This window comes from Amphiura filiformis, chromosome 20 (assembly GCF_039555335.1).
Source record: "Amphiura filiformis chromosome 20, Afil_fr2py, whole genome shotgun sequence".
NCBI classification, from domain to species: Eukaryota; Metazoa; Echinodermata; class Ophiuroidea; order Amphilepidida; family Amphiuridae; genus Amphiura; species Amphiura filiformis.
The window spans coordinates 14,023,978-14,076,269 of record NC_092647.1 but is presented as its reverse complement, the minus strand read 5'-3'; the positions used below and the strand labels follow the sequence as shown (position 1 = coordinate 14,076,269).

At 36.6% G+C, this 52,292-nt stretch overlaps 3 protein-coding genes across 3 annotated transcripts; all 3 read left to right on the top strand.

Moving 5' to 3' along the window:
* The first annotated feature begins 14,473 nt into the window (after positions 1-14,473).
* On the top strand, positions 14,474-19,077 carry LOC140142682 (uncharacterized). Its single transcript, XM_072164678.1, has 2 exons — positions 14,474-14,738; positions 17,244-19,077. The coding sequence occupies exon 2, from the start codon at positions 17,246-17,248 to the stop codon at positions 18,764-18,766; it is 1,521 nt and encodes a 506-aa protein (XP_072020779.1). The 5' UTR covers positions 14,474-14,738; positions 17,244-17,245; the 3' UTR covers positions 18,767-19,077.
* An 8,986-nt stretch (positions 19,078-28,063) lies between these two features.
* Positions 28,064-40,266, top strand: LOC140142133 (uncharacterized). Its single transcript, XM_072164099.1, has 4 exons — positions 28,064-29,299; positions 37,734-38,089; positions 38,174-38,978; positions 40,244-40,266. Exons 1-4 carry the CDS (start codon positions 28,324-28,326, stop codon positions 40,264-40,266), a joined length of 2,160 nt encoding a protein of 719 aa, XP_072020200.1. The 5' UTR covers positions 28,064-28,323.
* A 9,115-nt stretch (positions 40,267-49,381) lies between these two features.
* LOC140142683 (uncharacterized) lies at positions 49,382-51,003 on the top strand. The gene has a single exon (XM_072164679.1). It carries the CDS (start codon positions 50,150-50,152, stop codon positions 50,912-50,914), a length of 765 nt encoding a protein of 254 aa, XP_072020780.1. The 5' UTR covers positions 49,382-50,149; the 3' UTR covers positions 50,915-51,003.
* The last annotated feature ends 1,289 nt before the right edge of the window (positions 51,004-52,292 follow it).

Below are 52,292 nucleotides of genomic sequence, written 5' to 3'. Positions count from 1 at the left end.
AGGAAGTCAAGCTAGCGGAGGATCATGCAAAGTAAATTGACCACGTTTTAGCCCTTCCTCGGCTGACTCAGCCTGGTGTGGCTCTGAAGAGACACCGTTTGGGTTTTACCACGTAGACAGAGGAAAAATCTGAATTTTATTGTATGAGCATATACAGCAGGAGATATACAACGAGCTAGGCATGAAGAAGATAGAAATAACTATCACTTTGATGCTTGTAAAGATGGCGCTGTCACCGAAGAAGGCATTGAATAAATGGGTAATCGCAAAGATATCACACCACCAAATCAGAGTCCCATAGAGGTATGTGCTAAATTTGTCCTAAGAAAACGTCATTTTTTCTTCACAGGAGCGACTCATTTTAAAGCGACAGCTATGATGGTTGAAATCAGCCCTTGCCTGATCCCTCTGGCTGGGAAAAGTACAGGTTGACAGTCATTATTTTTTACGACTGGCCCTCGAAGTCTACGATGTCGGGAATTGCCTATTTAACATGCAAAATCATATGAGTGTTTCTGTAAAGAAAAGGCTGCTTAAAATTCATTAAAAATTATTCAATCTCTCCCATTTGTGGTACACTTGCAGTATTTATCATTTCTAATCATGACCAATCCAAATTTTCCCAAAATTATGCAAATTTCGGCTCATTTTAATGCTTACTTTAGATGTCTATGGGTTTTTCTGAGAATTGGTATTAAGGGCGCACAACCATAGAATTCTATTTGGTGGTGTGAAATCTGAAGAGCCTTGCGGTAAAACCGCACCAAAGTACAAACAAGCAACAACCAGAACGACAACTACACTACAAGATTCCTATCATGGCCGCCTGCACGGGTACACACAGAGTACCTGCACAGTACCAATACTGCGGCTACTGCACAGGTCCACAGGACCCACCAGCAGTGGTCACTGCACTACACTGGAACTACCATGGTACCATTCAAGTTCATTGAGGAAGACGTACCTGTGTACAGGCAGTCGCAATTGGAATATTGTAGTGTACGCAACCGCAACCACCAGGCCCGTAACCAGGATTTATTATATTTTAGGGGTGCGGGCTGATTTTGAAAAAGTGGACTTTTTTTCTCCAAAATTTGGATCTTTTTGGACCAAAAGGTATAACCGCCCCTATTTTTTTCGCTCGCAAACGGGTATTTGGGGATGGGGGTCCGCCCCAGCCCCTTGATAACGGGCCTGCAACCACGCAACTAATCATAATCACAAACATAGCAAGCCGGCCACAAAGACGAAATCTCAACCACATTATCTATATAATGATGACCCAAACCTGAATGACACGAGTACAAACATACAAAACAACACTGAACAACCACAACATGAACAACAGACACAAGCGTGACACAACCACATCGACCTAACCATGACAATTACCTTGACATAGATAGCATTGATGATTCCAATTTGCTATCTACTGTAGATAACTTTGACATGTTTGATATTACAATTTGCTATCTACTGTATGTAGATAGCATAATTTAATGGTTTCACTTTGCTATCGACTGTAGACTCGAAAGCATTGATGAGCTCAATTTACTATCTACTGTAGATAACATTGATGAGTTCAATTTGCTATCTACTGTAGATAAAATTGATGAGTTCAATTTGCTATCTACTGTAGATAGCATTGATGATATTAATCTGCTATCTACTGTAGATAGCATTGATGTGTACAATTTTCTGTAGGGTATAGAGGCCATGCAGCAAAAAGAGCTCTATTTAATGGTTTCATAGGACAGATGTTTCAACATCAAATGGACAAATCTTATATCAAATTGTTCAGAAGAGTCTGCAGAATCTTTTCTGACATGATGGCAAATTCGTAACCGCGCGTTCTATTCCTTTACATGGCAACGGTTACGAGAGCATTAAACAATTTTGCAATTTTACCCAAACATTTCACTTTTCAACTGGTTATATCTTTAAAACTAAATGGAGTGTAAAGAACACATGCCACATGGATATTTTATATCTATGAACGAAATCATCACTTAATTCAATGTATTTGATTCATGGGTGAAAATGCCATTTCTTGGCGACTTTGTGCAGTTTTGAGCAAAAATAACTCACAGGGGAATTTGTTTGAAAACTGACTCATGCTTCATTTATTGAAAGTGTATAAATCTATGAAGGTGGATCAAAAGGGTCAATCGCAATATTTTTCTGTGAACCATGGTTTTTGACTTATGACCTCCTGAAATCCATAAGTAGATTTTGGCCATAAATGGATACTTTTTCACCATTTTAAGCAATTTCTTAGATTACAAAAGTTTGAATTACACTTTATATTATTGATATTCAGCATTCAGGTCTTCTTTAATGTTAACGGCCAATTAAATTTTTAATAAAATTGAATTGAATTGAACTGAATTGAATTGCTGTTATTTTTTAAAAATCTATATTTGTTTTATTTTACCAGCAAGAGTTTATTTTTGTATGTTGACCACATACACCATGCTTATTTATGTCAGAAAATAATTTTTCAAATTTAAAAACCTGTTGAAAGTAAAGTCATGCAGTGTGGATCCCAGACAATTAGATCCTTCCACACTAGAGGTCTTTTACTTTTACCGTATGTCTAAAAGTCATAATTATTTCTGTAATTCAACTGTGAAATTCAATATGGCCGCCGTCTCCTGGCGCCGTCTGCAGCATCTCCAACATTGACAACATGGGTTGCATCGTATCTACAATCCTGGAAACATGCTGGCACACTGTGCCTGTCTTTTGACATATCTATGGCAATGCACATTTCTGACATTTTTGAATTTTTAAAGAAAATGTAGATTTGGAACCAGTGTGGAGAGGGTTTTTAATGATCATTTTCATTTATTATTACAAAACCTTTTTAATGCAGTGGCGTAGCTAGGGCTTGTGGCGTACAGGGCTTAGGATACATAATGACGCCCCCCGATTCTTGAAACAATTGCGCGTGGAGCGCGTGAAAATTTGCACAAATAGGGCCTACCACTAATTAATATTGGTCATAATGAAGTTGAATATCGGTCTTAAACTGATATTTGAAATGATTTTGTGCTGAAATGCGCGCGAAAATTTTGACTTCCATCACTTGGAGGGGCGCAGAATCGATGCTGAATTGATCAATTCGACGCCCCTAAGGGTGGCGCCCATGGGACGTGCCCCCTGCACTCCCACCCGTCGCTACGCCACTGTTCTAATGTGATCACTCATTCGTAACTTATTCATAAATACAATTGATCTCTACCGTCATTAAAACAACAATTATGATTAAAAGATAATTAACATACATCAAACGATGGTTTGTTTGGATGATACAGGTCTATTTACAGTGGTAAAGCTTTATCACTTTGATGCTTGTAAAGATGGCGCTGTCACCGAAGAAGGCATTGAATAAATGGGTAATCGTAAAGATATCACACCACCAAATCAGACATACTGCAGTTACTGTCCGTTTTCCTATACACAATACACAGTGCTCTTACCATTGACGCGTGACCTCTACAAATAGCGTACGTTAGAAGTATGGGGATTTGCCTAGTTAACGTCGCTGTGTGAAAAATAACCAGCCAATATTAAAAGTACTCTTCTAAAATTGTAGAAAATATAGTTTTGTAACATGTCCTAAATTTTTAGCTAATTTAGATGTTTGGAAATATGCGTACTTTGGTGTTTTAGGAAGGATATGTAAACGACAGATAACACCAAAAATATGAGGAAATTATTTCCAAACCGTATTAAGTCAACAATCATTATGTTGCTCATTTTCAAGAATGCTGGTTAACAAAAAGCAGACCATTGTCTCATTTCGTGAACAAAGGTCCACATACCATTGTTTCCTTGCGTTTCCTTTATAATCGGTTATCCAACTGAAGCTATAATACCAGCTCATTGCGATACCGCACATATGTGACCTCTCAGCACAACTGAGCCCTGAAGTCGCCAATCATCATTTTTGAGATATTCAACCAAAATATTCTGCTTGAAATTAGCTTCAAAATGATGTATATCATGTCTATAGTACTTGACATTTAAGTAGTGAAAATCAATAAAACAGTCAATAAATCCTTTGTTTCCTATTGTTTATTGTTAAGTTCGATGGAGCATATCTCAATAGTGGCACTGGCGACATCCGGGCTCAGTTGTGCTGAGGGGTCACATATAAAACAGACACATGTGCACAACCACAACGTGGTGTCGGATGGATAACGCAAACTTGGGCTCTGCGGAACAGGCTTGGATGCGAGGAAGTCAAGCTAGCGGAGGATCATGCAAAGTAAATTGACCACGTTTTAGCCCTTCCTCGGCTGACTCAGCCTGGTGTGGCTCTGAAGAGACACCGTTTGGGTTTTACCACGTAGACAGAGGAAAAATCTGAATTTTATTGTATGAGCATATACAGCAGGAGATATACAACGAGCTAGGCATGAAGAAGATAGAAATAACTATCACTTTGATGCTTGTAAAGATGGCGCTGTCACCGAAGAAGGCATTGAATAAATGGGTAATCGCAAAGATATCACACCACCAAATCAGAGTCCCATAGAGGTATGTGCTAAATTTGTCCTAAGAAAACGTCATTTTTTTTTTTCTTCACAGGAGCGACTCATTTTAAAGCGACAGCTATGATGGTTGAAATCAGCCCTTGCCTGATCCCTCTGGCTGGGAAAAGTACAGGTTGACAGTCATTATTTTTTACGACTGGCCCTCGAAGTCTACGATGTCGGGAATTGCCTATTTAACATGCAAAATCATATGAGTGTTTCTGTAAAGAAAAGGCTGCTTAAAATTCATTAAAAATTATTCAATCTCTCCCATTTGTGGTACACTTGCAGTATTTATCATTTCTAATCATGACCAATCCAAATTTTCCCAAAATTATGCAAATTTCGGCTCATTTTAATGCTTACTTTAGATGTCTATGGGTTTTTCTGAGAATTGGTATTAAGGGCGCACAACCATAGAATTCTATTTGGTGGTGTGAAATCTGAAGAGCCTTGCGGTAAAACCGCACCAAAGTACAAACAAGCAACAACCAGAACGACAACTACACTACAAGATTCCTATCATGGCCGCCTGCACGGGTACACACAGAGTACCTGCACAGTACCAATACTGCGGCTACTGCACAGGTCCACAGGACCCACCAGCAGTGGTCACTGCACTACACTGGAACTACCATGGTACCATTCAAGTTCATTGAGGAAGACGTACCTGTGTACAGGCAGTCGCAATTGGAATATTGTAGTGTACGCAACCGCAACCACCAGGCCCGTAACCAGGATTTATTATATTTTAGGGGTGCGGGCTGATTTTGAAAAAAGTGGACTTTTTTCTCCAAAATTTGGATCTTTTGGACCAAAAGGTATAACCGCCCCTATTTTTTTCGCTCGCAAACGGGTATTTGGGGATGGGGGTCCGCCCCAGCCCCTTGATAACGGGCCTGCAACCACGCAACTAATCATAATCACAAACATAGCAAGCCGGCCACAAAGACGAAATCTCAACCACATTATCTATATAATGATGACCCAAACCTGAATGACACGAGTACAAACATACAAAACAACACTGAACAACCACAACATGAACAACAGACACAAGCGTGACACAACCACATCGACCTAACCATGACAATTACCTTGACATAGATAGCATTGATGATTCCAATTTGCTATCTACTGTAGATAACTTTGACATGTTTGATATTACAATTTGCTATCTACTGTATGTAGATAGCATAATTTAATGGTTTCACTTTGCTATCGACTGTAGACTCGAAAGCATTGATGAGCTCAATTTACTATCTACTGTAGATAACATTGATGAGTTCAATTTGCTATCTACTGTAGATAAAATTGATGAGTTCAATTTGCTATCTACTGTAGATAGCATTGATGATATTAATCTGCTATCTACTGTAGATAGCATTGATGTGTACAATTTTCTGTAGGGTATAGAGGCCATGCAGCAAAAAGAGCTCTATTTAATGGTTTCATAGGACAGATGTTTCAACATCAAATGGACAAATCTTATATCAAATTGTTCAGAAGAGTCTGCAGAATCTTTTCTGACATGATGGCAAATTCGTAACCGCGCGTTCTATTCCTTTACATGGCAACGGTTACGAGAGCATTAAACAATTTTGCAATTTTTACCCAAACATTTCACTTTTCAACTGGTTATATCTTTAAAACTAAATGGAGTGTAAAGAACACATGCCACATGGATATTTTATATCTATGAACGAAATCATCACTTAATTCAATGTATTTGATTCATGGGTGAAAATGCCATTTCTTGGCGACTTTGTGCAGTTTTGAGCAAAAATAACTCACAGGGGAATTTGTTTGAAAACTGACTCATGCTTCATTTATTGAAAGTGTATAAATCTATGAAGGTGGATCAAAAAGGGTCAATCGCAATATTTTTCTGTGAACCATGGTTTTTGACTTATGACCTCCTGAAATCCATAAGTAGATTTTGGCCATAAATGGATACTTTTTCACCATTTTAAGCAATTTCTTAGATTACAAAAGTTTGAATTACACTTTATATTATTGATATTCAGCATTCAGGTCTTCTTTAATGTTAACGGCCAATTAAATTTTTAATAAAATTGAATTGAATTGAACTGAATTGAATTGCTGTTATTTTTTAAAAATCTATATTTGTTTTATTTTACCAGCAAGAGTTTATTTTTGTATGTTGACCACATACACCATGCTTATTTATGTCAGAAAATAATTTTTCAAATGTATTATTATGTCTTGAAAATTTGATCGAAACGACATTTTATTTTCTTGAGATTTACTTTCACATCATTAAGTTTAGAAAACATTGGAATAGTCAATTAATTGAGTCGTTATTGTTGTGAAGATAATAACAATCTTAATTTCCAATTCCTGACGTCATCATTCTCATCTCATTAACTCACGTTGGGTCACATAACGTAAAACTACAGAATAGTCGGATAACGCTTTTTCAATGGGAAATGGACTTTGCTGCTTGGATTATGTCACGATGAGGTTAGCATTTGTAAGAGCCCAGTACGTAACAAAATCCCAGTACGTATCAATTTGATACGTATTGGGCTCAACCTCTTCTACCTAGAACAAAAAGTGGCAAAAATTAATTCATCCCGCCCAATACGTAACAAAACTAAAATTTGATTAAAATTACTTTATTCATACTCCCTCCCTCTGTAGTGGTTTTTGTTACGTATTGGGCTCTATACATTTTTTGTTACGTATTGGGCTCCGGTTGTTTTTCAAGCAAATTATGGATATTATGTGCATGTGTTTTATAGAAGTACTTTATATTGACCCAGTAACTCATTTTGAGTCTTTCTAGAACAAAATATTTGACAGTGTTTTATCTCTAGACTTGGAATTTATTTGTTACGTATTGGCCTCTGGTTATTTTAAAAGGACATTATCATGATTAAATGCATGTTTTTGTTATAGAATTACTTTATATTACTAAGTAAATCCTTTTGAGTCATTTTGAGTCTTTCTAGAAAAAAAAAATTGACAGTGTTTTTTCTCTAGACTTAGAATTTTTTTGTTACGTATTGGGCTCTGGTTATTTTTTAAAGCAAATTATGGGTTTTAGGTGCATGTTTTCGTTATAGAATTACTTTATATTGACTCAGTAAATCCTTTTGAGCCATTTTGATTCTTTCTAGAAAAAAATTTTGACAGTGTTTTTCTCTAGACTTAGAATTTTTTTTTGTTACGTATTGGGCTCTGGTTATTTTTAAAGCAAATTATGGGTTTTAGGTGCATGTTTTTGTTATAGAATTACTTTATATTGACTCAGTAAATCCTTTTGAGTCATTTTGAGTCTTTCTAGAAAAAAATTTTGACAGTGTTTTTTCTCTAGCCTTAGAATTTTTTGTTACGTATTGGGCTCTGGCTATTTTTAAAGCAAATTATGGGTTTTAGGTGCATGTTTTTGTTATAGAATTACTTTATATTGACTCAGTAAATCCTTTTGAGTCATTTTGAGTCGTTCTAGAAAATTATTTTTTACAGTGTTTTTTCTCTAGACTTAGAATGTTTTTGATATAAAATTGGATCGTTTGAGCCCATATTTATTGGTCGAGCTATGAGTTTTAAAATATTGGACGAGACGTAGTCGAGTCCAATATTTTAAAACTCATAGCGAGACCAATAAATATTGGGCGTAAAGCATCAATTTTATCATTATTATGTTTTGGATCCAATATTATCACAACTTGGATCCATCAAAACATAATAATGTTACGTATTGGTCTCTGGTTATTGTGGTGATTAGTTGCATTTTTTGTTTGCTATAAACTTACTTTATATTGACCCGGTAACTCATTTTGAGTCATTTTGAATAATTCTAGAACAAAGCTGATTATGGTTATTAGGTGCATGTTTTTGTTATAGAATTACTTTATATTGACTCAGTAACTCATTTTGAGTCATTTTGAGTCTTCTAGAAAAAAATTTGACAGTGTGTTTTCTTTAGACATAGAATTTTTCTTGTTACGTATTGGGCTCTGGTTATTTTAAAAGCAAATTATGGTTATTAGTGCGTGTTTTTGTTATAGAATTACTTTATATTGACCCAGTAACTCATTTTGAGTCATTTGTGACTCTTTCTAGAGTCATTTTGAGTATTTTTTAGAACAAAATATTTGTCAGTGTTTTTCGGCTGGATTTTTTTTGTTACGTATTGGGCTCTATACATTTTTTATGTGTTTTGGAGGTTACACTGTCGGTAAAGCTCTTTTATCCGGATTTTTTCGCATATATGGACATGAGCTGACCTCCAGTTAAAATTTATCGAAGAAAGAAAAAAAAATTCGAGTGGGTCTAATTTTTTGTTACGTATTGGGCTCTTTACATTTTTTATGCGTTTTGGAGGTTACACTGTCGGAAAAGCTCTTTAATCCGGATTTTTACGCCTATATGGACATGACTTGACCTCCGGTTAATATTTATCGGAGAAAGAAAAAAATTCGAGTGGGTCTAATTTTTTGTTACGTATTGGGCTCTATACATTTTGTATGTGTTTTGGAGGTTACACTGTCAGTAAAGCTCTTTTATCCGGATTTTTTTCGCATATATGGACATGAGCTGACCTCCAGTTAATATTTATCGAAGAAAGAAAAAAATCAAATGGGTCTAATGTTTTGTTACGTATTGGGCTCTTTGCATTTTTTATGCGTTTTGGAGGTTACACTGTCGGTAAAGTTCTTTTATCCGGATTTTTCGCGTGATCATTGAGGAGCAACAAGCGTGCCGCCGTTGCGTGGCGGCGCGAGCCCTGACTAATATCACTATCAACTATTGTGAGATATTATACACCAGAAAACCAATCAAATTACGTGAATTCTTTACAAGACGCACCCATTGAATAAGAATATATAATATAGTATCTAAAGATGTAAAACGAGTGAAATGTTACTAATTTAGAAGTGAACTACTTGATCACTCTTTTCATAATGTGGGTGGGATGGGGTAGTTGATCCAAACGTGGTACAGGTGTGCTGACAGCAGTGGCGTTGCCACCACTTTTTCAGAGGGTGGGCAAAGGGGCAAGACAAATTTTAAGGAGGCAAACATTGTCGAAAATGGTCAAAAATGGGCTAAAATGTACAAAAAATGGCCTCAGAATCTAACATATATCAGGGCGACCACCATCCTACAGAGGGGACAGGGGCAAGACATTTTACAGGAGGCAGCTGTCCCCTTTGCCCCTAGCTACGCCGCTGGCCGACAGTGGGTGGGTTAAAAATTGACCCATATTTATAGTAGCAAATTGAACAAATTTAACCCATTCTTAACCTCCAAAAATATGACCCATTCACCTAAAAATGCCAATTTGGGACTATTGCAAGGAAACACCCGTCAGTCCGATACACCGTCAATCCGAACCCCCGTCAGTCCGAAAACCCGTCAGGGTTAACCCCAATCCTTACCCTAACCCTTACCCTAACCCTTACCCTAACCCTAACCCTAACACCCCGTCAGTCCGATACACCGTCAATCCGAACCCCCGTCAATCCGAAAATCCGTCAGGGTTAACCCTAATCCTTACCCTAACCCTTACCCTAACCCTAACCCTAACCCTAACCATTACCCTAACCAACCCTAACCCTAACCCTAACCCTAACACCCCAACCCTAACACCCCGTCAGTCCGATACACCGTCAATCCGAACCCCCGTCAGTCCGAAAACCCGTCAGGGTTAACCCTAATCCTTACCCTAACCCTTACCCTAACCCTTACCCTAACCCTTACCCTAACCCTAACCCTAATCCTTACCCTAATCCTTACCCTAACCCTAACCCTAACCCTTACCCTAACCCTAACCCTTACCCTAACCCTAACCCTAACCCTAATCCTTACCCTAACCCTAACCCTTACCCTAACCCTTACCCTTACCCTAACCCTAACACTTACCCTAATCCTTACCCTAATCCTTACCCTAACCCTTACCCTAACCCTTACCCTAACCCTTACCCTAACCCTAACCCTAACCCTAACCCTAACCCTAACCCTAATTCTAACCCTTACCCTAATCCTAACCCTAACCCTTATCATTACCCTAACCCTTACCCTAATCCTAACCCTTACCCTAATCCTAACCCTAACCCTTACCCTAACCCTTACCCTAACCCTTACCCTAACCCTAACCCTAACCCTAACCCTAACCCTTACCCTAACCCTTACCCTAACCCTTACCCTAACCCTAACCCTAACCCTAACCCTAACCCTTACCCTAACCCTAACCCTAACCCTAACCCTAACCCTAACCATAACCCTAACCCTAACCCTAACCCTAACCCTAACCCTAACCCTAACCCTAACCCTAACCCTAACCTTAACCCTAACCCTAACCCTAACCCTAACCCTAACACTAACACTAACCCTAACCCTAACCCTAACCCTAATCCTTACCCTAACCCTAACCCTAACCTTAACTCTAACGCTAACCCTAACCCTAACCCCCTAACCCTAACCCTAACCCTAACCCTAACCCTAACCCTAACCCTAACCCTAACCCTAACCCTAACCCCTAACCCTAACCCTAACCCTCACCTAACCCTAACCCTAACCCTAACCCTAACCCTAACCCTAACCCTAACCCTAACCCTCACCCCTAACCCTAACCCTAACCCTAACCCTAACCCTAACCCTAACCCCCTAACCCTAACCCTAACCCTAACCCAAACCCTAACACTAACACTAACCTTAAGCCTAACCCTAACCCTAATCCTTACCCTAACCCTAACCCTAACCCTAACCCTAACCCTAATCCTTACCCTTACCCTTACCCTAATCCTTATCCTAATCCTTACCCTAACCCTTACCCTAACCCTTACCCTAACCCTACCCCACCCTTACCCTTACCCTAACCCTAACCCTAACCCTAACCCTTACCCTAATCCTAACCCTAACCCTTATCATTACCCTAACCCTTACCCTAACCCTAACCCTTACCCTAATCCTAACCCTAACCCTTACCCTAACCCTTACCCTAACCCTTACCCTAACCCTTACCCTAACCCTAACCCTAACCCTAACCCTTACCCTAATCCTAACCCTAACCCTAAACCTAACCCTAACCTTAACACTAACCTTAACCCTAACCCTAACCCTAATCATTACCCTAACCCTAACCCTAACCCTAACCCTAACCCTAACCCTAACCCTAACCCTAACCCTAACCCTAACCCTAACCCTAACCCTAACCCTAACCCTAACCCTCACCCTAACCCTAACCCTAACCCTAACCCTAACCCTTACCCTAACCCTAACCCTAACCCTAACCCTAACCCTAACCCTAACCTTAACCCTAACCCTAACCCTAACACTAACACTAACCTAACCCTAACCCTAACCCTAATCCTTACCCTAACCCTAACCCTAACCTTGACTCTAACCCTAACCCTAACCCTTACCCTTATCCTAACCCTAACCCTAACCTTAACCCTAACCCTAACCCTAACCCTTACCCTTACCCTACCCTTACCCCTAACCCTAACCCTAACCCTAACCCTAACCCCAACCCCTAACCCTAACCCTAATCCTTACCCTAACCCTAACCCTAACCCTAACCCTAACCCTAACCCTAACCCTAACCCTAACCCTAACCCTAACCCTTATCCTAACCCTAACCCTAACCCTAACCCTAACCCTAACCCTAACCCTTACCCTACCCTAACCCTAACCCTAACCCTAACCCTAACCCTAACCCTAACCCTAACCCTAACCCTTACCCTAATCTTAACCCTAACCCTTATCATTACCCTAACCCTTACCCTAACCCTAACCCTAAACCCTAATCCTAACCCTAACCCTTACCCTAACCCTACCCTAACCCTAACCCTAACCCTAACCCTAACCCTAACCTTAACACTAACCTTAACCCTAACCCTAACCCTAACTCACCCTAACCCTCACCCTAACCCTAACCCTAACCCTAACCCTAACCCTAACCCTAACCCTAACCCTAACCCTTACCCTAACCCTAACCCTAACCCTAACCCTAACCCTAACCCTAACCCAAACCCTAACACTAACACTAACACTAACCTTAAGCCTAACCCTAACCCTAATCCTTACCCTAACCCTAACCCTAACCTTAACTCTAACCCTAACCCTTACCCTTATCCTAACCCTAACCCCTAACCCTAACCCTAACCCTAACCCTAACCCTAACCCTAACCCTAACCCTAACCCTAACCCTTACCCTAATCCTTACCCTAACCCTAACCCTAACCCTAACCCTAACCCTAACCTTAACTCTAACCCTAACCCTAACCCTTACCCTAATACCCTAACCCTAACCCTAATCCTAACCCTAACCCTAACCCTAACCCTAACCCTAACCCTAACCCTAACCCTAACCCTAACCCTAACCCTCACCCTAACCCTAACCCTAACCCCCTAACCCTAACCCTAACCCTAACCCTAACCCTAACCCTAACCCTAACCCTAACCCTAACCCTAACCCTAACCTAACCCTAAACCTAACCCTAACCTTAACACTAACCTTAACCCTAACCCTAACCCTAATCCTTACCCTAACCCTAACCCTAGAATGACCTTTGACAATTTGGGTACAAAAACTCGTACTCTGCAACTTGAGGTCAAATTTTACACTATGATTATTTAATTGAGGTTATTGGAGTATGCCATTGGGATGAGGTTATTGAGGTGGTAAAAACGTACCACTGTAAAACAAAAGTGGTAGCATTCATTGCTACGTACTTATTCATGCAGCTATACCAGGAATAAAAGTCACTCGGGACTGGGGAAAAAATCCGAATTTCTAGGATAATTTAAAGCTGGAAATAAGTTTTTAGGAGTTAAAATATTAAATGAATTGCTTTGCGTGCTAGTCATAAGCTATTTTAAGAACCATTGAACCAATACTAGGCTTGCTTGTACTCATTTTAATGCATTTTTCATGCTGATTTCAAATATGGGCATGAAAATTTACAATTCTGAAATTTTTGAAAAATTCAAATAAAATTTGAAACTTGTCGTCTGCAGTCGACACCCGCTTGGAGAGAGTTAAAATCTAACACGTGTTCGTTTGGGACTTTTGCAAGAGTGTTCGTTTTGTCGGTTTCGTATTACTTAATTAAAACTACGCACATTATCAATAACGGCTAAACCAGTTTTTTATTTTGTTTCAAAAGTTCCATTCATAATTTATTTTTTGATCCTTTATGATATCTAAGAAAATAACTGGTACGAACATAAAATTGATTTCTTTTAATTTTATTTCTAAACGTCACAATTATTCACAAGATTACTTTCTTTTTATTGTTAAAATTATTAACATAATTATGCAAAATGTATTCCCTCAATTTCAATTATCAAAGTAAAAAAGCACAATCCTGGCGGCCATTTTGAAAATTAATATAGCCGCCCTCTACAGCATCTCCAACATTTACATTGTACATGTACAACACGGGTTCCCTTGAATCTAGATATGTATTAGTAGAAGATACTTATTTAAATAGGTGAATTATTTTCATCATCAATATTCTACGGGACTTTGACCCTGGATTAGGTCAATTATGCCCTTAAAAATGTTTGCAAAAATACTTTACATTTTGAAAATATTTTAGAAATATTGTTGCAGTGTGTTTTCATACGAAACGTTTTAACACGTTTTCATGACATTTATATAACCCGACATTTAATATTATTAAAACGTTTTTACATAAAGCAAAACCCAAAATATAACTTTTTTGTGTTTGCTGGGAAATTTTCCAATTTCTGAGGTCATCATTCTCATCTCATTAACTTACGTTGAGCCCCATATCGTAGCATTAACAATTAAAACAAATAAATACGTAACTGATTCAATGGTAATGTTGTATGCGTGAATGGTTAATTTATTTGCATAACATTCGACCTTTGATCCCGACCTTTGGTCATAACCTGAAGAAGATAAGAAAGAAGATAAGGAAGCAGTAGGAAGCAGCCAGGCAACAACAATCATTAGTACTATAATACAGTATAGTATTATAGAGTATTATCGACTATTCACCGAACAGTACTGTCTTTTCAACCAAATATTTTTAGCAGCAGCAGTAAGAGTGCACTGGTATAATTCTTTACTTCATTTCCGTCATACAGAACTGAGGTGAAATTTACCCCGTAACCTGAAACCAATATGTACGGTATAACAACGATTTGGGCATAGAATAAAGAAGCGTAGATTGCATTGTAAGCTGTAGCCAAGTGAGTAATATCTTCTTATTTGAAATCGCTAGTTTCAAACATAATAAAATTATTAATTATGTTACTTAACTACAGCAGGGACAGAAATATGATATGACAGAAATGTATGAAGTTCGTTCCTCAACATTCAAACTTTCCGATTGATGAGATCGTAGACTTCTCCGAGTCCACTTGCCCATTTTGCATACTCTGGCTATTACATTTAAGCATAAAATGCTGATTTGTATTAATTTGTGAGCAATTGATAGATTTTCACATCTGATATTTTCAGTCACCATCGTACTCCCTCTGTTTGTTAGCTCCCGGATATTTTTTTTTTGCTCGGGCTTTCGCGATCAATCAACTGGTAGATTCCAAAAATGTTGCATTCAATATTTTATTGTCACTAATCATCTAATTATGTAAACTCTTTATGACCATTTTACTATTGAACACTATAATTTTAATAAACATCAGTATAATGTTGAGTTCAAGGGAATGCTTTTATCGTGATTAATAACATATTTTTATCAAAATTCGACTATGGCATAGTCTAATGAGATCGATCTCTCATCTCATGTTATTCACGGAATAAATCATATTTTGAATATAAATTGAATAAAAACGCCTACATTCTTATTTGAAATGTGTTAAATATTCTGTGTCATTTATATTTCACAAAATTAATAGTTGTGTCATAGGGATCATTTTCTTGGTCATTTCATGTCCGGAATGAGCCTGAAATATGTGACTATACTTTTAAGCACGGATATTTGACACAGAATTGAATCATTATGACCCAAAACAACGACCCCTTTAATTGTCATATCAATTTGACTATTATTCCGAATCATTTTTAACATAGAAATTGATAAGTTTAACACAGAATTTTTGTTATTTTTTAAAACAATTTTCCATGTTATTCCATTTGACACATTTAACTGTGTCATTTTGACCAATAACTTGTGGTTTCCCCTGCGGGTTTATTGTCTGTGTTAAATTTGACCAATTCCGTGTTAAATTTGACCAATCTGAAATAGGAGTGTATGTGTAAGGAAACACACTGTCCAAATCAGTGGCGTAGCCAGCTTTCTTGGTCGGGTGGGGGGGGGCAAACGAAAAATATATCCCGGTTGCATCATTTTGACGGTTGCATCATTATTATCGGAAGATACCGGAATTTTTAGAGAAAATGTACTTGTATTTGTAAAGTCTTTGAGCTTCCAAAAAAGGCCTTATTGGGATTTAATATTTTACACTATTTTGGTCCATGATCTAGGTGAAAAGGGCCTTATTTGGACTGACAATGTATGTGGGTCACGACATGCTTATTGGGACAGTCCGGTGTTAACACCCTACTTTTTTGAATCGGTCTGTGAGACACATTTCCTATTGGGTCTCTGTCCACTGAAATGGCAACATATTCCATTGGGTCAGGACATACGGATCTGAAGACAAATCAGACTTTTTTTTAATGCCAGGAAATGCACTCGAGACCTGGTGCACTAAGCATACCAAAGGCGAATACCCTAACCATTTGGCCGCGCCCTCCTGAGAGCGTGGTGTAATGGACAGGAATTGAACCATCAACCTGGTGTATCAAAATGCCAAAGGCGAGTATACGCTAACCATTAGACCGCACTCTCCCTGAGAGCCTAATGGCTTAAAGGACTTCCGAAATAAGGTACCGATCGTTATTTGCGGCAGGGGGGTGGGCGTTTTGGAAAAATATCGACAAAAAATTCTCGTTCCCCCCTCGCGTCCGCTCTAAATTTTCGGAATCCCCCTTAGTTTCCCAAATTTCTCAATTCAAAACTTAACAATCCCCCCTCCTGGTTCAACAAAATATTTCGCGTTCCCCCCCTCAAGATCCCCCATAAAATGTCCGGTTCCCCTCAAAATGACCCCCCCCCTGTTGTAAATAACGATCGCTCCATAACTTTGTAGTAAAAAAAAACCCCAACAATAACAACAACAATAAAAAAAAAGACAACAACAACAACAACTATTTCTATTAATTGTATTTGTCCATAGGATGAGACAGTTTGGATTGCGGAAAGTATAGTGAAATATATGAAAAGGTCTATTAAGGGGGTACTACACCCCTGGCCAATTGTGTGCCTATTTTTGCATTTTTCTCAAACATTATAGCACATTGGTGACAAGTAAGATATGTATATGGCAAGGACTACAACTACTGTACTGAAAATTCAGCAACTCAAAGCAAGTAGTTATTGATTTATTGACCAAATATTAGTGTTCCCTCATTTTTGAATGTAACTCCACAACTGTTGTCTGTGCTGAAATAAAATTTCCAGTGCAGTAGTTGTAGTCCTTGCCCCTATAATATACATACATGTATCTTACTTGTCGCCAATGCGCTATAATTTTGAGAAAAATGCAAAAATAGGCACAAAATTGGCCAAGGTGTAGTACCCCTAAGTTGAATTAATCAAAGTAACCCAATAAAGATTAGCCAATGTTTGTCTCAATTATAGATGGATTGATGTTTATTATTCGTTTCAGGAATGTTTCCGAGAAGGCCACGAGTATGGGGGTATCTGATACCGCATGAGTGTAAATATTGCAGAAGGTTTTTTAATAATACACATCGATATCTGCGTCATCTACGTCATCATGAGCTGCGGATTCGTGTATACTGGTATGACTATAAGAAGAAGATGATACCGATATCAAGAAGAAAGAAAAACACCTCCAATAATAGCCAAGATAGTAGAAGACATGGTTTTCTGACGTCACCATCTCTTGACCAATGGACATCAAGCAAGCAAATGAATGAGAACGATTCGCAATTGACATCTTACCAAGGTCAGCATTATGAGACAACGTTTTCAATCAGGAGTCAGGTACAAGAACAGAATAATACCAAAGAGAAGCCTTACATATGCCAATACTGCAACAAAGGCTTCACATCGTCTGGTAACTTGAAAACACATGAACGAATCCATACCAAAGAGAAGACTTACATATGTCAATACTGCGACAAAGGCTTCACACAGTCTGGTCACTTGAAAACACATGAGCGAACTCATACCAAAGAGAAGCCTTTCATATGCCAATACTGCAACAGAGGCTTCGCACAGTCAAGTCACCAGAAAAGACACGAACTACTCCATACCAAAGTGACGCCTTACATATGCCAATACTGCAATAAAGGCTTCACACAGTCTCGTGAATTGAAAATACATGAACGAATTCATACGAAAGAGAAAACTTACATATGTCAATACTGTAATCAAGGATTCACACATTCTAGTCACTTGAAAACACATGAACGAACCCATACCAAAGAGAAGCCTTACAAATGTCAGTATTGTAATAAAGGATTCACAACGTCTGGTAGCTTGAAAAGACATGAAGCAATCCATACCAATGAGAAGCCTTTCACATGTCAGTACTGTAATAAAGGCTTCAGAACGTCTAGTCACTTGAAAACACACGAACTAATACATACCAAAGAGAAGCCTTACATTTGTCAATACTGTGATAAAGGCTTTAGAACGTCTGGTAACTTGAAAACGCATGAAGCAACCCACACCAACATGACAAAAGAGCATGAAGAGAAGCCTTACATATGCCAATACTGCAGCAAAGGCTTCACAATGTCATGTAACTTGAAAAAACATGAACGAATTCATACGAAAGAGAAGCCTTACATATGTCAATACTGTAACAAAGGCTTCATACAGTTCAATAACATGAAAAGACATGAACGAATCCATATCAAAAAGACGCCTTACAAATGTCAGTATTGCAACAAAGTTTACAAACACTTAGGTCGCTTGAAAGCGCATGAACTAATCCATACCAAAGAGAAGTCTTACATATGCCAATACTGTAATAAAGGCTTCGCACAGTCAAGTAACTTGAAAAGACATGAACGAAACAAAAGAGACACTTTACATATGTATGGCTTTGCACAGTCAGGTAGTTATAAAAATCTTCACAGTGTCAGTTCAGTTCAGTTCAGTTCAGTTCATTATTATCATGTAATTCAAGGCCACAGGCCCACAATACAATATATTTAGTACATAATACAAACAAAACATCAATAACATAATCTAATTAAATCGAATCTCTAATTTTCATTGCATAAAAAACATATTTAGATAAACATTGTAAATCATGAGCATTTTCGGTGCTCAGTGTCAGGTAACTTGAAAGCACGTGAACGAATTCATACCAAAGAGAAGCCTTAAAATGTTAGTATTGTAATAAAGGCTTCACACTGTCATTGTTAGGAGTCGTTAATAATACCTCAAGGCCAAAAACACCCTTTTCCCAAATTCGCTTCCGAATGCAAAATAAAACACACTGATTAATTAAGTTAACAATATCTGAGTCTTTTAATCAAACGAAAAGTATGTTTTAACAATAATTGTGTGAGTCAGCATAAACACATAAAATAAATCATACATATACTAGTACACTCTTTAGCAAAGTTACTTATCCAGCAGCCTTCTTGTTGTTGTTGATTGTAAAAGTCTTGTAAAGTTCTCAATGTTCTTGATGTATATCCTGATTCTCCATGTTCACTTGTCCTGCGAAGATCACCGTTCAGCGAAGTCCACCCTCTGCATAAAGTCCTCTCACAGTTGACCATCTCCAAAAATGGTGCTATTTTCACCTTTCACACAATTTCTAATGGAAAACAGGCCTGCATTACAGTTGTCCCCCTGTTTCCACTTACATTGACAGAAATGTTGTTTTATAAATCAGACTTCAGTAAGTAGACAGAAGCATATATATATATATATAGTCCTTTCCTGGAAGAGGTACGCACTTTGACGTATTCTAGATCTTCTCCGATATAACTGAATAGTAGTATATTGACTACAATATTTATGATATAAGGCATATGAACTGTTAGCACATTAGCTGGCCCACAACAACACAATAACACTGTGAAGAGTTATGTATACATTATTTTGTTTATTGACCAAACATAAAGGAATATATATATGGGAATTCCCAAGAATAATTATAAACATTAAGCTTTCAAATTACATCATTTCCTTTGGGGAATTCCAATATGATGTCATATCCACTTTGCAATCTCAGGGGAATCCCCAATCCGTAACAAATCCTGACTTTGTTTCCCGCCCTTTGTTTACAGTGACTTGGGGAAATCCCAAAATGTCTTTACAAGCTCTTCTCAGGGGGATTTCCCCGTCTCTCAAAATATATGACCTTTGAATTCTATACCTTTTCCGAATCCTTATGACCTGAGGAGTAGTTTGACGTCGTTTGCCCTTACTCCAAATATTTTGGTAAGCATATCAACATGATCAAGAGCTACATCTGCGCCAAATCATGTGCTTTTCTGGTCAAGTGCACAATAGTGTCACCATTCTGCCGCACTATTACCTAAAGTTAGGGCCTATAAGAAATATAGTGAATACAGACCTGTTTCAAAATAATTTCTGTTGTATTGTATTGTATGCATATTTTCTCATCCAGACTTGTGGCAAGACTATGATTATTTATGCAAGAAAATAAACTTGTTTCCTCCTTTTTCAAACAGTTGCCCTCATGTTGAAATTAAAAGTGCTGGATTCCCTGTTTTTTCTCCAAATAGTAGCTAAATATTTAAATTCAACTGTTGTTTATACATTAAGACTTTCGTAAATTTTTGGAAGAAAACATAAGGAAGGAACAACAAGTCAAATTAAACAGAGACGGGGGACGAGATCTTCCAAAAATTTACGAAAGTCTTCTAGAAACACCAAAACCATGCAGGTGTGAAGAAGACAATCAGCCAGTCACTACACAGCAAACACAAAACGTTTCCGACATCATTCGCAAAAGGTTGTCAGAAAACGTTTAAATGTCGGGTTATATAAAGGGTACATTAATGGTATAAAACGTTTTCATAACATTAAATAACATTTGTTGGCACAGCAAACACAAGTGTTTTACAGAAAACATTCAAATGTCGGGTTATATAAAGGGTATAAAAACGTTTTAATAACATTCTAAAACCATTTTTGAAAACTTGATACAAATCATTCTAAACAGAATGTTATTTTGGGGTTGAAAAAATATTTTGCAAAAAATGTTTGCAAAAAATATTTACAAATACGTTTTTAAAATGTTTTCACGACGTTTATATAACCCGACATTTAAATGTTATTGAAACGTTTTGAAGAAAACATTTTAAGAACATTTCTGTGTTTGCTGGGGCAAATATTTTAACATAATGTTATTTAAGTGTTGACAAAATATTTGGCAAAAATGTTTGCAAAAATAGTTTACAATAACATTTTTGAAAACATTTTAGAAATATTGCTGTAGTGTGTTTTCATACAAAACGTTTTAAAACGTTATCATGACCTTTATATAACCCGACATTTTAATGTTATTAAAACGTTTTTACCTAAACCAAATTGTATTGTATGCCTATTTTCTCATCCAGACTTGTGGCATAACTATGATTATTTATGCAAGAAAATAAACTTGTTTCCTCCTTTTTCAAACAGTTGCCCCCATATTAAAATTAAAGTGCTGGATTCCCTGTTTTTCTCTCCAAATAGTAGCTAAATGTATAAATTCAACTGTTGTTTATACATTAAGACTTTCGTAAATTTTTGGAAGAAAGCATAAAGAAGGAACAACAAGTCAAATTAAACAGAGACGGGGGACGAGATCTTCCAAAAATTTACGAAAGTCTTCTAGAAACACCAAAACCATGCAGGTGTGAAGAAGACAAGCAGCCAGTCACTACTGCCTGAGGATGGTAACAGATCGTTAACTCTCTTCACGCGGGTGTCGACTGCAGACGACATGTTTCAATTTTTTTTTCAAAAGTTCAAAAATTTCAGAAATGTAAATATTTATGACCATATTTGGAATTAACATGAAAAATGCATTAAAATGAGTAAAAACAAGCCTAGTATTGTGAGAAAGGTTTTTAACACAAGTCTCCACATACATAAATGACAGCCAGTGAAAAAATTTCACTCACCAGCCTAGTATTGGTTCAGTAGTTCTTAAGATAGCTCTTGATATTTTGAGAAAATATTTCAAAACTTCCACTTTTTCCGTTAAAGCGCATGGCTAGCACGCAGAGCTTTAACAGATAAAATATTTGCATGGTAAATGAAAATTTTCCTCCATTAGTTTCTGTTGAAAGTTTCAAAACTACTTTTGTTTTAAGTATTTTTTTACTTGTGAAACTAAAATATTTTGAAAATTACCAAAAATTAAGCTAATCACTTCCTTTACAACGAGTTTACTGTTCTGCGTGCTAGCCATAGCTTCAACATAAAAAGTCCAAGTTTTAAGATATTTTATCAAAATATCAAGAGCTATCTCAAAAACTACTGAACCAATGCACGTCTCATGCTGATTCCAAATAATGGTCATTGAAATGCACAATTCTGACATTTTTATGGAAAATTTAGAACTTGTTGTCTGTAAACGACAGCCATGTGGAGAGAGTTTTTAATGATCTTATTACAAAACCTTTCTTTCATTCAATATTTATCATAATTTTATCCTAGCGAATGTGATCACTCATCCATAACTTATTCATAATTACAATTCATCGCTACCGTCATTAAAACAACAATTATGATTAAAAAATAATTAACATACATCAAACGATGGATAAATTGATTTTGTTACATGCAGTGCTTATATTAAAATAATTTGAACTTTGCATGATACAGGTCTATCTATTTACGACATACAAAAGAGACAGCGGTAAAGCTTTTATCACTTTGATGTTTGTAAAATAGTAATTCGTGGTTTTAATGATGGCGCTGTCACCAAAGAAGGCATTGAACAAGTGGGTAATCGTTAGAGCCTTGGTGTTAGGGTAAAACCACGCCAAAGTTCAAGCACAGACCGACAAGTACACTACAAGATTCCTATTATGACCGCCTGCACGGGTACACACTGAGTACCTGTACAGGTACAATTTGCTATCTACTGTAGATAGCATAATTTAATGATTCCACTTTGCTATTGGCTGTAGAAAGCTTTGATGAGTTCAATTTGCTATGTACTGTAGATAGCATTGATGAGTTTAATTTGCTATCTACTGTAGATAGCATTGATGAGTTGAATTTGCTATCTAATGTAGATATCATTGATGAGTTCAATTTGCTTTCTGGTCTTTTTAAATTTTAAAATGTTGAGAGAAGTCAAATAGAAGGCAGTTTCCATAATAAAAGCTAATTCAATTTTTAATCAAATTGAATTGAATTGTTGTTATATAGTAGTATTTTGTTTTAATTTTACCAGCAAGAGTTTATTATTGTATGTTGACCACATACACCATTTATTAGTTTTAGTTTTCAAATGTATTATTATATGCCTAACTTGATAACCAATTTGAAAAACTGATCGAAATCACATTTTACTTTCACATGTTCAAGTTTAGTAAACTTTGGAATAGCCAATTAATTCGAGTCGTTATTGTTGTGAAGATAATAACAATCTAAATTTCCATTTCCATGATCTGATAATCTTGTATGCGTAAACAGTTTATTTCTTTGCATAACATTCGACCTTTGATCCCGACCTTTGGTCATATTTCGATATCGAAGAGTCGAGCATAGACAGTAGCGTTTACAACAATCATTAGGCTTATTGAGAGATTCTACTTCGGCTATTCACCGAACAGTACTTACTGTATTTTCAACCAAACTACTGTTTAGTAGCAGCAGCAAGAAGGCACTGGTAAAATTGTTTACTTCATTAACGTCAACATCAGAAGGTTAATTAACACCGTAACCTGGAACCAATATAACTAACGATTTGGGCATCAGAATAAAGAAGCGTGGATTGCATACAGTTGTAGCCAAGAAGAGTTCTTTTATTTCCAAGTAAGTAATATATCTTCTTCATTTAAACTGCTAGCTCCAAACATAATAATATTTGGAGTTTAAACTGTTGCTGAACTACAGCAAGTACAGAAATATCAGGAGGGAAGTTTATGAAATTTTCACTTTTAAACTTTCCGGTCGATGAGATTGATCTTGATTACACAATAATAGTGCAAAAATAGTCCACCAAATGGCTTCAATGAGGTCTTCATTTTCACAATTTTCTCACTTCTGAGGGGGAAAATCCCCCTAAGACACCCCCTCTGTGCGCAACTTTATGGGTACATAATTATAAAGCAATAATTCAGACAATAAAAGTCAAAACTTGTCCACAAATGGCTTCAATTGGGCTGTCTTTTCGCAAATTTTAGGCTTTTTCAAACTAAAATTTTACACAATAATAGTGACAACCCAGCAAACACAAAAACGTTTTTAAAACGTTTTAAATAGGTTATATTTTGGGTTTTGGGTAAAAACGTTTTAATAACATTAAAATGTCGGGTTATATAAAGGTCATGAAATCGTTTTAAAACGAGAACAATATTTTTAAAATGTTTTCGAAATGTCATTGTAAACTATTTTTGCAAACATGTTTGGCCAAATATTTTGTCAACACTTAAATAACATTATGTTAAAATATTTGCACCCAGCAAACACAGAAATGTTCTTAAAATGTTTTTTTTACAAAACGTTTTAATAACATTTAAATGTCGGGTTGTATAAAGGTCGTGAAAACATTTTAAAAACGTTATTGTAAATATTTTGGGCAAACATTTTTTGCAAAATATATTTTCAACCCCAAAATAACATTCTGCTTAGAATGATTTGTACCAAGTTTTCAAAAATATTTTTGGAATGTTATTAAAACGTTTTTATACCCATTATATAACCCGACATTTAAATGTTATCTGTGAAACATTTGTGTTTGCTGTGCAGTAAATTACCAACAGATGTTATTTAATGTTATGAAAGTGTTTTACACCATTAGTGTACTCTTTATATAACCCGACATTTACACGTTTTCTGACAACCTTTTATAACCTTTTGCGAATGATGTCGAAAACGTTTTGTGTTTGCTGGGAAAATTTTCCACCAAATGGCTTCAATTGGGTCTTCATTTTCCAAAAGTTTCTAACTTTTTCTCAGACACCCCCTGCGTAGCGCAAGCGCTCCAGCATCTTTCATTTTTCCCCAAATCGGCCCCCCTGACTCCTCTGGATCCGCCACTGAGTTGGTTATATATTCTTTTCTACATGATTGTGTAAAGCGTTTACAAAGGTACATTTTGTTTTTTCTACAACGGAATGAATCACATTTTGTATAAAACATACAAACGTATGTAAATATGTGACAAGACACCCTGTCTAATTGTAAAATATAGGGTATGGAAATAAAATTTAACGCTGTCTGTCTACAGAGTAGGCTAAATGTTGAAAAAGTTTCATGGTTTGGGACTTATTTTATGTTGATCATTATTATTTTGCATGATTTCCAAATAGTGCTTCCGATACAAAGCACTTACATTTATAATCCGAAAAATGTACACAATAAATTATCCTTGATTAAATTAATAGTGGAATTGTTTCCTGAACTGTTAGATTCACCAAACGTTAAACACATAAACGAGCCAAACTGGTGATAGGTCGAGGTCATGAATATGATAGCATAGTCTTATAATTTATATGACCAGTACATGTATTATAACAAAGGGTTTTGTTTATTTGGATTGCTTGACAATAACCTTGTATAACATAAAGCCTCCAAATGGCGGCATATTCCATTGGGTCAAGTCATACGGATTGGGACAGTCCGATGTTAACACCCTACTCTTTTTGAATCTGACTGCGACACATTTTTTTAATTTTAAGTTCAGTTCAGTTCAGTTCAGTTCATTATTATCATGTAATTCAAGGCCACAGGCCCACAATACAATATATTTAGTACATAATATTTAGTAATAATATGTACGGTATAACAACGATTTGGGCATAGAATAAAGAAGCGTAGATTGCATTGTAAGCTGTAGCCAAGTGAGTAATATCTTCTTATTTGAAATCGCTAGTTTCAAACATAATAAAATTATTAATTATGTTACTTAACTACAGCAGGGACAGAAATATGATATGACAGAAATGTATGAAGTTCGTTCCTCAACATTCAAACTTTCCGATTGATGAGATCGTAGACTTCTCCGAGTCCACTTGCCCATTTTGCATACTCTGGCTATTACATTTAAGCATAAAATGCTGATTTGTATTAATTTGTGAGCAATTGATAGATTTTCACATCTGATATTTTCAGTCACCATCGTACTCCCTCTGTTTGTTAGCTCCCTGGATATTTTTTTTGCTCGGGCTTTCGCGATCAATCAACTGGTAGATTCCAAAAATGTTGCATTCAATATTTTATTGTCACTAATCATCTAATTATGTAAACTCTTTATGACCATTTTACTATTGAACACTATAATTTTAATAAACATCAGTATAATTTTGAGTTCAAGGAATGCTTTTATCGTGATTAATAACATATTTTTATCAAAATTCGACTATGGCATAGTCTAATGAGATCGATCTCTCATCTCATGTTATTACAACGGAATAAATCATATTTTGAATATAAATTGAATAAAAACGTATATAGGCCTACACTCTTATTTGATATGTGTTAAATATTCTGTGTCATTTATATTTCACAAATAGTTGTGTCATAGGGATCATTTTCTTGGTCATTTCATGTCCGGAATGAGCCTGAAATATGTGACTATACTTTTAAGCACGGATATTTGACACAGAATTGAATCAATATGACCCAAAACAACGACCCCTTTAATTGTCATATCAATTTGACTATTATTCCGAATCATTTTTAACATAGAAATTGGTAAGTTTAACACAGAATTTTTGTTATTTTCCATGTTATTCCATTTGACACATTTAACTGTGTCATTTTGACCAATAACTTTTGGTTTCCCCGCGGGTTTATTTTCTGTGTTTAATTTGACCAATTCCGTGTTAAATTTGACCAATCTGAAATAGGAGTGTATGTGTAAGGAAACACACTGTCCAAATCAGTGGCGTAGCCAGCTTTCTTGGTCGGGGTGGGGGGGGGGCAAACGAAAAATATATCCCGGTTGCATCATTTTGACGGTTGCATCATTATTATCGGAAGATACCGGAATTTTTAGAGAAAATGTACTTGTATTTGTAAAGTCTTTGAGCTTCCAAAAAAGGCCTTATTGGGATTTAATATTTTACACTATTTTGGTCCATGATCTATGTGAAAAGGGCCTTATTTGGACTGACAATGTATGTGGGTCACGACATGCTTATTGGGACAGTCCGGTGTTAACACCCTACTTTTTTGAATCTGTCTGTGAGACACATTTCCTATTGGGTCTCTGTCCACTGAAATGGCAACATATTCCATTGGGTCAGGACATACGGATCTGAAGACAAATCAGACTTTTTGTTAAGGCCGGGAAATGAACTCGAGACCTGGTGCACTAAACATGCCAAAGGCGAATACCCTAACCATTTGGCCGCGCCCTCCCTGAGAGCGTGGTGTAATGGACAGGAATTGAACCATCAACCTGGTGTATCAAAAATGCCAAAGGCGAGTATACGCTAACCATTTGACCGCACTCTCCCTGAGAGCCTAATGGCTTAAAGGACTTCCGAAATAAGGGACCGATCGTTATTTGCGGCAGGGGGGTGGGCGTTTTGGAAAAATATCGACAAAAATTCTCGTTCCCCCCCTCGCGTCCGCTCTAAATTTTCGGAATCCCCCTTAGTTTTCCAAATTTCTCAATTCAAAACTTAACCCCCCTCAAGATCCCCCATAAAATGTCCGGTTCCCCTCAAAATGACCATTCCCCCTGTTGTAAATAACGATCGCTCCCTAACTTTGTAGTAAAAAAAAAACCCAACAATAACAACAACAATAAAAAAAGACAACAACAACAACAACTATTTCTGTTAATTGTATTTGTCCATAGGATGAGACAGTTTGGATTGCGGAAAGTATAGTGAAATATATGAAAAGGTCTATTAAGGGGGTACTACACCCCTGGCCAATTGTGTGCCTATTTTTTTTTTTTTTTCAAAAATTATAGCACATTGGTGACAAGTAAGATATGTATATGGCAAGGACTACAACTACTGTACTGAAAATTCAGCAACTCAAAGCAAGTAGTTATTGATTTATTGACCAAATATTAGTGTTCCTCATTTTTGAATGTAACTCCACAGCTGTTGTCTGTGCTGAAATAAAATTTCCAGTGCAGTAGTTGTAGTCCTTGCCCCTATAATATACATACATGTATCTTACTTGTCGCCAATGCGCTATAATTTTGAGAAAAATGCAAAAATAGGCACAAATTGGCCAAGGGTGTAGTACTTATAAGTTGAATTAATCAAAGTAACCCAATAAAGATTAGCCAATGTTTGTCTCAATCATAGATGGATTGATGTTTATTATTCGTTTCAGGAATGTTTCCGAAAAGGCCACGAGTATGGGGGTATCTGATACCGCATGAGTGTAAATATTGCAGAAGGTTTTTTAATAATACACATCGATATCTGCGTCATCTACGTCATCATGAGCTGCGGATTCGTGTATACTGGTATGACTATAAGAAGAAGATGATACCGATATCAAGAAGAAAGAAAAACACCTCCAATAATAGCTAAGATAGTAGAAGACATGGTTTTCTGACGTCACCATCTCTTGACCAATGGACATCAAGCAAGCAAATGAATGAGAACGATTCGCAATTGACATCTTACCAAGGTCAGCATTATGAGACAACGTTTTCAATCAGGAGTCAGGTACAAGAACAGAATAATACCAAAGAGAAGCCTTACATATGCCAATACTGCAACAAAGGCTTCACATCGTCTGGTAACTTGAAAACACATGAACGAATCCATACCAAAGAGAAGACTTACATATGTCAATACTGCGACAAAGGCTTCACACAGTCTGGTCACTTGAAAACACATGAACGAACTCATACCAAAGAGAAGCCTTTCATATGCCAATACTGCAACAGAGGCTTCGCACAGTCAAGTCACCAGAAAAGACACGAACTACTCCATACCAAAGTGACGCCTTACATATGCCAATACTGCAATAAAGGCTTCACACAGTCTTGTGAATTGAAAATACATGAACGAATTCATACGAAAGAGAAAACTTACATATGTCAATACTGTAATCAAGGATTCACACATTCTAGTCACTTGAAAACACATGAACGAACCCATACCAAAGAGAAGCCTTACAAATGTCAGTATTGTAATAAAGGATTCACGACGTCTGGCAGCTTGAAAAGACATGAAGCAATCCATACCAATGAGAAGCCTTTCACATGTCAGTACTGTAATAAAGGCTTCAGAACGTCTAGTCACTTGAAAACACACGAACTAATACATACCAAAGAGAAGCCTTACATTTGTCAATACTGTGATAAAGGCTTTAGAACGTCTGGTAACTTGAAAACGCATGAAGCAACCCACACCAACATGACAAAAGAGCATGAAGAGAGGCCTTACATATGCCAATACTGCAGCAAAGGCTTCACAATGTCATGTAACTTGAAAAAACATGAACTAATTCATACGAAAGAGAAGCCTTACATATGTCAATACTGTAACAAAGGCTTCATACAGTTCAATAACATGAAAAGACATGAACGAATCCATATCAAAAGACGCCTTGCAAATGTCAGTATTGCAACAAAGTTTACAAACACTTAGGTCGCTTGAAAGCGCATGAACTAATCCATACCAAAGAGAAGTCTTACATATGCCAATACTGTAATAAAGGCTTCGCACAGTCAAGTAACTTGAAAAGACATGAACGAAACAAAAGAGACGCTTTACATATGTATGGCTTTGCACAGTCAGGTAGTTATAAAAATCTTCACAGTGTCAGTTCAGTTCAGTTCAGTTCAGTTCATTATTATCATGTAATTCAAGGCCACAGGCCCACAATACAATATATTTAGTACATAATACAAACAAAACATCAATAACATAATCTAATTAAATCGAATCTCTAATTTTCATTGCATAAAAAACATATTTAGATAAACATTGTAAATCATGAGCATTTTCGGTGCTCAGTGTCAGGTAACTTGAAAGCACGTGAACGAATTCATACCAAAGAGAAGCCTTAAAAATGTTAGTATTGTAATAAAGGCTTCACACTGTCATTGTTAGTAGTCGTTAATAATACCTCAAGGCCAAAAACAACCTTTTCCCAAATTCGCTTCCGAATGCAAAATAAAACACACTGATTAATTAAGTTAATAATATCTGAGTCTTTTAATCAAAAGAAAAGTATGTTTTAACAATAATTGTGTGAGTCAGCATAAACACATAAAATAAATCATACATATACTCATTAGCAAAGTTACTTATCCAGCAGCCTTCTTGTTGTTGTTGATTGTAAAAGTCTTGTAAAGTTCTCAATGTTCTTGATGTATATCCTGATTCACCATGTTCACTTGTCCTGCGAAGATCACCGTTCAGCGAAGTCCACCGAAGATTTTTATACCCTCTGCATAAAGTCCTCTCACAGTTGACCATCTCCAAAAATGGTGCTATTTTCACCTTTCATACAATTTCTAATGGAAAACAGGCCTGCATTACAGTTGTCCCCCTGTTTCCACTTACATTGACAGAATATGTTGTTTTATAAATCAGACTTCAGTAAGTAGACAGAAGCATATTTATATATATTCCTTTCCTGGAAGAGGTACGCACTTCGACGTATTCTAGATCTTCTCCGATATAACTGAATAGTAGTATATTGACTGCAATATTTATGATATAAGGCATATTAACTGTTAGCACATTAGCTGGCCCACAACAACACAATAACACTGTGAAGAATTGTGTATACATTATTTTGTTTATGTACCAAACATGAGGGAATATATATATAGGAATTCCCAAGAATAATTTTAAACATTAAGCTTTCACATTACATCACTTCCTTTGGGGAATTCCAATATGATGTCATATCCACTTTGCAATCTCAGGGAATCCCCAATCCATAACAAATCCTGACTTTGTTTCCCGCCCTTTGTTTACAGTGACTTGGGGAAATCCCAAAATGTCTTTACAAACTCTTCTCAGGGGGATTTCCCATCTCTCAAAATATATGACCTTTGAATTCTATACCTTTTCCGAATCCTGAGGAGTAGTTTGACGTCGTTTGCCCTTACTCCAAATATTTTGGTAAGCATATCAACATGATCAAGAGCTACATCTGCGCCAAATCATGTGCTTTTCTGGTCAAGTGCACAATAGTGTCACCATTCTGCCGCACTATTACCTAAAGTTAGGGCCTATAAGAAATATAGTGAATACAGACCTGTTACAAAATAATTTCTGTTGTATTGTATTGTATGCATATTTTCTCATCCAGACTTGTGGCAAGACTATGATTATTTATGCAAGAAAATAAACTTGTTTCCTCCTTTTTCAAACAGTTGCCCTCATATTGAAATTAAAAGTGCTGGATTCCCTGTTTTTTCTCCAAATAGTAGCTAAATATTTAAATTTAACTGTTGTTTATACATTAAGACTTTCGTAAATTTTTGGAAGAAAACATAAGGAAGGAACAACAAGTCAAATTAAAAAGAGACGGGGGACGAGATCTTCCAAAAATTTACGAAAGTCTTCTAGAAACACCAAAACCATGCAGGTGTGAAGAAGACAATCAGCCAGTCACTACACAGCAAACACAAAACGTTTCCGACATCATTCGCAAAAGGTTAGAAAAGGTTGTCAGAAAACGTTTAAATGTCGGGTTATATAAAGGGTACATTAATGGTATAAAACGTTTTCATAACATTAAATAACATTTGTTGGCACAGCAAACACAAGTGTTTTACAGAAAACATTCAAATGTCGGGTTATATAAAGGGTATAAAAACGTTTTAATAACATTCTAAAACCATTTTTGAAAACTTGATACAAATCATTCAAAACAGAATGTTATTTTGGGGTTGAAAAAATATTTTGCAAAAAATGTTTGCAAAAAATATTTACAATAACGTTTTTAAAATGTTTTCACGACGTTTATATAACCCGACATTTAAATGTTATTGAAACGTTTTGAAGAAAACATTTTAAGAACATTTCTGTGTTTGCTGGGGCAAATATTTTAACATAATGTTATTTAAGTGTTGACAAAATATTTGGCAAAAATGTTTGCAAAAATAGTTTACAATAACATTTTTGAAAACATTTTAGAAATATTGCTGTAGTGTGTTTTCATACAAAACGTTTTAAAACGTTATCATGACCTTTATATAACCCGACATTTTAATGTTATTAAAACGTTTTTACCTAAACCAAAAGCCAAAATATAACTTATTTAAAACGTTTTAAAAACGTTTTTGTGTTTGCTAGGTAAAGACCTGTTTCAAAATAATTTGTTGTATTGTATTGTATGCCTATTTTCTCATCCAGACTTGTGGCATAACTATGATTATTTATGCAAGAAAATAAACTTGTTTCCTCCTTTTTCAAACAGTTGCCCCCATATTAAAATTAAAGTGCTGGATTCCCTGTTTTTTTCTCCAAATAGTAGCTAAATGTATAAATTCAACTGTTGTTTATACATTAAGACTTTCGTAAATTTTTGGAAGAAAGCATAAAGAAGGAACAACAAGTCAAATTAAACAGAGACGGGGGACGTCTCTTCCAAAAATTTACGAAAGTCTTCTAGAAACACCAAAACCATGCAGGTGTGAAGAAGACAAGCAGCCAGTCACTACTGCCTGAGGATGGTAACAGATCGTTAACTCTCTTCACGCGGGTGTCGACTGCAGACGACATGTTTCAATTGTTTTTCAAAAGTTCAAAAATTTCAGAAATGTAAATTTTTATGACCATATTTGGAATTAACATGAAAAATGCATTAAAATGAGTACAAACAAGCCTAGTATTGTGAGAAAGGTTTTTAACACAAGTCTCCACATGCATAAATGACAGCCAGTGAAAAAATGTCACTCACCAGCCTAGTATTGGTTCAGTAGTTCTTAAGATAGCTCTTGATATGTTGAGAAAATATTTCAAAACTTCCACTTTTTCCGTTAAAGCGCATGGCTAGCACGCAGAGCTTTAACAGATAAAATATTTGCATGGTAAATGAAAATTTTCCTCCATTAGTTTCTGTTGAAAGTTTCAAAACTACTTTTGTTTTAAGTATTTTTTTACTTGTGAAACTACAATATTTTGAAAATTACCAAAAATAAAGCTAATCACTTCTTTTCGGCGTTTGTATTTTTATATTCAATATCATGATATTGTTATTTTTTTCTAACTCGCACTTGAAGATCAAGCCAGGAATAGGCAAACCCTGCCAGGGAATCACAAAACGAGTTTACTGTTCTGCGTGCTAGCCATAGCTTCAACATAAAAAGTCCAAGTTTTAAGATATTTTATCAAAATATCAAGAGCTATCTCAAAAACCACTGAACCAATGCACGTCTCATGCTGATTCCAAATAACGGTCATTGAAATGCACAATTCTGACATTTTTATGGAAAATTTAGAACTTGTTGTCTGTCAACGACAGCCATGTGGAGAGAGTTTTGAATGATCTTATTACAAAACCTTTCTTTCATTCAATATTTATCATAATTTTATCCTAGCGAATATGATCACTCATCCATAACTTATTCATAATTACAATTCATCGCTACCGTCATTAAAACAACAATTATGATTAAAAAATAATTAACATACATCAAACGATGGATAAATTGATTTTGTTACATGCAGTGCTTATATTAAAATAATTTGAACTTTGCATGATACAGGTCTATCTATTTACGACATACAAAAGAGACAGCGGTAAAGCTTTTATCACTTTGATGTTTGTAAAATAGTAATTCGTGGTTTTAATGATGGCGCTGTCACCAAAGAAGGCATTGAACAAGTGGGTAATCGTTAGAGCCTTGGTGTTAGGGTAAAACCACGCCAAAGTTCAAGCACAGACCGACAAGTACACTACAAGATTCCTATTATGGCCGCCTGCACGGGTACACACTGAGTACCTGTACAGGTACAATTTGCTATCTACTGTAGATAGCATAATTTAATGATTCCACTTTGCTATTGGCTGTAGAAAGCTTTGATGAGTTCAATTTGCTATCTACTGTAGATAGCATTGATGAGTTTAATTTGCTATCTACTGTAGATAGCATTGATGAGTTGAATTTGCTATCTAATGTAGATAGCATTGATGAGTTCAATTTGCTATCTACTGTAAATAACATTGATGAGTTTAATATGATATCTACTATAGATAGCATTGATGAGTCCAATTTGTTATCTACTGTAGATAGCATTAATGAGTTTAATTTGATATCTACTGTAGATAACATTGATGAGTTCAATTTGCTATCTACTGTAGATAACATTGATGATTCCAATTTGCTATCTTCTGTATGGTACATGTTGTAAAGAGGCCATCTTTTCTGACATGATGGCAAATTTGTAACCGCGAGTTCTATTCCTTTCCATGGCGACGGTTACGAAAGCATTAAGAATTTTTGTAATTTTTTACCAACAAATTTCACCTTTTAACTGGTTATATCTTTAAAACTAAATGGAGTGTGCAGAACACGTGCCACATAGATATTATTTTAATATCGAAAACAAATTCATCACATAATTCAATGTATTTGTTTTATGGGTGAAAAAGCCATGTCTTTGTGACTTATTTTACACTGGATATTTGTTTGAAAAATGACTTATGCTTCATTTATTGAAAGTGTATTAATTTATCAAGGTGGTTGTTTGGATCAAAAAAGGTCAATCGCAATATTTTTCTGTGAGCCATGGTTTTTGACTTATGACCTCCTGAAATCCATAAGTAGGCATAAAATGCACGATTTTAGTGATTACGGCCATTTTGGTCCAAAATGATACTTTTTCATCATTTAAAGCAATTTCTCACATTATAAAAGTTTGAATTACACTTTCTGGTCTTTTTAAATTTTAAAATGTTGAGAGAAGTCAAATAGAAGGCAGTTTCCATAATAAAAGCTAATTCAATTTTTAATCAAATTGAATTGAATTGTTGTTATAGTAGTCTTTTGTTTTAATTTTACCAGCAAGAGTTTATTATTGTATGTTGACCACATACACTATGCTTGTATCAGAAAACAAGTTTTCAAATGTATTATTATATGCCTAACTTGATAACCAATTTGAAAAACTGATCGAAATCACATTTTACTTTCACATGTTCAAGTTTAGTAAACTTTGGAATAGCCAATTAATTCGAGTCGTTATTGTTGTGAAGATAATAACAATCTAAATTTCCATTTCCATGATCTGATAATCTTGTATGCGTAAACAGTTTATTTCTTTGCATAACATTCGACCTTTGATCCCGACCTTTGGTCATATTTGGATATCGAAGAGTCGAGCATAGACAGTAGCGTTACAACAATCATTAGGCTTATTGAGAGATTCTACTTCGGCTATTCACCGAACAGTACTGTATTTTCAACCTAACTACTGTTTATTAGCAGCAGCAAGAAGGCACTGGTAAAATTCTTTACTTCATTAACGTCAACATCAGAAGGTGAATTAACCCCGTAACCTGGAACCAATATTATAACTAACGATTTGGGCATAAGAATAAAGAAGCGTGGATTGCATACAGTTGTAGCCAAGAAGAGTTCTTTCATTTCAAAGTAAGTAATATTTTCTTCATTTAAACTGCTAGCTCCAAACATAATAATATTTGGAGTTTAAACTGTTGCTGAACCACAGCAGGTACAGAAATATCAGAGGAGGGAAGTTTATGAAATTTTCACTTTTAAACTTTCCGGTCTTTGAGATTGATCTTTCTACAACGGAATATTTCACTTTTTATATAAAAACTTACAAATGTATGTGTGAAGAGACACCCTGTCCAAATGCTAAATATAGGGTACGGTAAAAATATGACTCGGCCTGCCTACAGACTTACAGAGTAAATGTTGAAAAAGTTTCATGGTTTGGTCTCTGTACACGAGACTGAAATGGCGGCATATTCCATTGGGTCAAGTCACACGGATTGGGACAGTCCGATGTTAACACCTTACTCTTTTTGAATCTGACTACGAGACACATGTATAATACTAATAATTGGTATGGGTTTCTGTAGGTGAGACCAAAATGGTGGCATATCCCATTGGGTCAAGTCATACTGATTGGGAAAGTCCGATGTTAACACCCTACTCTTTTTGAATCTGACTACGAGACACATGTATAATACAAATAATTGTTATGGGTTTCTATACACGAGACTGAAATGGCGACATATTCCATAGTGTCAAGACATACGGATTGGGACAGTCCGATGTTAACACCCTACTCTTTTTGAATCTGACTGCGAGACACATGTATTGGTATGGGTCTCTGTACACGAGACTGAAATGGCGGCATATTCCATTGGGTCACGAAATACAGATTGGGACAGTCCGATGTTAACACCCTACTCTTTTTGAATCTGACTGCGAGACACATGTATTGGTATGGGTCTCTGTACGCGAGACTGAAATGGCGGCATATTCCATTGGGTCAAGTCATATGGATTAGGACAGTCCGATGTTAACACCCTACTCTTATTGAATCTGACTGTGAGACACATGTATTGGTGGTATGGGTCTCTGTACGCGAGACTGAAATGGCGGCATATTCCATTGGGTCAAGTCACACGGATTGGGACAGTCCGATGTTAACACCCTACTCTTTTTGAATCTGACTGCGAGACACATGTATAATACTAATAATTGGTATGGGTTTCTGTAGGTGAGACCAAAATGGTGGCATATCCCATTGGGTCACGAAATACAGATTGGGACAGTCCGATGTTAACACCCTACTCTTTTTGAATCTGACTGCGAGACACATGTATTGGTATGGGTCTCTGTACACGAGACTGAAATGGCGGCATATTCCATTGGGTCACGAAATACAGATTGGGACAGTCCGATGTTAACACCCTACTCTTTTTGAATCTGACTACGAGACACATGTATTGGTATGGGTCTCTGTACACGAGAATGAATTGGCGACATATTCCATTGGGTCAAGACATACGGATTGGGACAGTCCGATGTTAACACCCTACTCTTTTTGAATCTGACTGCGAGACACATGTATAATATATACTAATAATTGGTATGGGTTTCTGTAGGTGAGACCGAAATGGTGGTATATCCCATTGGGTCAAGTCATACTGATTGGGAAAGTCCGATGTTAACACCCTACTCTTTTTTGAATCTGACTGCGAGACACATGTATTGGTATGGGTCTCTGTACGCGAGACTGAAATGGCGGCATATTCCATTGGGTCAAGTCATATGCATTAGGACAGTCCGATGTTAACACCCTACTCTTATTGAATCTGACTGCGAGACACATGTATTGGTGGTATGGGTCTCTGTACGCGAGACTGAAATGGCGGCATATTCCATTGGGTCAAGTCACACGGATTGGGACAGTCCGATGTTAACACCCTACTCTTTTTGAATCTGACTGCGAGACACATGTATAATACTAATAATTGGTATGGGTTTCTGTAGGTGAGACCAAAATTGTGGCATATTCCATTGGGTCAAGTCATACTGATTGGGAAAGTCCGATGTTAACACCCTACTCTTTTTGAATTTGACTGCGACACTTATATTGGTATGGGTTTCTGTAGGCGAGACCGATGACTTAATGTTTCATCCGAGGAACGGAGTACTCTCATGGCACAATGTCCAATTCTAAATAAAGCATGGGGAGAGCGGAAATATGTTGCCAATTAAATTCAGATTAGACTTTTTATGCCACTGCACCGCTGGGAACTGAACCCGAGACCTGGTGCACCAAACATGCCAAAGGCGAGTACGCTAAACATTTGGTCATGCTATTTCTGAACACCAGAAATGACTTGGAAGTAAACAAAAACGAACTTTTATTATTTCTATTGATTGTATTTTGTCCGTACGAGGAGACATTTGGAAATTGAGAAATTTTATGAAATTGATGGAAAGGTCAAATGAAGTAGAATTAGCGATTAGGTCAATAATGACACAGGTCGCTAAGATTCGTCTCTGTTTGCCTCAATTACATGATATGTTTATTATTCGTTTCAGGAATGCTTCCAAGAAGGCCACGAGTAGGGGGATACCTAATGCCTCACGTGTGTAAATATTGCAGAAGGTTCTTTAATAATAATCCTGGATATCTGCGTCACCTACGTCATCATGAGCTGTGGATTCGTGCTTACTGGTATGACTATAAGAAGAAGATGATACCGATACCAAGAAGAAAGAAAAACACCTCCAATAATAGCCAAGATAGCAGAATAGATGGTTTTCAGACGTCACCTTCTCTTGATCAATGGACAGGTGAGAATGACCCATTAAGCACACAAATGAATGAGAACGATTCGCAATTGACATTTTACCAAGGTCATCATTATGAGAAAATGTTTCCAATCAGGAGTGAGGTAAATGTACAAGAACAGAATACCAAAGAGAGGCCTTACATATGTCAATACTGTAACAAAGGCTTCACACAGTCTGGTCACTTGAAAACACATGAACGAACTCATACCAAAGAGAAGCCTTGCATATGCCAATACTGTAACAAATGCTTCACAAAGTCTAGTAACTTGAAAGCACATGAACGAACTCACACCAAAGAGAAGCCTTACATATGCCAATACTGTAGCAAAGGCTTCACACAGTTAGGTCACTTGAAAACACATGAACGAATTCATACCAAAGGGATGCCTTACATATGCCAATACTGTAATAAAGGCTTCACACAGTTTAATAACTTGAAAAGACATGAACGAACCCATACCAAAGAGACGCCTTACAAATGTCAATACTGTAATAAAGGCTTCACAGAGTCAGGTTACTTGAAAACACATGAACGAATTCATACCAACGGGAAGCCTTATAAATGTCAGTATTGCAATAAAGGCTTCACACAGTCTAGTAACTTGAATAGACATGAACGAATCCATACCAAAGAGAAGCCTTACATATGTCAATATTGTAATAAAGGCTTAACACAGTCTAGTGAGTTGAAAACACATGAACGAATCCATACCAAAGAGAAGCCTCACATATGTCAATACTGTAATAAAGGCTTCACACGGTCTAGTCACTTGAATGAACATGAACGAATTCACACCAAAAAGACACCTTACAAATGTTCATATTGCAACAAAGGCTTTGCACAGTGTAGTAATTTGAAAACACATGAACGAATTCATACAAAAGTGAAGCCTTACACTTGCCAATACTGCAACAAAGGCTTCACACAGTCAGGGAACTTGAAAAAACATGAACGAATACATAATAAAGAGAAGCCTTACATATCAATTTGTAAGCGTTCTTTAGCAAAGACACAGTTCATTGAATTTACAACCGTATGACAAAACAGGTGAAAATAGTAACATTTTGCACAAGATTTGCAATTAAATTGGGCCATTGCTCATTAAAATGAGGCTAGTATATGGACAAATAAGTGTGCCCTTTTATTTCATGACATAAAATTTGAAAATTATTGCAAAGAGCACTTGAGGTTTTGGACTTTAAAACCTACATTTTGGTGAAACATTGTGCTGGGATAGGTCGTTTTCAACAGATTTACCACACCACATTCGAACACTATATGTTCACGAGCAGTACATAACACACGAGCCCTTGGAGAGCTCTTTTGATGTTCATTAATGTATAAATGCGCGACCTTCATCACGAGAAATTGGGAATGGACAACAAAAGGTTAGCTCCCGGGCCATTGAAAATGTTTATTTGCATAATAAATACAATATTAATATGTCACGCACAAATTCACAAAATATTTCTCATCAAGTTGATATACATATGAATTGTAATATCACAATTGACTAATATATAATAAAGAAGCGGCCTGATTTTATCCATATGTGTAAAACCATTAAATTAGTAATACTTGGTTCAGAGTTTTTTTTCTGATAACAAAAACAGTATACGTTCTGTGCATTGAGAGTGTTGACACTCCATTCTCTCAAAGCTGGCACACTTCATTTCATGACACCACAGTAGTTTCTAGGTCAAATCTGTCTCGTTTGAAAGAACTCACCGCTTACAGTTTTTGTGGAATATCAATTTTAAACGACTTACTTTCCCAAAAAAAGAAGTCATTTTTATTGTCCTTATAATATAAATGATAATTATGATGTTGTCTGAGTAATATTATGGTCAATTTTCACAGAAAGGGTGTAACTTTTGATTTGTAGGGTCAAAATTTCAAACCACTTAAATATGTTTCTGTTTACTGAAATCATGCATAGAAGCAACTTAAATTCCAGTAAAATAATGTTTCAAGGCTTAAACCTTTTGATTGATAATAAAAAAATTGACATTTCTATAACATTTTGATTAAAATCCAAGACAAAATGTATTTTACATAAGCTCAGAAAATTATGACATGAAAGCTGGAATACATGTGAAATTCCATTCCAAAGTAAGTCAACAGATATATAAGTTACATTTTATACCATGTTTTGCTATGTTTGTAATTGCAGTTTTGAAAATGTTTAACCTCAAGTGTCATTTACAATGGAAATTTCCCAACCTTACACATATTTTTTAAGTTTTATTTGCAGGTTCCTATGATTTGAATGTCTAATTTCATGTACATGTACACATACTACTTGATAAAAGGACCTCCCAGCCAAGTTTCACAGAAATTGGAGTTATTTTTTAGAATTGGCAATTCAAGCGATTTGTGCTTCGGAGGCTTCAGTTAACAACACAAGTTATCATAAAAGTAAAATATTTGGCTAACTACTACAAGCTGACATGAAAAAATAGGTAAAAAAATCACAATTACCAATTTCCATGCTTTGCTTTTAAGTATTAAATTTCACAGAAAGTCATTGTTTTGTTTCGGAGGCTTCAATTGCAGAAGTAGTTTTTTTTTAAAAGAACACTGTTGGGATCATTTAAGCTGTCATTTCTTGTGTGTAATGAATCAGTAATTCTATGTGGCAGATATTGTAGATTTATCACACATTAATTTGTTCACCCATTGGCTAAGTATAGTGTTAACTTGCATGTGGAGCCTCCGAAACAGGCTTTCTTGGGTATCAGTATATTTGTCAAACATTTACCATAATATCAACACTTTTTTAAATTTATGACATTCTGCACATATCAAGTAACAATTACAATGCAGATATCAGTATGAAACACACCAATTTAGATGTGCATAGATGATCATTAACCTTATTGTTGTTTCGGACACTTCATTTGTTTCGGAGGCTTCAATTGTTAACGAAAAGTTTGTATTGGGTTCCATTTTCAAACAGTGATATGTATCTCCACTGTTTAAAAACAAGTGACTTGAGGTTCTACTTTATTATTATTATTATTAAACCATATCAGTGTTTCTGTAAAAATCATTAAAAATTATACATCTCTCCCATCTGTAGTACACTTGCAGTATTTAACATGTCTAATTATGACTAATCCAAATTTTGCCAAAATTATGCAAATTTCTGCTCATTTTAATGCTTACTTTAGATGTCTATGGGTTTTTTTGAGAATTGAAATTAAGGGCGCACAACCATATAATTCTATTTGGTGGTGTGAAATCTGAAGAACCTTGCGGTAAAACAGCACCAAAGTACAAGCAAGCAACAACCAGAACGACAGCTACATTACAAGATTCCTATCATGGCCATTGCACGGGTACACATTGAGTACCTGCACAGTACCAATACTGCGGCTACTGCACAGGTCCACATGACCCTCCAGTAGTGGTCACTGGTACTACACTGGAACTCCCATGGTACCAGCCAAGTTCCTTGAGGACGACGTAATTGGAATATTGTAGTGTACGCAACCACAACCACCAGGCCCGTAACCAGTATTATTATTTTTAGTGGGAGGGGGGGGGGGGGCTAATTAGGGAAAAAAAATGGAATTTTGACCTTTTTGGGCTAGGAGGGGCGGATTGTAAAGAATTGGACTTTTATTCTCCAAAAATCTGGAACTTTTTTGACCAAAAGGCATAACCCCCCTATTTTTTTTCGTTCGCTACACTCGCAAATGGGGCTTTTGGGTCAACAAAGGGACTTTTGGGTATTTGGGGATGGGCCTGGCAACCACGCAACCGCAACTATCTAATTTATGATGACGCAAACTTGAATGATACGAGTACAATAATACAAAACAACACTGAACAACACCCACAACAACAGACACAAGCGTGACACAACAACACAACCACAGCGACCTAACCATGACAATTACCTTGACATAGCCACAACAACACAACCACAGCGACCTAACCATGACAATTACCTTGACATAGTCACAACAACACAACCACAGCGACCTAACCATGACAATTACCTTGACATAGCCACAACAACGCAACCACAGCGACCTAACCATACAAGTACCTTGACATGGCCACAACGACGCAACCACAGCGACCTAACCATAACAAGTACCTTGACATGGCCACAACGACGCAACCACAGCGACCTAACCATGACAATTACCTTGACATATCCACAACGACGCAACCACAGCGACCTAACCATGACAATTACCTTGACATAGCCACAACAACACAACCACAGCGACCTAACCATGACAATTACCTTGACATATCCACAACAACACAACCACAGCGACCTAACCATGACAATTACCTTGACATAGCCACAACAACGCAACCACAACGACCTAACCATGACAATTACCTTGACATATCCACAACGACGCAGCCACAGCGACCTAACCATGACAATTACCTTGACATGGCCACAACAACACAACCACAGCGACCTAACCATGACAATTACCTTGACATAGCCACAACAACACAACCACAGCGACCTAACCATGACAATTACCTTGACATAGCCACAACAACGCAACCACAGCGACCTAACCATGACAATTACCTTGACATATCCACACCAACACAACCAGAGCGACCTAACCATGGCATTACCTTGACATAGCCAAAACAACGCAACTACAACGACCTAACCATGACAATTTCCTTGACATAGCCACAACAACGCAACCACAACGACCTAACCGTGACAATTACCTTGACATAGCCACAACAACACAACCACAGCGACCTAACCATCACAATTACCTTGACATAGCCACAACAACGCAACCACAGCGACCTAACCATGACAATTACCTTGACATATCCACAACAACACAACCACAGCGACCTAACCATGACAATTACCTTGACATAGCCACAACAACACAACCACAGCGACCTAACCATGACAATTACCTTGACATAGCCACAACAACGCAACCACAGTGACCTAACCATGACAATTACCTTGACATAGCCACAACAACGCAACCACAGCGACCTTACCATGACAATTACCTTGACATAGCCACAAGAACACAACTACAGTGACCTAACCATGACAATTACCTTGACATAGCCACAACAACGCAACCACAGCGACCTAACCATGACAATTACCTTGACATAGCTACAACAACGCAACCATAGCGACCTAACCATGACAATAACCTTGACATAGCCACAACAACACAACCACAGCGACCTAACCATTACAATTACCTTGAAATAGCCACAACAACACGACCACAGCGACCTAACCATGACAATAACCTTGACATAGCCACAACAACACAACCACAGCGACCTAACCATTACAATTACCTTGACATAGCCACAGCAACACAACCACAGCGACCTAAGCATGACAATTACCTTGACATAGCCACAACAACACAACCACAGCGACCTAACCATTACAATTACCTTGACATAGCCACAACAACACGACCACAGCGACCTAACCATCACAATTACCTTGACATAGCCACAACAACGCAACCACAGCGACCTAACCATGACAATAACCTTGACAGAGCCACAACAACACAACCACAGGGACCTAACCATTACAATTACCTTGACATAGCCACAACAACACGACCACAGCGACCTAACCATGACAATTACCTTGACATAGCCACAACAACACAACCACAGCGACCTAACCATGACAATTACCTTGACATAGCCACGACAACATAAAGCATATATATAACCAAAACACAGGTATATATAACTGAGTCCAGTATTTGCATTGATGATACAAAACAAATATTTAATGTACATAGCATTGATGATTCCAATAATATTTGGTTATCTACTGTAAATAGCATCGAGATGCCAATTTGCTATCTACCATGTCTACTGTAGATAGCATTAATGATTCATTCCACTTTGCTATTTTCTGTAGAAAGATGAGTTCAATTTGCTAACTACTGTATGTAGATAGCATGAGTCCAATTTGCTATCGACTGTAGATAGCATTGATGATTCCAATTTGCTATCTACTGTAAATAGCTTTGACATGTTTGATATTACAATTTGCTATCTACTGTAGATAGCATACTTTAATGATTCCACCTTGTTATCGACTGTAGACTCAAAAGCATTGATGAGTTCAATTTCCTATCTACTGTAGATAACATTGATGATTCCAATTTGCTATCTTCTGTACAGAGGCCATGCAGCAAAAAGCGTTCTATTTAATGGTTTCATAGGACAGATGTTTCAACATCAAATGGACAAATCATATATCAAATTGTTCTTGTCTGCAGAATCTTTTCTGACATGATGGCAAATTTGTAACCGCGCGTTCTATTCCTTTCCATTGCAACGTTTACCCTATTTAAGAATTTTTGTAATTTTTTACCCAAAAATGTCACATTTTAACTGGCTATAATCTTAAAACTAAATGGAGTGCACAGAACACATGCCACGTGGATATTTAATATCTATGAACGAAATCATCACTGAATTCAATGTATTTGATTCATGGGTGAAAATTCCATTTCTTGGCGACTTTGTGCAGTTTTGACCAAAACCAACTCACAGGGAAATTTGTTTGAAAAATGACTTATGCTTCATTTATTGAAAGTGTATAAATCTATTAAGGTGGGTGTTTGGATCAAAAAGGGTCAATCATAATATTTTTCTGTGAGCCATGGTTTTTGACCTCCTGAAATCCATAAGTAGGCATAAAATGCACGATTTTAGTGATTGGTCCAAAATGAATACTTTTTCATGATTTAAAGCAATTATTTCTTAGATTACAAAAGCTTGAATCACACTTTATGTTATTGGTATTCAGGTCTTCTTTAATTTTAACAGCCAATTGAAGTTTTAATAAAATTGAATTGTTGTTATTTTTTAATCTTTTTTATTTTATTTCACCAGCAAGAGTTTATTTTTGTATGTTGACCACTAGACTGCGCTGCATTCCTTTATTTGATAAACAATTCATACGTTTCCATGCATGAAACCATTTAAAATCTATGACGAAACACATCACATCTCCAGTGACTGCCCTGCCCAGAGAAAAAAAGTTTCTCATGGATAGCTGAGCTGTTGAATCAGAACAGGAATGATGGGTTTCCATGGTCAGGTCAGAGAGATTAGGGAATGATAAATTAAACTGGTCTACTACAGTAGACTAGTTGACCACATACACCATGCTTATATCAGAAAATAATTTTTCAAATGTATTATTATAATGCCTAACTTGAAAAATTGATCGAAACGACATTTTATTTTCGCAAGATTTACTTTCACATGTTCAAGTAAACATTGGAATAGCCAATTAATTGAGTCGTTATTGTTGTGAAGATAATAACAATTTTAATTTCATATTTCTGACGTCATCATTCCCATCTCATTAACTCACGTTGGGTCACATATCGCAACACTTACAATAATTAAACAATCATAACTTTAATCAATAATTACGTAACTGATAATCTTGTATGCGTAAACAATTTATTTCTTTGCAAAGCATTCGACCTTTGATCCCGACCTTTGGTCATATTTGGATATCGAAGAGTTGAGCATAGACAGTAGCGTTACAGCATTCATTAGGCTTATTGAGAGATTCTACTTCGGCTATTCACCGAACAGTACTTACTGTATTTTCAACCTAACTACTGTTTAGTTGCAGCAGCAAGAAGGCACTGGTAAAATTGTTTACTTCATTAACGTCAACATCGGAAGGTTAATTAACCCCGTAACCCGGAACCAATATAACTAACGATTTGGTCATAAGAATAAAAAAGCGTCGATTGCATACAGTTGTAGCCAAGAAGAGTTCTTTTATTTCCAAGTAAGTAATATTATCTTCTTCATTAAACTGCTAGCTCCAAACATAATGATATTCGGAGTTTAAACTGTTGCTGAACCACAGCAGGTACAGAAATATCAGAGGAGGGAAGTTTTGAAATTTTCACTTTTAAACTTTCCGGTCGATGAGATTGATCTTGATTACACAATAATAGTGCAAAAATAGTCCTCCAAATGGCTTCAATGAGGTCTTCATTTTCAAAATTTTCTCACTTTTGAGGGGGATAATCCCCTGAGACACCCCCTCTGTGCGCAACTTTATGGGTACATAATTATAAAGCAATAATTCAGACAATAAAAGTCAAAACTTGTCCACAAATGGCTTCAATTGGAGTTTCTTTTCGCAAATTTTAGGCTTTTTTAAACTAAAATTTTACACAATAATAGTGACAACCCAGCAAATACAAAAACGTTTTTTTAAAACGTTTTAAATACGTTATATTTTGGGTTTTGGTTTAGGTAAAACGTTTTAATAACATTAAAATGTCGGGTTATATAAAGGACAAACGTTTTGTATGAAAACACACTACAACAATATTTTTAAAATGTTTTCGAAATTTCATTGTAAACTATTTTTGCAAACATTTTTGGCCAAATATTTTGTCAATACTTTATTTTAACATTATGTTAAAATATTTGCACCAGCAAACACAAAAATGTTCTTAAAATGTTTTTACAAAACGTTTTAATAACATTTAAATATTGTATAAAGGTCGTGAAAACATTTTAAAAACGTTATTGTAAATATTTTGGGCAAACATTTTTTGCAAAATATATTTTCAACCCCAAAATAACATTCTGTTTAGAATGATTTGTACCAAGTTAAAAAAATGTTTTTGGAATGTTATTTTAATAAACGTTTTTATACCCTTTATATAACCCGACATTTAAATGTTATCTGTAAAACATTTGTGTTTGCTGTGCAGTAAATTACCAACAAATGTTATTTAATGTTATGAAAACGTTTTACACCATTAGTGTACCCTTTATATAACCCGACATTTAAACGTTTTCTGACAACCTTTTATAACCTTTTGCGAATGATGTCGAAAACATTTTGTGTTTGCTGGGAAAATGGTCCACCAAACTTTTTCTCAGACACCCCCTGCGTAGCGCAAGCGCTCCAGCATCTTTCATTTCTTTCCCCAAATTGCCCCTCTGGATCCGCCACTGAGTTGGGTATATATTCTTTTTTTACATGATCATGATGATTGTATAAAGCGTTTGCAAAGGTACATTTTGTTTTTCTACAACGGAATGAATCACATTTTGTATAAAACATACAAACGTATGTATATTATGTGAACAGAGACCCTGTCCAATTGTGAAATATAGGGTATGGAAATAAAATATGACCCTTTCTGTCTACCGAGTAGGCTAAATGTTGAAAACGTTTCATGGTTTGGGACTTATTTTATGGTGATCATTATTATTTTGCATGATTTCCAAATAGTGCTTCCGATACAAAGTACTTACATTTATAATCCGAAAATGTACATAATAAATTATCCTTAATTATTAATAGTGGAATTGGTTCCTGAACTTTTAGATCCACTAAACGCTAAACATACAAACGAGCCAAACTGGTGATCGATGCGACCAGGTAAAATATAGGTCGAGTTCATGAATATGATAGCATAGTTATAATTTATATGACCAGTACATGTATTATATCAAAGGGTTTTGTTTATTTGGATTGCTTGACAATAACCTTGTATAACACAAAGCGTCCAAATGGCGACGTATTCCATTGGGTCAAGTCATACGGATTGGGACAGTCCGATGTTAACACCCTACTCTTTTTGAATCTGACTGCGAGACACATGTATTGGTATGGGTCTCTGTACGCGAGACTGAAATGGCGGCATATTCCATTGGGTCAAGACATACGGATTGGGACAGTCCGATGTTTACACCCTACTCTTTTTGAATCGGACTGCGAGACACATGTATTGGTATGGGTTTCTGTACACGAGACTGAAATGGCGGCATATTCCATTGGGTCAAGTCATACGGATTGGGACAGTCCGATGTTAACACCCTACTCATTTTGAATCTGATTGCGACACATGTATTGGTATGGGTTTCTGTACACGAGACTGAAATGGCGGCATATTCCATTGGGTCAAGTCATACGGATTGGGACAGTCCGATGTTAACACCCTACTCTTTTTGAATCTGACTGCGACACATATTGGTATGGGTTTCTGTAGGCGAGACCGATGACTTAATGTTTCATCCGAGGAACGGAGTACTCAATGTCTGATTCTAAATAAAACATGGGGAGAGCGGAAATATGTTGCGAATTCAATTCAAATCGGACTTTTTTGCCACCGCTAGGAATTGAGCCCGGGACCTGGTGCACCAAACATGCCAAAGGCGAGTACGCTAAACATTTGGTCATGCTTTCTCTGAAATACCCGAAATGACTTGGAAGGAAACGAAAACAAACTTTTACTATTTCTGTTGATTGTATTTTGTCCGTACGATGAGACATTTGGAAAATTGAGAAATTTTATGAAATTGATGGAAAAGTCAAATGAAGTAGTATTAGTGATTAGGCCAATAATGACACAGGTCGCTAAAATTCGCCAATGTTTGCCTCAATTACATGAATTGATGTTTATTATTCGTTTCAGGAATGCTTCCAAGAAGGCCACGAGTAGGGGGTACCTGATGCCTCACGTGTGTAAATATTGCAGAAGGTTCTTTAATAATAGTCCTGGATATCTGCGTCATCTACGTCACCATGAGCAGTGGATTCGTACATACTGGTATGACTATAAGAAGAAGTTGATACCCATACCAAGCAGAAAGAAAAACATTGATGATAGTAGAAAAGATGGGTTTCTAATATTATTATTTCATGACCAATGCAAGGGTAGAAATGAGTCAACAAGTATGACAAGCAAACAGGAGAATGAGAACGATTCGAAACGGGCATTATACCAAGGACAACATTATGAGATAACGTCTCCAATCAGTAATGAGGTAAAGGTACATGAATGGATCCATACCAAAGAGAAGCCTTATATATGTCAATACTGTAATAAAGGCTTCACACAGTCAGGTGACTTGAAAACACATGAACGAGTTCATACGAAAGAGAAGCCCTACATATGGTCATGTTTTTTGAGGTGGGACCCAATTGTGTCACATCTTGCAATTTGTCAAAAATCAACTCCTTTTTTGTATTTCTGATTATATTTCAAAAAGTTTTCACCCAAACTAGTAAAAGTATACATTTTTAGAAAGCATATATTGTCATGATTGCAAATCTGTAAAGTTTGAATGGATATACAGGGTGTACCAAAAAATATACAGGGTGATTCCATTGAAAAATACCGAAAAAAATAAATCTCTTTACCGCTCCAATATTTCTACAAAGTATATTAAATTGGAAAATGAACTTGATATTTGGAATGTACACAGTTAGTCCTTTCATTAAATGTATAGTTTGCACTATATTTGTTAAGCCCATTGTGTTATACAGGGTGTGAAAAAAAGTTGTAAATTATTTTTTTTAATTTATGTAAAATTTCCCTAAGTGCCATTAAATTTGGAAGATATATTCAAAATAGTTTACAGAATTGCTATAATATCAAATTTAAATATCCAATTCCTATATAGGGTGTTCCAAAAATCAATATTCAGTGAATAATTAGTAACAAAGGTACATGTACAATACATGTACAATTAGCCTACATCAATAAACTATTTAACAATAACCAGAGATCAATATGGCATCAGATTAAATCCTTTGACTGTAAAAATCTCCTTTTAGAAGATTTATTTCATATTTCAAAGATAAAACAATATTGAAATTTATTTCATATGCATGCATGCAAAATGAAAGCCCATTGTGTTGTATGACCCACATTCCACTGCATTAATTAAAAGCTTGTTAGATCCTTAATTACTAAGTTCATTAAGATTAACTAGGCAATTATAGTTATAGAAAGTTAAAAAATAAGATTAACATTATGCAAAATGCATTTTTACTTCTACTAGGCAACAAAGTGCATAAATTTTATTAATGAACATCAACTTCCCATTGGAATTACACAGAGCTCCTCCGCTTCCGGCTCCTCCACTTCCGGCACCACCCCTGACTAATTAACTTAATTAAGCTGTTGTAATTAATTAATACATTTGTTTAATTGTATTTGTTATTAATTCATTAGATTAATAATTTATCTTCAAAATAAGACCAATACCATTTGTTCATGATGAATTTGAGCAAAAATATAGGAATAAGTAGACAAAATGATTTAGCAAAATGTGACAGCACCACCTTTTTTAGGGTCCCAGTATAAAAAACATGACCATATGTCAATACTGTAATAAAGGCTTTACAAAGTCATGTAGCTTGAAAAGACATGAACGAATCCATACCAAAGAGAAGCCCTACATATGTCAATACTGTAATAAAGGCTTCACACAGTCATGTAGCTTGAAAAGACATGAACGAATCCATGCCAAAGAGAAGTCTTACAAATGCCAGTATTGCAATAAAAGCTTCACAGAGTCTGGTCACTTGAAAATACATGAACGAATTCATACCAACGAGAAGCCTTACAAATGCCAATACTGCAAGAAAGGCTTCACACAGTCAAGTAACTTGAAGACACACGAACGAATTCATACCAAGGAGAAACCTTACACGTGCCAACACTGCAATAAAGGCTTCACACAGTCTGGTGAATTGAAAAGACATGAACGAATCCATACCAATGAGAAACATTACATATGCCAATACTGCTATAAAGGCTTCACGCAGTCAGGTGACTTGAAAACACATGAACGAGTTCATACGAAAGAGAAGCCTTACATATGTCAATACTGTAATAAAGGCTTCACACGGTCTAGTTACTTGAAAACACATGAACGAATTCATACCAGAATGACATCTTACACATGTTCATATTGCAACAAAGGCTTCACACAGGCTAGTAATATGAAAACACATGAACGAATTCATACCAAAGAGAAGCCTTTCATATGCCAGTACTACAACAAAGGCTTCACTCAATTAAGTAACTTGAAAACACATGACTGCATTTCAATAAAGGCATTGGTAGTTTGAAGAATCATGAACTAAATCATACGAAAGAGAACCTGTACATCATGTACAAACGCCAATGCTGCAACAAAGGCTTCATGCAAGTAATTTGTAGCCCATACCCAAGACAAGTCTTATGTTAATATTGCAATATGTGAAGGCTTCAAAGTGTCAAGTAACTTGAAAATACATAATTATATAATAAGTGTAATAAACAAATATTTATAAAGGCTACGACAAACTTGTACTCAGCCGAGCCGAGTCCATTTGTATCCGAGTTCGAGCCAAGTCCGAGTCCTTTTGAACTTAAATGTAACAGGTATCTGCCTACTAACATTGCTTAGTAGGGGCCTATTTGTATAAAATGATGCTTTAAAAATGGGTCATTGGTTATAACAAAATGAAAAAGGAGTAATTGGGTATAAAAATTTGAAAGAAGAGAGACCTTTGGTATAACATTTTGAAAAATGGGTCATGGGGTAGAACATTTCCAAAAACTGCAGCAAAATTCTATATTTTGTTTCTAATTTGCCAATTTTACAATATACAAATTTGCTGAAATAAGAGAAGTTGAAAGTTTCCTCATTGTAATAAAATAATTTGAAGCATGCATGCTGCATGTCTATTTACATTAAGGCGACTAAAAACCCTGTTCTATATCGACTTACAAAATAGGGTAGTTCGCCCATGATAGGGATGAAAAGGGCTTTACCACGTAAAGATCAAGTAAAAGCCAACACAGGGGTCAAAGTTTTAACTTGTTCAAATTTGGTAAAATGCACACCAAAGTAAAATCACACAACAACCACAACGACAACCAAGCCACGCAACCACGCAACCGCAACCACGCAACCGCAACCAAGCAACCGCAACCACGCAACCGCAACCACGCAACCGCAACCACGCAACCGCAACCACGCAACCGCAACCACGCAACCGCAACCACCCAACCGCAACCACGCAACCGCAACCACGCAACCGCAACCACGCAACCGCAACCAAGCAACCGCAACCACGCAACCGCAACCACGCAACCGCAACCACGCAACCGCAACCAAGCAACCGCAACCACGCAACCGCAACCACGCAACCGCAACCACGCAACCGCAACCACGCAACCAAGCAACCGCAACCACCCAACCGCAACCACGCAACCGCAACCACGCAACCGCAACCACGCAACCGCAACCACGCAACCGCAACCACGCAACCGCAACCAAGCAACCGCAACCACGCAACCGTAACCACGCAACCGCAACCACGCAACCGCAACCAAGCAACCGCAACCACGCAACCGCAACCACGCAACCGCAACCACGCAACCGCAACCACGCAACCAAGCAACCGCAACCACCCAACCGCAACCACGCAACCGCAACCACGCAACCGCAACCACGCAACC

Excerpts from the sequence above, each read along its gene's own strand:
- LOC140142683 (XM_072164679.1), top strand. The coding sequence starts at position 50,150 with ATGACCATATGTCAATACTGTAATAAAGGCTTTACAAAGTCATGTAGC.
- LOC140142133 (XM_072164099.1), top strand. The coding sequence starts at position 28,324 with ATGAATGAGAACGATTCGCAATTGACATCTTACCAAGGTCAGCATTAT. Across the intron at positions 38,090-38,173 it reads TGTTTCCAATCAGGAGTGAG|AAAACACATGAACGAACTCA; the intron begins GTAAATGTACAA and ends TCTGGTCACTTG. Across the intron at positions 38,979-40,243 it reads GAAGCCTTACATATCAATTT|GTTCCTATGATTTGAATGTC; the intron begins GTAAGCGTTCTT and ends TTTTATTTGCAG.
- LOC140142682 (XM_072164678.1), top strand. The coding sequence starts at position 17,246 with ATGTTTCCGAGAAGGCCACGAGTATGGGGGTATCTGATACCGCATGAG.